Source organism: Gavia stellata, chromosome 10 (genome assembly GCF_030936135.1).
Source record: "Gavia stellata isolate bGavSte3 chromosome 10, bGavSte3.hap2, whole genome shotgun sequence".
In the NCBI taxonomy this organism is placed as follows: Eukaryota; Metazoa; Chordata; class Aves; order Gaviiformes; family Gaviidae; genus Gavia; species Gavia stellata.
The window spans coordinates 25,636,753-25,697,700 of record NC_082603.1 but is presented as its reverse complement, the minus strand read 5'-3'; the positions used below and the strand labels follow the sequence as shown (position 1 = coordinate 25,697,700).

The following is a 60,948-nucleotide window of genomic DNA, read 5'->3' as shown; positions in this document are numbered from 1 at the left end:
TCCTGAGCCCTATCCCCTGGCCCCCAGCAGAATTCTAATGGTCTTCTCTACACAAGACTACAGTGAATTCCATTCTGAGTTTGGGCTCCTTTTCAGTGAGCAGCCAGCCCTGCTTGCACACACCCTCCTCCTGCCTCATTAGCCTCAGCATTTCCATCCACATCTGCCTAAAAGGACAGGGAGAAGCAGAGGCCAGAGCTTGTAACAGGAGGAGGGCCAAGACAAGGAACATTTGCTTACAATCTTTATTGAAGTCATACAAAAGTTGCCAAAAAGTGAAAAAATACACTATATACAAAACCATTTTCCTTGTAAGGAGAGGAGTGTCCAAGGTTAAAGAATTATCATACTGTGCTTTCAACTGCAGCCCCTGATTCTGCTTGTGGCCTCTTCTCTGTCTAAAAGAAAAGGAAAGATTTTGTTTTTCAAGAACAAGACACTGCCTTACAGAACCAATTCATGCAGCAGTTCAAGGTTTTTGTAATTTGAAGACTTAGCTGACTACTCATGCTTTGCTGGTCTTCAGAGCCCAACACTATCCTAAAATACTGACATAACAATTGTAGCCCAGGTGATAAGTATTAAACCCAGGAGTGGTAAAAGTAGATAAAAATACTCTGGGGAAGGGCCCTGTGCTGTGGTTCAGCCCAACCTGAAAACCAGAACATGTTTCCGCCCCACCCCACAGGTTGCAAGTCTCTGCACCTGGTGTCTTCCCAGCCCACAGAGCAGCAAGACACCATGGTACAACATGCATCCTGCCAACTGGGGAATATTCCCCATCTCATCTGGGGAGCTTTATGAAGACCAGCAGGCAATAAAACCAGTACATCTACCAGGCACAAAACCATGCCTCAACAGAGGAAAAAGAAAATAAGCATGGCACAGACTCCTGACTCAGCTGCCCACCTCCTCTTCCATTTTTTCTGCAACCTCATTTCCACTGGGGGCAGGGTCCCCACCACCACCATTGACAGCCGGTTCTGGTTTAGATTTCTTAGCTTCATTGTCTCCCTGTTGAGTCTCCTCCTCTGGTTTCCTCTGAAGACAAAATTGTTTAGTCTTCACTATGTACAAGTTTAAATTTTTTTTTTTGTTAGAAAGTTAGCATCTAGATGTCATTGCACATTATCTACTCAACCTCTACTTGCCAGGTTCAAGACATATACTTATAGTGTTAAAATTTAACAAAGTTCTGAAGCTTTGGTATAGAGGTCTCAACCACAAAGGATTTCCAGTAAGGCATTATTTAGGTGCTAGTATCTACAGTGCTGGATTATCCTTAGTTATAGTTTGGCAAGGAAACACACACAACTGCTGAGCCAGGTAACACTTAAGGGGGTAGATTTAAGGCATCTGTGACACTTAAATCACCTGTGTAAAGCAGATCAAAGTTGCTCCAGGCAAACCTGAACTGAAAGAGGCTAACAGAACACAGACCAGGCTGTGCCAGAGCAGCATACAAAAATAAAAACTAAGCTCCCACAGGGGATAATTTTAGACATATTTGCAAACAGTTTAGAAAAAAACCATATACCTTTAAAGGAACCTAGTGCTCAATACATTATGTCTTTAAGAGGCAGTTTATCATTACAAGCCATTAGACTAGCTTTGCTATTTATTAAGTCCAATTCTCCATTTCCACTTGGAAAGAAGGGAGCCCAACTCAGTCTGGTTGCTTGCCCTTTTCTTAAGATCTGCAGGCCACCCTGCTCTTCTTGCAGGTCCTCAGCAGAGGAAGGCACTTGTTCAGAGAACGCCTGCAGAAGCCACACAACTCAGCTTGGAAGTTAAACCAGTGTGGGTCAGGCGGGGTGCTGAACCATCAGGAACTAGTCTCCTGGAGGCTGGATGGTTCCCAGACTAATTGGCTCCCAGTGGAAAGGAGTTTCATGCACTATTTCTGGTTTTAAACTGTTTTTTCCATTATAGAACTAAGTTAAGAAAAAAGCTTCAAGCTAAGAAATCCAATTATACAGAGCAAGCCAGTGGTACTTTAACAAACTGTTGGTTCAACTAGTCATTTCTGGACTCACCTTTTTCCTGACTAGGTGAGAGATGTCTGTAACACACTGAGATGCACCATCAGCTGCTTTTCTTACAGGAATCTATTGCAAGACATAACATTGTCACATAAGTAACAGCAATCAGTAATCCTTAAAGCAGGCAGGAATTCTCACCATCCACCCTGAATTCACTTACTGTGGAAACAGAACCACTGTCTTCACTTTGTGCAAAGCCAGATGTAGTTCCAACCTTAAGAAAAAGCAGAAGAAACACAGTAGAACAAATTCTGGGTATCTATTCAACACCGCATTCTGCTTACACACAGGACAGACAGATGAAGAGCTTGCACAGTGATGCAACACTCAGTCAACTCCCACATTTGGCTGACCTATCATTTCCAGACCTGACACATTAAATTGCTATAGATGCCTATCAAATTCCAGTTTAGTTTGGAACAATTAATGTCAGTGTATTTACTAAATACCCTCTCTTTAGATCTCAGCTGCCTCAGCTTCCTTCTTGCAATCACAACCCCTAACATTTGTAAGCAACCATCAGCCCCCAATCTGTACAATCAAGTCTGAGCTCCTCCCATTACTGGTTTACTTCAAGTTTCACTGGAAGAATGTTTTTAAAAGGAAACCACAGGACACACTAACCAGAGTTGCTTTCAGTGCCAGCTCAGCTACTCTTGCACTCTTTTGAGACTCCTTTGAATCTTCTATCTTTTCTTTAATTTCAGGAAGCAGTCCCTTCAGTTCTTCAATCTCCTTCTCATCTTCAGGGGACCCATTTTCTGTCTTCTTTATTCGTTCAGTAAGCATTGCTAGGATGAAACAGTTATGGCAAAAAAACCTCAAGACAAAGTAGCTGTCCAGTTATCAGTACCCAGAGGCAAGTGTCTGCTAACACATGCTATTTCAACAATTCTGCTACCAGTATAGCCTATTACCACTTTCAGACCGGTAAACATTTGCACAGCAAGGTAATAAGCGTATTGACTACTTTTAGGGCAGTTTAACAAAGTCTGCTTTGACTTGTGAAAGCTCTCACATTCTCTAGGCAGTTTAGAAATCCACTTACCCATTCTCTTGTCAATGACTTCTACGGATTTGCCAAACTGCAAAACCGCCTCATCGAACTGGCTGTTGTAGTGGTACGCCAGCGCCAGCTGGTAGTGACTCTCAGCTAACAGGCGGTCATGAGCCTCCAGGTACTTCTGCTGCAGGGCCAGGCAGGCCTGAAACTCTTCTATAGCCTGCGTGTAGTTTTCTACAGGAGAAAGCCAAAAAGTCTTCAACAAACCATACTCATTTATCCAAACAAGCAAGCGCTAAACCCTTATTCAGTTACTCTTTATTTTATTGCACTTTATATAGTCTGAAAACAGAACCACCACTGAATACAGCACTTGAGTTCAGGACAGGCTGCTTTCAGATTATCAAGTGACACCACTCACAGTCCAGCGCTGTCCCCTCACACACCTCAAAAAGATTTAGAGCCCAGTTCCTCTAGTTCTCTCAAGACTGCTTTGTCCATTTACAGCACCACAGTAACTAAGCAGCCAACAAAACCAGGCACACCAATCCTGCTATTTTACCTACTGCCATGAGTTGAGTGCAACTTGAATCTAGAGCTAAGGACAGTCCCCTGCTACCTCCCGGTCAAGCTCTCCATTCAACATGTTCTATGACGTAAAATACGACCCTCATTTTGTAGCCCTTGTCCAAAAACCTGTTACATTATTTCCAATGCTTGCCATAGAGGAAGATTACACCCTACTTGGATTTAATGAGATTAAAAACTCATTAGAAGGCATAAACCTGAGTCTTCCTTCACACTCCTTTTTTCACATGCATAACACATCAGGGTCTTTCCTGACCATACGGTAGTATTTTGGAAAATCTAAAAGAATCAACCATTTTTTTTATTTGCAGTCTTTATGTTCTGGAACTGGCAAGGTACCAACACCTCCTGCTGAGCTCAGTGACTCGCTACTTCAGTAAGGGAAGAGTCCTCAGTTTCTGAAGCTAACCAATCCTTGCCTATAAAGCAGAACACACGGCTGGTTTTGATCTGGTAAAACATTACTTCTTACTTGAAGCTTTCTTTCACTGCTCTGGAAAAGCATTGACTGTAAAGCTTCTCACATGACTGCACTATCATAATTAAACAAAATGTATTTTGTTTTCATCTTAACAGCCTTAAAATGAGCTGAGGTGAGTTAAAGAAAGAAATAGAGAAGGACAGAAAGTGGAACTGTACGTGAGAATTGTATTACTTACCAGATTCAATGCTAACTTCTCCTAACTTTAGATGAGCTTGAGCTGCGTGGAGCTGAGCTTCTTTTGTTTCTTGTCTAAATAAAAAAGTAGTTTTCAAATCCTGATCAGAATATGCTACATTCACTAACTGCTTATGCCCCCCCCCAATTTCCAATGAGTTTCTCTAACAGATATCCAAATTAGGACTTAAGCCTTTACCTCTTATAGATGACTTTTGCTAACTCCAGCATGTCCCAGGCTAGCTCAAGATTTCCAATTTCATCCTCCTCACTTTCCTGTAAAGACTAGAAATGTGTTAAAGATTAAATGGCTTGGTTACACATCACATCAAACAACATTAAGTTTCTAAGCAGTGTTGTCAAGGAAAAAATTTCTTTAAGAGGTAAACAGTTTACCCCAGAAGGAAAAAAAAAGAACATGCAGAAGAAGTTATTGCATCAACTGAGACTTTTCCTGTAGTGAAGGTGTTTCAAGTAGAACACAAGCTTACGTTGTTGGTCGCTATGGCCTCCATCTTTTTTCAAGAAAAAACAGAGCACCAAGCACCAATATTATCCTAAGAATAAGATTTATTTCAAGTGCAATTTAGATGAATCAAAAGCTAAATAAAGGAGTTGATGTTCCACTTTTTTTTAAATGAGCTTTTGGACTTCATTAGAATAGTCTGAGGCAGAGACAGATACTCTATTCAAGATAGTTGTATAGCATGCTTAGTACCACTCTAATAGGCTTCAGATTTTTCCACGTGTTTTGATTGCTACATCAAGGTAACATCTCAGATTTAAGCAGCACTACACTTGCCACTAGATTTCCATCCTAATCATGGCTTATTGGACTGGGTGTACAAGTAGAGAATAAACTGTTACAAGTCACTAACTATAATGACAAGCTAAAGCAACTCTCCCTGCCTGCCCCTACATTTACCAGGCTGCATACTCATCAGTAGACTGCGCAAATTTACAGAGCTGAGCAAGATACTACAATGCGGACTATGCATAACGCTGCGCCTTCCTTAGGCAATACTGGTTTTCAAAAGTCATTTCCTACATAGGACTAAATGAAATACAAGTGAGCTTTTATAAAGACATTAACATGACATTTAGACTAATACTGCATTCTTCCATGGGCACCGATAACAGAGCTCAGCAATCTCACCTTGTCTTCCACTGTCAATTCATTCTCTTTATCATCTTCAGCTTTATCATTTTCTTTATCTTCCTCTTCAGATTCTTCTGTTTCTACAAGGAAAGTAGATGAATGAGAACACTTGTTACTACACTTGCTTCACATGGAGTCAGGCAGAATATATTATATTCAGCCCTTATCCTTCCAGTGACAGGTTAGATGTGTGATGCAAAAGCACAGATACATTAAATTCTCAGCAGCAGCAGCCATCTTGCTGAAAGTGTTAGGCACTGTAGACTAAAGTAGATCCAGGCTACCTTAGTCCTTGTTTTAACTTCATACTATCTAGAACGGAAACTTACCTAGAATTCAGTTCTCACAAATGCACTGTGAACTCCCACTGAAGCCATGGGATCCTGAGCAGCCCTGGAGGTACTGGTCAGTTGCTGGACTTCATGCTACAGATAACAAGCGTTTTCAGCAAGATAGCTGCCAAGCTGTGTACAAATAAGACTGTTTCTGAATTTGTGTTCCTCACATCAAACATTTAAGTGGCAATGTTATTAATGAACCTGCTATTGTGTAGCACTGATTTGACTTCTGGTACCATGTAGGAGCGTTGCATGATCTATTCTACCAGTAGAAAACATCTGGGGGAAGTGTGCAGTAAAGGAGTATGGCCAGTAACTTTGGCATGCAAGTCAACCAGTACTCTAAATAAAGTCACACACTTAATTCCTCTATCATGACCACTGACTAATTCCAGAGTAACAGGAGCTTGATGGGGTAGAGACTAGAGAACCTGTGAGCTCATTAGACTAACTCCCAAAAAGCACACACCTACCACTGAGAGGGCCAAACCTGGAAGTGTAAGGACAGCTTGATCAAAGGTAAAACAGAAGGGATGTTAGGAAGCTGAAATCCATTTTAAGCAGTGGAAAGAGTCTGGAATAACCAGGCACCAGACTAGAGTATTCAAGCGTGTCCTCACACCAACAGAGTTGAAACAAAAGGATGCAGTATGCATACATAAGCAGCCTTTCACAGGAGGATGAGGAGTGGGTAACTACTCTTAGTTAATGTTCAGTCATATTCTGGCCAGAAAGACACCTTATTCGGCAGCTGCTTCACCGCTCTAAGCGTCATTGTGCTCGGCAATACAAATCCTTTCAGTGTCCAGAACTATTTAGTCTGAGTATTTGCCACTGCTAAAATAAGGCTCTTCCTGTGCAGCTGAGCTACTGCCAAGCAAAGTTTCAATTATTGGCTCATCAATTAACCTGTGCAATAGAAAGCACTGGCCTACTAAGACCATGCAAGTACTACTTCAAAGTGTACAAGAAGTTTTACTAGGTTACTGTAACATAATTCTGAAAACAGCTATAATGAAGCAGGGAAGCAGAATGGCAGAAAAAGCTAGACAGCTGGAAGACTGTACTAGATAGCAGCGATAAGCCTTCAAGTTCCAGGGCAAAAGTTTAGGTTTGCCAGCCAAATTCTCACTTGTAATGACCTCCAGAAAGACTCAAATGGAGAGTTCCTTCCCCACACCAAAAGCAAGTTTACCATTTTGTTGTGTATTCAACTGTTCTTATCTTTCTGCTCCACTGTTTTAAAATAAAATACAGTTATAACCAGAGGCAACTTGTGCTTCAAGTTATTTGAAGGTTAGTGCAATAAACCCAGACGCATGCAAGTGAACATCCATTCAGTATTCTCCACCAGCCTAGCCATTACTTACACATTTCACAGGGCCGTAAGTTTGCTTTCAAGTAAGATTTGCTTTGCAGTTAGTTAAGCGTTAGTCTAGAGAAACTGAGACTATTCACTGTTCTTGAAACTTTACTTGGATTTAAATCCTTCAAGAGCCCCTTTACTGTGCCTTTTCCTTATTCTAAGGCAAACAGAAAATTCTGAATGGAACACTTTTTACCCATTGTTAGCCAAATCCATCAAGTCATCCACCCACAAGTACTTTTCTCCTCTCACTGTTACCTTCTCCCTCTTCCATCAGGTCATCTTTCTCTTCTTTTTCTACCTTAGCACCTTCACCCTCTTCCATCAGGTCATCTTTCTTTTCCTCTTTCTCTACCTTAGCAGCTACTTCAGCCTTTTCTTCCATGTCATTAGATGGCTCTTTGCCCTCTGTGGGCACAGGTTCCTTTGAGGACTCTGTCTCTTTAGATTCATCTGGTTTCTCTGCTGTAGCTGTCTCTACCAGCTCTTGTTTCTCCTCCACCTTTTTCTGTTCAGCTGCCTCTGTTTCCCCTTCTGCAGCTTCTTTCTGCTCCACAGCAACTGCTGCCTGCACTTCTGCTGTCACTTGTGCTACGGCCTTCTCTTCCACAGCTGCCTCTGCCTGCCCTTCTACAGCCTCTCCCTTTTCCACAGCTGGCTCTTTTTCTGTTGCTTCTGCTGTCTGCTCTCCCACCTCTCCCTTCTCTTCCACAGCTGCTTCTCCAGCTTCAGCCTCTTCCACAGCTGTCTTTACCTCCTTGTCCGACACTTCTGTCGTTCCCCCCTTCTCAGTTGCCTCTGCTACCTTGTCTTCAGGCACCATCTTCTGCTCTTTTTCCACTACCTTCTCTTCCACAGCTGCCTCCTCTTTCATAGCCTCCTTTTCCACAGCTACCTGCTGCCTCTGCTCTTCTGGAGTTACTTCTTTTTCCACAGAAGCCTCTGTCTTCTCTTCAGCATCTTCAAGCTCTACATCCTTGCCAGCAATTGCTTCTTCTGTTGGTTTTTCTTGTGTGATCTCTTTCATTTCAACATCCTCCTCTTTGATTCCCTTCTCAGAGAGTACTGGAGACTCTTCTGTAGACTTTTTGGCCTCTTCTTTTTCCCCCATGGCGTTATATACCTGTTCTCTCAACTCCTCCCTTGCTTCTTCTACATGATTGAGGAAGCATAAACATTTCTTCGAGTTTAGTGATAAAGACATTAATGGGCACTGACAATACCACCCTCAGACCCTCCAGTGTGTTGGTTTGTCATCAAGTTAGATGACATCCCTAAAAACTCCATTTTCAAAGTACAAGTACACAACCAACATAGTAACTTGAGCTAAGCAAATCCCTTCCCCTTCCCCAGACTGCATTATTGCAAGCAGCCGCTCAAGCAGTGTGCAGTTTTGCGCGCTAGCATTTTTAGTCACAGCTAAGCAAGAGGTGCCAGTGTTTTAAGTCTGGATTGACAGGAATTCCTGTATTATCTCCAGCTGCAGGTAGTATAACACCTGTCCTACTACAGGCACTGTACTGCTACAAGGTTACAAAGCAGTTCAAGTTGACTGTGAAGCTTAAGAAAGCAAGTTTGAATGCATTGTTTCAGGACACAGACACCTGGTGACCCTTTACACATGCTTTCAGTGACCAGTTCCTTGCAGAAGTTTTAGAGGTTTTGTTCAATCTTTAAGCAAGATTAGAAGAACAAAAAAAAGTCCATTCAGGCTGCTAAGAGTTTCAACAGAATGATTCAGGCTGCCTAAGATACCGATGGACTGAACTTGGATTGTTTACAGCAAAGAAAACACAGCTTGGTGCCTCCACAACATGGTGGACAGCCTTACATACCATCAACAGTTGGTAATGCAGAATCATCTTCAGCTTTTTCTCCTTCCTCTTCAACCTGCACCCCTTCTAAGGCATTTCCCAGCACACCATTTTCCATTCTAAAGGGAATAAAAGTTTGTTATCACTTAGCTCCATGACCCATCCCACCCAGTGCAACCCTGTGTATATGAAGTTTTAGTGCAATCCTGTCTATACAAGGGTGAAATCCTGTTACACCAGGCAGACTTTTAATCAAATGAGAAACTGTTAGCATACCTTGCCAACTCCAGGAGAGATTTTCCATAGTAAAAAAAAGCTTCTGCACACTCATCCGCTGTCTCACCATATTTTTTACCCCTACAAAAGTAATGAAGAATTACTACTTTAGATTTTGATAGGCAAATTTGAAAGCTAAGAATTCCCAGACAGTGAGAATCAGCTTCTTAGCTCATCTCCCATTGTTTCAAACAAATAACGAGTGCTCCTCTCACTTAGCTATAAGCAGCTCTCATAAGCATTCAGCAAAGCAAATTAATCTAAAACATGAAGAAGTATCACCCTCAGAAACTGATCAAGGCTATCAACAAAGTTACTAGCAATTAACACTATCCCCTTATTTTTGTATTAATGGACTACATCAGAACTATACACTGCAAGATAAAATATGAAATCCCTTTTCTTCCTTAAGGAACTGCACTGGCAATCAATATCACAGAAGCTGTCTAAATTGCACACCAACTACAGTATCTTCCAACACTTGAGTTAATTTTAAGTAGATTGTACTCTCCTTGGTGGTATTACAGATACAGCAGCATATACAAGGTAAAAAACTCAATCTTTCTTGTATAAGCCACATCAGTATAGTCAAGCTGAAAACTAAGCCCCACAAAATACACAAAACACTGCACTACTCACAGTAAGCTTGCAGCTTCCTGGAAGGCATTAACAGCAGCTGGAATATTTCCCATTACCAAGTGTTTCTGTCCTAAACCCAACAGTTTCTTCGATTCTCCATCCACATCCATACTGGGGGTGAGGTGGGGGGAAATCAAGTACAGGATTGTTAGTTTCCACAGTAATCAAAAAACTTGGTGTCAGAAAAATTCATATCCAGCTTTCAAAACCTAGTCAGCTTTATGTAAGAGTGAGTTGCATACGTTAAACTGGTTGGAACTACCTGGTGAGGGAGGTGGGTGTTGTTTGGCTTTGTTTGTTTAAATCTGGACCAACTTTTAGTTCTGATGACCAAGGGCAGACAGCTGAATTTTAACAAACTGCTACAAGAAGCGGCTCTCGGAATCTGATATGACAACAGATGCTAAGGAATGTATTTTAAGAGTTACACACCAAGACAACACTGAGTACCGCACAGTGTTTCACCAGACTCTGATGCTAGCTAAGCCAAGAGAAAGAATAAGCCGAGGTTATGACTTCTCATAGCGCAGCACAATGTATCGGAGAGAATGATAGATGCAAGTCTCAGTTTCAATTCAGCGCATCTCCCACAGCTCCATTTCCGGAAGGTCCATCCCAGTCCAGTATCTTGGACTGGGACAAGAGGAGCTGCCCACAGAGGAGTACTGCTACTTGCTAGTAACGTACTTGTACTCCCTCAATGCTTCCCCTGCACTTACTAACTCACGGATCAAGAGCTAAACAACAGCTGGTATTTCTGTGTTTATAAGTCCTTGAAAAGAGTTTTGTTGCGCTGGATTTGCGCGGACTACTAGCGAGCACAAGTTTTCAACATCTACAACACCTGCATCTGTTAAACTTCAAGTCTAACAACGAATTTGAAGGGTGACCTTTTTGTTTCACTCAATAACCCCCGTGGTTCGCGTTCTTTACTGACTGACAACTCCGACTCCCATCTCACCCGTCTGTCTTGTCTGTGGACGTGGAAGGAGCTGCCAATTCCTCTTCCATCCTGCAAACAGAACATTGAATAAGCGTTTGTAACAGGCCACCCATTTCGTGACAGGAGCTGGGCTCTCAGGGGTGTGAGCCAGAGCCAGGAGCGGTGCTTGCTTTCAGGTGTCCGGCCCTCTCCTGCGAGCTCACGCGCCCCTTCGCTCTGCTGCCTGCCTGTTGGAGAAACCCATTGCTTTCTGTTTCGCTTACTGTTTGAATGAGCGGTTGTTAGGGAAGCAGACACGTCCACGTTCAGGCTATGTCAGACGAAGCCCGGCCGACAGGTCTGCTGTCCAAACACCAGGAGCACCCACCCCTGCCAGCCTGCAGCCACTGACCCACGAGCACCCTGCAGCTCAGGGCTACCCCCACACAAACTCGCGGCCCGGAACCAGCCGCAGAGCGCAACACCGGGCGTTCCGCACCGCCTTCCCAGCCAGAGACCCGGGGACGTGCCCAAGGCGCCCGTCCGCGCAGCCCGGGGACTCGCCACGGCCGCCCGCCGGGCAGCCCCTCCTCGGCAGCGGCAGGACGGCCGCCAGCTGACAGCCCCCGAGGCCCTCCGCGGCCGGGAGGGGGAGGCTGGGGGCGGCGCTGCGGAGCTCCCCGGGCGGAACAAAGGCCGGGCGAGCGGGGCAGCGGCCCCGGCCCCCCCCCCGCCCCTCACAGACAATGGGCGCCTTTCCCGCCTTCCCCCCGGCCCCGCCCCCCGCCATTGGCGCCAAACCCCGACGGCGGCTCCTCACGGGCTGTCGGCCCGGCGTCACGTGACGCCGCAGGACCACCCACCCCCCCGCCGCTCCCCCTCCCCCAACCCGCCCCACGGGCAGGTTCCGCGGCGTCGGCTGCCCCCAACAAAGATGGCAGCAGCCGCGCAGGGGTCACGTGGTGGCTCCGCGCGAGCCGAGCGGGCCCAGCTGGCGCTGGAGGAGCGGGGCGGCACGTACCACCGCCGGTGGGGGGGAACGGAGAGGGAGAAGAGGGACAGGCGCGCGAGCCCGAGCAGCACCCGCAGCCCTCCCCCACCGAAGGAAATCCTGCCCGCCGCCCCCTATCCCCCCCCACACCTCCGGTCGCCCCGCGGCGCGAAAGCGCCCCCCTCTCCCCTGCCGCCCCCCCCTCCCGACACGCACACACGGTGACCGGGGCCAGCCGGCGCGGCCCTACCTAGTCGGGGAGGCCGGCGCGGGCTCAACGCAGGGGGGAGCGGCGACGGCCGAAGATTGCATAGAAGCTGCTGGAGACAGGGGCGGCGGCGGCAGAGTGCAGACCCCTACCCCTCCGGCTGCCTATATACCCTCGAGGACACGCCCCGGCCCGCCTCGCGGCGCGCGCACGCCGCGGGGGGACTACCGCTCCCGGCATGCCGCGCGCCCGCCCTCCGCGGGACACTCGGGGCGCCGCCGCGCGGGGCCTGCTGGGAAGTGTAGTCCCGGGAGGGAGAGGCCGCCGCGGGGCCGCGTGGCCCGCTGGGAAGTGTAGTGCTGGGCGAGGCGGGGCGGGGGCGCGCAGGGAAAGGCAGTTCCGCTGGGAAGCCGCTGCCGCGCGGCACGCTGGGAAGTGCAGTCCGCGCCGCGGGGCCGCCGTGTGCGTGCTCCCCGCCGGGCCCGCCCCGCCCCCGCGGCGGCTCCAAACGCCGGCCGGGCGGGCCCCGGGGCGGTGGGAAGGCCGGGGCCTCGCTGCCTGCCTCCCGCCCCGGGGGAAGGCGGACACGTCGCGGGGGTGGGCGCCGCCGGGAGGCAGAGAGCCGCCCGGGCTTCCCGGGAGGCACGGGGAGAAGGGCCTGCCCCAAGGGCGGGGGAGCCCCTGCGGGCCGGGTCTGCACCTCGGCGCAGGTCTCAGAGCACAAGAAGGGCGAGCCAGGCCCCTGCTCCCGGGTCACGGACCCCGGGTCTCCTCCGGCCCGGCGCTGCCTTCGCGGGCAGGGCCCCTCCTCAGCGCCGCTCGGCGGGCAGGCCCTCCCCCTCCTGCGGGCTACGGACTGATCCAGAGCAGAGGGCGGGCGTGGATTAACGTGGCGCACATCCAACTATACCAACGGCCCTACCCCAGACCCCTTCTTTGCAGAGCTCCTATCTCCCTGCCTTACGTGTCAGGAGGCACTGGCACCCTTGCCCTGGCATAATCTCACCCCATTCAGCCTCAGCCTACTCGAGGGGAGCAGTCACTTGGCTCTGGCTCAGCTCATGCAGCTGCTTCGCTTTTCCCACAGGACCGGTAACCTACCAGACAAGGCAGACATGGCTGCTGCAGCTGTGACAGTAGAGACCTCCAGAAAACTCGCACAGCAGCAGCAAAGCCATTGGCGGAGACCTGGAGGCTCATTTCCCCCTGTGCTACTTCAAGATAAAAGTTCGCAAGCTTCAACTGTGCTGTGTTATTCCATGCAGTACCAGAGCTGGGAATCGCAGGCTTAATAGAGATACAGAATTAATCCGCTTTTCTTGGGAATTCTCTCTGCCTGCTTACTTTTTCTTGATTAGAGAAGTAACTAGAAAAAGTTAACTGCGGCCCTGACATTAGAGGGGGGAAAAAAAGCTCACGGTCGCACACTGAGTACAGTATTTATTTAAGACATGCAAACACACAAGTGGAAATACATGCAACAAAAGCCACTTTTCTTGGCAGGATGACTGCTGTTAATATTCTGCATAGAGCCTTCAAAGTAAAATTGCCTCCCTACTGATTTGCAGTAACAACAGTATTCAAAGTCATGCATGTTTGATTAGAATAGTAAAAAACCAACAGGGATTTCATCTCCCTTAGCAGAAAACGTCCAGTCTAGTAAAGAATCCTAACTGAGCTGTAATGGCTTTCTCCACTGAGGTAAATTCAGCAGGAATTAGGAAACACTTTACTGAGGAACAGAAATTCTTTAAATTTTACATAAGGATTACAAAAAGTGATAAACAGGTTTGTTCCAGTTCAGCTGCATGCGGTGAGGCCCAGGGCAGGAAATACTTGAGGAGGCGTTATGCTTGAGATGAATATATAGTTTTACTATAGGCCCACTATAAATGAGGTTATCAAAACCAGAAGAACCTAATTCTTCAATTTTTGAACTATTTGAATACAGAGGATTATTTTTCTAATTATATGTTTGTTATTGCTATGAGAAAAATAAGAAATAAGGGTTCTTTATCTCACTTACAGTTGCTTAAGCTTTCTTTATCCAGCAGCAAACAAGGAGTTGTGCCTATGACTGTCTCTGAATGGCATCAACAGATCTGAAAGAGTTCCTTTGTTTTAAATCTGAGGCGCCTTTGGAAACGGCCTTGCTACGCTGTCTGCACCACAGCAAATTAGTATTAATCCTATTCTATGGGTAGAGAAAACCAAAATAAAGTGTTAACATTGCTAAGGCCACAGAAGGTATCACCAGTGGAACACTGCTAGGTACTAGCACCTCATGTCCTTTGTACTCAGATGGCGAGGCAATTCATTAAGAGACTGAAACAAAATAAAGCCTTTGTTAGAGCTACAGTTCCAGTCCTGCTCAATGGTGTATCAGCACTCAGTAAATTAGTCCCTGCCAGGGAGTAACACAGAGACATGGCAAGTGGGAAACCAGAGGCACAGGAAAGGCAAATGACTTGCCCAGAGTTACCAGCAGGTCAGCGGTAGAACAGGGGACAGGACCAGCTCTCCCAAGCATCAACCCAGGCAGCAGTCAAAAATGCAACATTAAAATGGAAGGGGCCCTCTGACAGGTCTTTGCTCTTACTGTATAGTCAGGAACTAATTTTGTGACCTTCCAGAACTCCAACTAGACATCTTTGGTAAAGAGACACTGGGAACTTTAGGGGAAAAGCAGAATGTTTTTCTACAAGACTTGCTAAAAAGTTCTTGAGGCTTTTGTGATAGGACGATCAGAACTATTGTCAGAGCTGAAACCTATCCAGGTGACAAGCAAATGAGAGGATTGCCCTGAAGGCCTGCTCCAGGGTATGCATTTATTCTCCTCAAATCTACAGGTAAATTACAAGAAAAAGAAAATAGAGAAGAGAGATTTCTAAGTCCCACAAGTACTCTGAAGGGGATAAAAAGCACTGGGCATGGCTGGTTACTTGGGTTTTAATGAGTGGTTTATGGACATAGTGCAACTGTAGCACATTTCACTTTGATGTCTTTATTAATATTTTTATACAGGGAATAAAGTTGATGGCTGAGCAGTGGTTTACTCTTAAAATGCTTTCATGCCTTTCCCCCTTTTTTCCCCTCATGGTAGTAACGAAAGCTTTCAAAACTGTTTCACAGGCAGTAATCCCAAAGTATTGCCCTAACCTGATAACAAGGTGTTTGGAACTTGATTTAGGCTCCCCCACTCCTTGTCTAATCCCCGAAAGATTTGACGTTTCCAGGAGCAAGCTTGCAGTCATTGTAATGAATCCACAAACTTCGACATGGAAGCTACAGTATCTCCAGAAAGGAGGTCAATTAGAAGCAGTACATTTTCAGTAAACCTAATCAGGAAGGAAGGTTTTATTTGGACAGGTTTTTTGACAAATTTTGGCAACAATTACTTTGTGGAAGAGTGTGCAGAGGAGCATGTTATACTAATGCCTTACTTTCTAGTAGTTAATAGGGGTCATTGAAGGGGTAATGGGGGTGTCCAGCGTCTCTTGCTACTAGCTTTCCATTCACCTGCGAAGTAAACAGACAGATTCAAGTGAAAGATAAAAATCCATTCTTGCTCTCAGTTTCAAACTCTGCATGGTTTAGATTTTAAACCTTCATATCCCAAACATCTGGGAGTATCTTCTTCAGCTTAAACCAGAGCTGTTCCCTCTACCCCTGAGTCCTCTTAGCACTTCTTGAAAGAAAAATAAAAAAAATAATTAGAAAAAAGGATAGATTTCTGTAGCCTAGAGCAAGCGTCTTTCAAGCTGCTGAGGCTTGAAGAATTAGATTAAGATTAGTTAAAAGCCTTTTGCCTTGCAGCCATTATCGAGTAAGTGTTGTAACACGCACACTTCAAAACACCTTATTATGGAGTCGGAGATTTGCCCATGTTTCCATGATAGAGAGTTGCCGGGCTGCCGATTGTACAGATGGATGAGATGAAACACATTGAATAACTTGTTCAGGGTCATATACTAAAGCATTAATAGTGTCACTGAACTCCTTCATAGCACTTTTTGTTTAAGAACATTTCCCTGGAAGGCCAGCTTCCCCAGCTGTGACATGGGACTACTGAAACTGATACTCACAGATAATGAAGCAGAGGCTCAGGCTGGCCCAAAAGCAGATGTGGCCATGCAGAAGTCTCAGTTCCTACATCCCACCTCTAAACATTCAGATGCAGATGTTGCATTTCGAGATGCACTAAGTCCATTGCAACACCCCCAACTTCTGAGGAGCTGAGGTAAAACCTTGCTCCTCATCTGCAACATTTGGGGAAATTTAGGTGTAGCATCGGCAAAGAGACACACCTCCCTGGGTGAAAGACTAGCATCATTCAGCTAAAACGTATATTAAGCGACTAATGACTGAATAAAGGTTATGTTACAGAAATAATTGATTTTTTTTATACATATAAATTTCATTTTTTTTTTTACATATAAATGTGATGTTAGAGATCACTCAAAATGTTACGGGGCAGAGGGAATCACAGGGACTTCAAGCATCCACTAGCAAGTCCCTTTATTAGTTTTCAGTATAAAACATGCATTTCAAAGCAACAACTGGAACCCCTAGTAACAAATTGTTTACAGTGACTACTGAACTGTGAAAGTAGTCACTTGGGGGCACTACAGAGCAGAAAACTAAGGTGTTAAGGTTTAATATCTGACTGATGCTCAGATTAAAATAAAATAAAGCTGAAATGAAGCTGCAACTGAAGACAATCCTTAAAACTGTGGACAAAAGTATCACAGTATCTTCAGGTTTCCTCACATTCTCTTGAGAGCCAAGAACTTCCCTATGTCCCTAGAATTCATATTCCTCATTTTTTTCCCCCCAGTTTCTTTCCCCTGCATATTTCACTACACAGAACAGCTCTTCAGGTAAGCATTCTTCATCGCGGCATGCCAAGACAGCAGCTGCCAGAAGCAATGTTTCACATAGCTGATTCCAGTCTACCCCAGGAATTTGAGAGAAGGGGGGGGGTAAAATCAGCAGCGAACACACTGCAGATCAACGGGAACTAACTATCCAAAATAGACAGATCACCATGTGTACAACACCATCACTCCTCCTCTCCTGGCTTGCTAGCCATTGAAGTTTGGCTTAAGTATATTCCTTGGACAGTTATGTGTTTCCGGAAGTTTGGATTTCAGGCTGGTGCAAGGTAATTTCCAACCTCTGTCCAGATAATGAACTGTTAAGTATAAAGCAACTTAAATTGTCTACATGCGATGTAACAGCCTCTCCTCAGGCTTTAAACAAAACACAGTGTGGAGAAGAGTGGCACAACTATAAGGACTTGTTATATGTCGACAAAGTAAAGCAAGGAAAAACTGTCTCGTCAGTTATGATAGGAGCTCTGATATCACTGCCGTATCACACTTTGAAATCCAGACACTGTTAAGTTAGATTCATAAAAGAGATAGGCATGAAAGGTTAGACAGGAATTTTAATTCACAGTTGATGAAAATTCTGATAAGCCCAGAAGGGATGGGCAGGAGACAAAAGGTTCCGCTAGAGATCTTACAGCTACAGAGTCGTGTTTTAATTCTCCTCATGTTGCTTCTTCCTTTCTTGTTATCTGACAATATGGCAATACCTTTGAAGCCCAGCTGCATCACATTCACCCTTTTTCTAGTTGGCTGGGCTAGCACTTTGAACTGCATTTCATCTCTCCTTTGTGAATCACTGTGATCTGATCAGGTCTCCCAGGTAACAAAGGCACATGAATTATCCCTGGCTCATCCAAGCCAGGCTACATTCTAACATATTTTGCAGTTTCACTAACAAAACAACTCTGTTTGCAGCGTGAGTAGCAAAACACTTGAAAGAAACATACTGTCGTGTCAGCAGCAGGTGTGCTTCACTACCACCACATTCACACAGATCAGCAGCTAAGCTCGCAGTTTGGTGTACAGACTCCTGACCCATAAGCACAAAGATAATCCTGCAGGGATGCGGGGGTTTATATTTACGCACACATACTGAAGCAACCATACAGTTAAAAGCATGGCCTTGAAGTTCTCGTAAGCCCCAGCATGACAAAACAGCAAAAGCTGTAACAAGTATCTACCCTTGATATGAGACAGTCGTTCACCACACATTCACAACTTCTCTTTTCTAACTCAGAATAGTCAATGATATGCTCTCAAGTACTCAAAAAAACTCAGTGATAAGTCCTGGAGAAAAGCTTTCCCCAGAGAATTCCTATAGCCAGTAGCCACTGACTATTGAAGAATAATTTACAGGCAGACAAACTGCTGGAGAAGCAAGGGTATGCTTGACAGCCTCCAAATTTGCAGAGAGACCTACTGTATCTATGGAGTGTACTGTACGATAGAGAAGGGATAAATCACTTCAGACGCACTATAGCACAGTTGCCATATGTTGGTTGGTGACACAACAGCGAATGGCAACAGCTCTCTGCTGCATAGTCAGAAGCAGGACAATAAGAAACGAGGAACACTATAAAGACAGGAGACATTGAAATTGCTTTTTTTTTTTTCAGTAAGGGGAAAGGGACAAGGTTAGTTCCTTTAATATAAGAAAAGACAGACTAAGAAGCCATCAACACTTATAAGGCATTGGTTCCTCTAAAAACAGACTGGCACCTGATAGCACGTGAGGTAAGGTTTCATATGACAGAGTAAACTACTGATGCTAAAAAATGCTGTGGCTAATGGATTTGAGAAGAAAAATAACACAGCCTAAAGCCAAACTTAGGAAGGTCATTACAACAGATGCTGAAAGGGGGGATTATCCAGTGGAGGGGAGTGGACAAATTCCCTCATGTGACTTTCACAATGGATGTGGAGAACTAATAACACCCTGAGTCTTCACTGATCTTAGAGATTTATGGTATAAGTAGACAGGGACAACTGGAACAAGGGGTACTTCTGGAGGAATGACATGGACCTTAGCCTGCCTGTACATGAGAAGAACAAATCAGCAGGAGGCTAAAGGCCCGTGGACAGGTCAGTAATGAGAACGAGGGAGCCATCAGTGGCCAAAACAGAGGAGAGAAGTTTTCAAAAAGCTACCTTTTTTGTACGAAGCTTTTGAAAAAGTCTTTCATTTTAGACACCCTAAAAAGATGTAGTGCTCTTATTCAGTAAGTAGTTCTGACAGGGACAGTAAAAGAAAGAAAACCGCAGAAAGCCCAAGTTGTGGTCACATGCACACGATCAAAACCATTAGAAACGTAAGAAATTTACCGTAATCATTGGCACAATGTAACGCCAGTTTTTATTCAGGTTTCCAATGTGGCTCATCTCCTCTTCCGTGAGGCTGAAATCAAACACCTGAGAACAAAAGCAAGAGGCTTTATTCAAGAACTATAGATTTTTCATGTTTAATTGATGTTGAGTTTTGCCGCTTGGTTTTGTTTCCTTTGCAAGTCACAACCATCCCCTTGTACTGTGAATTTCTCCAGAGATCCACAAGCAATAGAGCTGACTTAAAGGCAGAAAAGTTCCATTTCTCCATCATCCAGAACAGAATGGAACAGCAGCAGTGAGCCGAGACATTGCTGACCATTTCAGTGTTTAATTTCAGATGACAGTGCAACAACACAGTTGTAATTGAGGCACACACACAATACTGGAATAATTTATTAAGCTGTAGTTACATAATATTTCTTTTGTACTTTCAAAAAGAAAACCTACATCCTATATTAAAGATGTGAGATCCTAGTGTTAAAAGCCAAGTAAATTAAACATAATGCAACCTGTAATATTTCAAACACCTTCAGAAGCTGCAACTTTGGTAAGTCTGAGCCTCAAATAGAGGGAATTTCCATGCAACTCTGACCAACAGAATTTATGTATCTGGAAAAATCTTGGCTTCAGACAGTATTAGTTTGTCTTCTGTTCATAAATATGAAGTTGCAACTAAACCCATTTTATAACAAACACCAGAACAAAGGCTTAAAGCCTGAGGTGTTCATACACCTGCCAGCTCTTACACTGATACTGCATAGCACTCTTCCACAAAGACAGAAAGCCGTGGGACTGTTCCTCCAAGTGTTGCCTACTCAGTCAATATTCTGTTCCCATGCAGATCTAAACCTTGAGTAACTGCAGTGTTTACTCAAACTTCTTGACATTTCTAGCAGCAAACTACATGGCAGAAGTTGGTTTAATGGGAGTAACAGTTACAGAAACAAGTCTTAACTTAAAAACAAGTATGTAACCAGCCAATCTGTATGATTAATGGCTGAAAAAAGATCACAGGAGGCGATTCAGACACTTCCCTCCAAATTATTGGAAGTCAGAGTTTTCAAATAATTTCTAAAGCAAACTGTCTACTTCAGAGCAGAAGTGAATCACACTAATTCTATTCCTTCATCATCATTAGAATAGCAGTTTGCTGCAGAAATAGTCACCAGCCCTGACTTACAGGGTAGAACAGCCGTTATTCATAAATAAGAACCATTAAACATCATTAGAAGTCTCCCTTGTTCAATAAATATATCTCAGATAGATTTCAGTAAAGATTTTTCATTTAGACTTCTACCAAGGACATTCTTTACCTTTTGAGAACGAGACTGTGCATGTGCACATATGCACACATGCGCGCATAGACACTTAGTTGCTTAAGACATACCAAGTTTGTTTTCCAAAAATCTTTACCCTCCCTTCTAAGCATGCGCATACACTGACGAACCACTATGAACCAAGTGCCTCAGCTTGCTGTTCTGCAAGTAGTAGGACAGTGTATTACTCACATGAAAGGGCATTGCTGAAACTCCTTTCCTCCATTTAAACTTACCTGGAGATTCTGCTGAATGCGAGCAGGAGTGACGCTCTTGGGAATGGCAACCACTTTACGCTGCACTTGCCATCTATTAAGAGAGGGAGGAGAGAAGTCTTCTATGCGTGCAGGTCAAGAACCCTGATATTTATTTTGGTTGAGAAATAATCTGTGGCAGCTGAGATGCCACTTACATTTCTGTATGAAATAAAAATATCCAGAAGAGGGCTGACATAGCACTGTATTGTATTAGGACCTAGCATGTACAAGCTCAAGGAAGACAGGAGCCACTGGACTAATCAATGAGGGGAAGATGCTCATGCCTTTGAACAAGCAAGCAAGTTTCAGGTGCTTTAAGCTAGAAACCCAAGAAACAGTTAGAAAAAAGGTACTCAAGCATTTTCCACAAGTTCTAACATGACAACTACTGAGAAACTAGAAGAAAACCCAGGTCCCTCGAGTGCCTGTCTAGTGGCTTGAGCACCAAGTCTTGAACATGTTCAGCTGGCAGGGTAACTTGCTGCTGCCCAAGACTGTACTAGTGACACTGATAGATACAGAGCCAGACAGAAAATGAGGATAGAAATCCAATTTTACTTTACAAGGTGCTGATCACATTCTGGATATCACTCAATCACCTTGTTTCCCAGTATCCAGTAGCTGGCTTTTGCTATATAAAAACAAAACAGCAAATGGTTCTTCAGTGCGAAGAAGGAAGGTCCCTTCCTCAGCCCCTCTTCCTGGGAGCCCATCTGAATGCAGTAGCAAATGCTCAAGGGTTCAAGCAACTGGCCACGGGCAAATTCAGTAGGCAGCAGTCAAATGTGGTACACCGCTGCCTGAATTGTCCTACTGCTATTCCACAGCAAAAAAGGTAGTGAACTGTCCCAGGCATGGATCCAGGCCCTGAATAGACCCCTCTGGTTTAGTCCATCCACCTGCTCTAAGGCAGGACCAACTCTACCACCTCTGTAAAACAAGCCCCAAATAGGGTTTGCTTTTGGCACTCCCTGTGACCTTAACTCCCCACCGATGTGGAAGAACATACACTGCAACTAGATTCCTTCCAGCTTGCACATTTTGCTTTGTTTAAGGCCACATCCCAAATGCCACCCTCTCTGACAATTGCTCTGTACCTGAGAATGATCTGTGCAGGTGACTTGCTGTACTTTTCTGCCAGTTTTTTGATCCCAGGTTCTTCTAGAAGCACAGGCTCATCTGGGTGTTTCCACATGCGATCTGGAGAACCAAGGGGACTGTAGGCAGTGACAACCAGTCCTTGTTTCTGGCAGTGAGCTATCAGCTCGTTCTGAGCTAGGTAAGGATGGCATTCTACCTGTTAAAATGACCCACAATGAGTGGCTAGAGAATAGATAACAACACAAAACTCTAAGCAAACAGGAAGTCAAAAGCACAGCAGAATCAAACATATCACAGGAGGTCATTCCAGATTCTGCAAAACCTTATGAGGATAAGCTTTAATGAAAGAACGAAAAAGTGTCTGGTAGGCTAAGTTTACAGGAAAAGGAGAATAGATTGCCTAAGTTTAGAGTGCTGGATTTTCCCCATGTACCAAACAGATTATCCAACAAGCAAGGAAGCTCTCTACAGAATGTATTCCAGTTACTCCCCCCAGTCTTTCTCTCATAGACTAAATTGTTCCTTACAGTGAAGATGAACTCTTCCACAGGCCTGTTCAACTAAGCAGGCATAAATGGCCACAGAATATGGATATAGGCCTCCTCCCCAACAAATTGATCTGCCTGAAAAGACCACCTCTGTGTCCTTACTCCTGCAGAGGTGGCTATATTATTCCCTGTATGTAAGAAACTACACCCCTTGTGCTAAACACATAGCATTGGCTTGCAAATTCTTCACTCTTAAGGACACATAGGAAAGGTATTTGTCCTCTCCGTTATTCACCTTACCTGAAGCACAGCTGGTTTGACAGTAGCCACACTTAGTACATCATCAATCTGACGACTGTTGAAGTTTGACAGCCCAATGGCTTTCACGAGACCTTTTTCCACCAGCTTCTCCATAGCCTTCCAGGTATCCTTGTAATCAGTGTAATCATAACGCATCGTGTTATCAGGATTCTTTGGGAAGAGATTGTCCCCTCGTCTATAGCACCAAAGGTAAAGTATAAGTACATACACCACATTATTTATACTATGTTAGTTCTTCACTAGAAGAAAATTTCCTCAAAGTATTCTCAAAAGCTTATACATAGTTTGGAGGACAGTACAAATTGAGCTGATTTGCCTGTTGAATTCCATTATGCTGACTTAACCTAGAAGAAATTATTTCACATACAGTCTTTCCTATGTAAACTTGTTATACAGTACTTTGAACTACTTACCTATACAGTAGTGACTACACAAAACTGATAAGCCACTGTATACACAGCAGCAGCTCTTTGCATACTTTGATCCTAGCAAAACAACTGATTTAGAGAGCAGCAACTCAAGAGGGCAGCTTTGGTTTTTCAATTTGTTTTTGAGGGAGGACTGATATTCTTCATAGTCTGTCTGGAGCTGCTACCAAAGGGATCTTGGTTAAGAAGTATCTAGGAGAGACTGTATTCAAAGTACGCTGGTTTCCCACTCCCTCTGGATTCTGTAGCAATGTCAGCACTCAATACAAGCACAGATTCTCACAGAGGTCTTAACATGTACATGTTGATTGCAGGTTGGGTGTGTTTCCAGTTAGTCCTACCAACTCATTTAAAAATAAAATAAAATTTAAAAAAACAACACCCCCCCAAACAAAAAAACACCAAAACAAACCAAAAAACAGGCACAAAGAACCTGGTTATGCCAGGTGACACCACCACACTGCCAAAGGGTCTCTGGTGAGTCCATGCATGGAGGGGTGCTGGCAAACCCACTGGAAGAGCACTGCTTCATAACCACTGCAGGACTCTGCTAGCTCAGATCTCTGAGACTGTCTTACATAGCTCTAGCTTAGCAGTGAATGGTGTGAGAAATGGCAGCAGCTGGGGACAAGGGGAGATCATTCTTGTTCACATTGATAAATCTAGAACCAAAAATAACTCCAAAAACCTCATGAGCTCCCCACTCAGAAAAGCAGCCTCATATGTCAAGAATAGTATATTAAGCGAGAGATTAATTTTCAAGTCCTAAAGGCACTGTGATTTTCATCTGGAAGTGTATTTTAATTTCTGTGTAAATAACATTCGTTTGCTCAGCTTCCCAATACAACAGGCATTATAGATAACCACACATTAAAGCAGTTGAAGTAGAGCTAATGGAAAACTGGAGAGTGAACAGTTTCCAATGAGAAAACATGAAACTGCTTTATTAGAATGTCAGTTTTGTCAACTGTTTCCACAACATCAAGCAAATTTAATTATTAGTAATACCTAAATATACATCATTATTTGTGTTATGTATTATTATCAAAGCAATGTTTAATGGGGTTTTTTTCAAACAACTGGAAAACAAACCTGTTTCACAACAGGGGGAATTTTTAACAGAAGTTCTTCCTCCAAACCAGCTCTGGTTGAAAACACTTCCTCATTCTGTTATGCTGAGGAATATATTTATAGTTTGAGTGTCTTTCCTCTTATCATTAGTGTTGTATGCTTTATAAAATTCAATTCATATGACTAGAAGGGGAAAAAAAAAAGTTCTCAAATTTGCAGAACAGACAGAAGCCCCTTAACGTGACAGGGTTTCCCCTGTTGAGTGAAGTGTCCATGCAAACATCTGGTCAGGAGATTTATTCCCCACCTGCCTTTTTTCTGATTGTAGTGGGGGGACTGCTTCTACATCTACAAGAAAATAAAGCAAGGAACTCTGCCTCTGATGGGGTTGTAGGGTAAGTGCATTTAGCACTTACCCAGAAAACTTTCTCATCTCGTATTTCTTCAAATTGTAGAATTACTGCAATTAAAGTGTCATAAGAAGTCATTTTCATTTCTTCCTCATAGAGATACCACCATGATACTGCATGTGCTTGGCCACTCCAGTACAGTTAATAACTATTACTGAAAAGTGTTGTCTTCTTTACAAAGCACTTAATTCTCATTTTACAGATAAGTAAAAGTAAGGCACAAGGCAGCTTTGGCATTTCCTCAAGGTTACCATGTAGGTCAATGGCAGAACCAAGAAGAGCTGCCACACTTCCCCAATACCCAGATGAAGGCTATAGACTATTTTAAACTTCTAATATATTTTAAACTCAGCAAATATTTTACCCCACAGCAAGTCAACTTTTCAGCTAGTATAAGATGGCAAGCTTCAATATAGAAACCTGTCCCAAAAAGATTTATTACTTTTTCCCAGTTAGACTACTTTCAGCTACCTAACTTTAGCACCCATGCCAAACTGTCAGAAGTTTAGTGATCCTAATTTCATTACCTATTAAAAAATTTAAGTAGATTCTTAAAGATTTTAAATGAAGACTTAATAGCCATTTTTCCAGCCTCATCATTGCTAAATAATGAGAACAGTTATCCCTTTTCTATTTACAATACTACCACACAAAAGCAGAAATTTTGTCTCCTCCACTCTATGTTTACAGACATGCTACAAATCTAACAGTAAACAAATTCTCACCCAACTGAAATAGAAAGAAGAATGGAATTTGAGCAATTGTTTCTGCAAATGAATGGAACAAATATGAGCAAGTGTACAGGTTATGGGTAGAAAAGAGTTTCTATATGACAGTCCATAAGACTACGCTATTAGCCACACTGAAAAACATCTTGCAGGCAGTATACACAGGAAAAAATTCACAGCCCAGAAAGAAGCTCCTCAGGACTTAACACCAGCCACTTATGTAAAACTGGGGTTTCTGTTTTCTGTGCTCTTCCCAGGTAGAACTTACTCAAAGGCATGAGGCCAATGCATGAGGTACAGGTCCAGGTAATTCAGTTTCAAATCTCCAAGTGTTTTCCTTAGCGCTGGCTCTACATCTTCTGGGTGGTGCTTGGTATTCCAGAGCTTTGATGTTACAAACAGGTCCTCCCTTTTAATAACCTTTAAGAAAGGGAGGAGAGCATAATTTACTGGAAGAAGTTCAGAAAGGGAATTGTAGCAATTCCCCAGCTAGCTTTAAAACAAGTAGAACAATTTAAGTGTAACAAAAAAGTTAACACTTGGAACCTACAAATTAAACCTTTCAAAGACATACTGGATGGAGAAGAGCAAGAGAAATACACACTTACATTGACAAGTCCTAAAGCATACCAAATACTTAACAATTTATTAGAAGTTTTGAAAAACAAAACGATCCCCTCCACACACACTCTTCTCCAAACTTTCCAATTCAAGGGTTAAAGCCACTACTAAGCATATGTGGCCAAAAGAAAGGTTACTCTGTTTATTCAAATGTGAATTTTGTAATATCTAGTTAACAATTCACATATTCTAGGCACAACCAGCTAACTTACTATACTGATCACATGTTATAAACCAAGAATGCTTCTCATGGAAAGAGTGTGGGAAAATAAACAGAAGAAGTTTCCCCAAACATCTGCACTTGAGTTTCTAAGTTCTGAGAGGAACACACTAAGAACTGAGTGCCCTGTGCACTGTATTGGAAGGGTAAGACACAGAAATGAAACAAATGGAAAGCTGGTTAACTACAAAACACAAAAGGGAGATCATATTTGGCAAGCTGATGCACAAAACACCAGAGAGCACTTCTCACTGACTTACGTAGGACCAAGTTTCACTCAAGTCTATACTTTGTAGAAGGGGGAGTGATTAATTGCTTAGTTTCTCTCCTTCAACCATTCAGTTATTTGTGTGTTTCACATATGACTTGTACTCAAAGAGAAAGATGTTCTAAAAATTCTAGTTTTAATTTAGTTAGCTAATAGGAACTGAATAAGAGCGTTCTATGCTTCCCTGTATTAGTTACCATATCCAGTAGGAAGGAATCCCTGGGGCAAGCTGAAAACAGCCCCTCTCAAGCTAATCACATAACAAAAGAGATTGCCCTAAAGCCAAGGCAAAAGCAGCAGGAAAGCAGGAATGTAAGAACTTTCTTTCCAGGAGCTCTGAGGCTGTACAACTAATCCTTCTGCCCCCTTGGGCCAACAAGAGCAAGGAGATGAATTTAAGATTCCACGGTCAGGTCATCTATAGGAATGCCTGTCACATTACTTTATATTTAGGCCATGGACTCTTATTGCAGGCCCTAGAGTCATAGTTACCAAGCGTTCAAATGCAATCACTGTTTAAAAAAAAAGTATTTACTCACTCATATTTGATCTATAACCAAAAAACCCACAGTCACCAAATTTGCTGTGGCTACCCACCATTGTATGCTATTCTAGACTGGCAAACTAGAGTAACTTTTCATACTTTTCATATAAATCATGGCAAGTATTTTCCATTTTAACTAGTGATTCTGGGAACCTCCAATTTTTTGAACACACAGATTGGGACGCTGGGGGGTGGGGTGGTGTTAAAAAAGGCATTTTCTATAGTTTCCATGCAAATATTCCTGACAATCTTTTCTCCTCCTGACAGCCAGGATGGTTAGAGAGGACAGAAAGCCCCCTTTCATGCCTGTTTCTGATTAATAACAAACAGCTGGGATAGCCCAGGAGGAAAAGCCACAAATGTTAACTTTGCAGTCTCCTTTCAGGTCACAGTTGTAAATTTTGATACAACATACAGTCAGCATGGTGGTTCTTGTGTTTTTACCTTGTTGGGACCAAGGCATTCCTGGAAAGCCTCACCGATCTCTGCTTCATTGCTGTAAGCTGCTGCGCAATCGATGTGGCGATAACCCACACTTAGGGCATACTTCACTGCTTCTTTCACCTGTAATCAGAAACAGATTATCCAATGCAATAAGAGAAAAGGGACATATGACTGGAAGAAAAAAAATAGGGCCTTAGTGAGGAACACCCCCAAAGCACAGATCTACATAAGGTCATGAGACTCAAACAGAGTAGGATACGGTCCTCTGTGGCACAGCCTGTAGGAGCGAAGAGGGAATTGCTAGCCAGCACCCCAAGAGTAACAAGAAAACAGACCATGCACACAGGCCAAGCATGCAAGAACTCACCAGACAGAATAGGGATTCCTTCTTAACTACAGTTGTCACACTCTTCTTAAGTATAAAATGAGCTTTAAGAAACAGTTTTCAAATAAATCATGGCTTAGGAAGACAAACTTTCTGGAACTAACAGACCAATCGATCAGTATCAGTCAAGCCTGGAAGATATCTCCTCTCTCCCAGTAAAGGAATAGCCTGGTTTCTAATTCCAGAATTGCCAGAGTTTGGGTTTGGTTCAACTGCTAACACTTAATTTCTAAGATAACGCTATTTTATGGCACGCTTCTCCTTCACGTCTCATTCTCTCCGATTGCACAACAATGAAAGTCACTATACTGCTGAATTTTAACCCATGGCCTTCAGGGGATCTCCTGATGATGCTTGCAACTTTGCGTTTTGCCTTCCACTTTGCCGACAATGAAGATGCTGCCAACAGCAACGCGACCCTTGCAAGAGCCAAGAATCACTACATATTTCAGTGTCGTCATCATCTCCCATTAGGTTGATGAGTATTAAGTAAAATTAATTGCATTTAACTTCCAGTGGACAGTAAGCACATGTTCTCTTTTACATGTATCTATCTGAAGCGCTACAGCAAGAGTGCATCTCATCTGTACAGGGATTTCTATACACTACTCTTCATGGACTTGTCTCTCAAGACTGTGGGAGATCGTAAATTACTCTGTGTATAAGGCTTGATGCAACAGGGCCCTAATGTATTTATAGAGATTACATGTCTCTTGTCAAGAGATTAAAAAAATGTGTCCACAAAGGCCAGAGAGCGATTGATTTCTTCCAACTTAATGAAAAGTACCAGCATTTTCAATTTTAAAAGCTGACAAAATTATTAGCACCAGTTAAAGACATGTATAATACTACTTTCAGATGCTACAGAAAAAGAAGGGGGAATCAAATGTGAAAAAGATCTCTCTTCTACTGGTGGATTTCATTTGTTTTTCTTGTCAAGAACTGCAGTAAAGGCATACACAGGTTATTCTGACTACATTCTTTGGCATTTGGAGAGGAAAACTGGAATGTAGACCAGTTTTCCTTAGGCAGAATGACAAAGCACTTCTATTACTGCAGTGAAGGAAGTTCTTCCTTCCTCTAGCAGGATGGTATTTACAGCCCTTGTTTCACTTTGACAAAGACATTCCTCAGAAGGTCACCACAAAGTCGAGGTCGTGGTAATTCTGAAATCACTTGGGACATAGTAAAGGCTTTTCAGACTCAATATCCACCCTCCGAAAAGGTGAGAGTTGTGGAGCTGAAGCAGAAAGGAAAGGAAAAACGGCGGTGTTCTTTGTCAGCACCAATCCCCCGTTTCTTCTATCAGCATAATAAGTTTTTTTTAAATCCAAACAGGCACAACATTGGCCATAAAATGAAAATAAGCACCACTCACAGAAAACTCGGGATAAGGCACTCCAAACATGTCTCTGCAAAGTGAAAAACAGGAGGCTGTATTTCTGTATCAGTATGTTTTAATAAATTTCTAGCACTGAAAAACTGGGACTAGTCATGTACATAAGGTCTGGATTTGGGCAGAATCTGTATTTGTCTAAACTACTCTCAGCCTACTAAGACATTCCAGTGTAAACTGAGAGTTCTTGTTCAACGCAAAAGGCAAACAATCAAGAGAAAATGTGCAAAAAAGAAATTTCTGGAGGGGAAAAACCCCTAATAACAGATAGATGTAAATTTAAGAAGAGTACTTTAACAGAAATTTTTGTGGTTTTGAGATTATGTTCAGACAGGTACATGCATTTCCTGGGAGGCAGAGAAAAAAAAAAAAAAGGACAACAGAAGCAGTTGGAGATCCATATGCCTCTGGATATTTGGTGTTGTGAAGTAACAATGGCCAAAGGATCCCTCAAACTTTCCATACGTTCTTTAGTTTAGCCTCTCAATACTGCTATGGAAGGAGCAATTACTGAGTTCATTTTGCATTAGGTAAGTTGAGTCACACCGCTTAAGTGTGTAACTTAAGTTACACATCATGTAACTACAGAAAGTAGGTCTGAAAGCATCTTGAGACATCATCTAGTCTACCCGCGTGCCCCACAGCAGGGCCAACTAAGTCTAAACCACTCCTACTCACATTTATCAAAACCCTTCTTGTAAGTGACGGGCAGTCTATTCCAATGCTTAGATATCCTAATGTTCAAAGCCTTTTAGATGTCTAACCAAGATGGCCCTGATGCTGCATCCTATTCCTCACAGACACAAAATCCGTAGCTTCCCCTTTGTGAGGGCTTTTTGCAGATTTGGAAAGCACCAGCATGCCTCCTCTAACTTCTCTTGATCAGGTAACTGTAGGCACTTCATCTTTCATCACAACCCACCTTTCCCAAACCTTGCATCACTGCTGTTGCTGTCTCGTCAGCTGGTTCATGCTTTTCTTGAACTGGTTTGCCCCAAAACAGACACAGTATTGCAGCTGAAGCCTTACTGTCCTTCACTGTACAGCGGAGTCCTAGGAACTACACCCATTTATACATCCTAGCCAGGGACGTGGCCTTCCCATTCACCCTGTTTTGAAGATGGAGGAACATGATACTGCTAACAATCACTGGCAGATTCAGACACAGAATCTGTAAGTCCCAATTCATGATAATATCCACTACTAGATTTCCAGTTCTTCGATTTGCCCATCCCAAGGTGAAAAACTAACAAGCCATCTTTATACTTCAAAGCAACACAGAGTTCAAGTGACTCGGGAACCGCTTCTGCACAGCCCCAAGCCATTGCGAAGAGGCTTTCACTCTAACAGTTCCAGCCAATAATACTTGGAAAGAAAAGGCTCTGACGGGCTCCCCTGCTTCCTGCAAAGTTGTCACATTTTAGCAGTCCAAGTACCTTTGCTGACGGGAAACAGGAAAAAAACAGATCATGAGTCCACATGACATTCAGATGCAGTATGACCAGGACATAAGTGTTGCTGTATCACAGTTTGTACATACTGTACTACAGTTTGCTGAAAAGGAACTCAGCCCACCACATAACTAAAGCCAACTTAGAGCTGACATTCCCTAAAATAGAGTTTTGCCTGCTATCCTTCAGATGTGGAATTCAGGTTCCTCCCTTAATATATACCAGTAGTAGTGAATTTTTGTGCATCTAACAAGGATTCTCTAGATTGTCTAACAAACTTTACAAGAACTAAACAGTCTCCTCCATAGCTGCAATCCTGTCACAAGACACCCAGTCCCCAGTCTGACTGGTTTTGTAAAGTACACATTTCCTCTTCAGCTTTCCTGAAGCTCTGCACAGAAAAATGCAACTTCCCTCAGCTCCACGTCTCTTCCCCACAGAGCCAGCCTCTGCCACGGCAGGTTAGACTGTTCATCAGGTGGGGATCAATCCTCCAGGTTGAAAGCATGGCCCGCTTGAGAGAAGAGAACAAAGCATTAAAGGATTACAGATAATCAAGCTCCAATATTGAAAATGCCATGCTGCCGATATTCTTGACGCTCCTGTCTGAACAGACTTCTCTTTGAACTCATTCATGCTGCCAGTTCATAAGCTTCTGTACTGTGTTCCCTTCCATTCAATAGCCCTCCATCATGTTCCTATGGTAACATGTAAAACAAATTTCTCTTCTAGCATTTGATCATGTAAGACAGAAAACATCCTATTGTTTTCTAGGATCTAAATCCTATAAAATCCTACAGTCTTCCAACGTGGATTTAGATTCAATAATTTTCTCCCCCTATTCTTACCACCTAGGAAACGAGGACTGCAATGACACCGTTGTACTGAACTGCTAAGATCTGGCTACAAGGTCAAGGCTTACTTAGGATCAGGAACAGTAACAGCAATAATAAAGAAATTACTCAAAAGAGTAAGGTCAAGACTGAAAAGCAGCTTGGCAAGGAAAAGAATTACAATATGCAAAATATTTACCGGAAACAATTTAAAAGCCATCCACTTCCACTCTTGCTTCTAATGCAGCCCTTGCACAAAAGAGCTCTCAATAAATAGCTTGGGAAACAGCTAGATTAAATATAATCAATGGTAATTCTTCTGCTTCTCTAGGTTTTTGGCCCTTAGTCTTTAATTCATAATTACAGTTATTCTCCCTGAACTACATCATCATGTCCTTTTAAGGGTAAATCATTTGGACGCTCTGACAAATTGCTGAGTGATAAACAGGAATTTATTTATTCCTTAGGAATAAAAGCAACTTCTGTAACTCTGGCCATTTTCACTGCACTTTCTAGATTTGCCTTTAATACATTCTAGGAATAAGTCTTTGAAGATGGTAGATATTCCAAAGAAGTGATTCCCAATAACTTCCATGGGACCCCAGAGAAGATGGCTGGATCCTGTGTGGGGTTCAGCTGCTAGAAGCGCTGCTTACTACGGCAAAATCCATCTGAATTAGTTTAAAATTATGCACAAGCAGGATCTTTCCTGGTTCTTTAATAAGATCGCACTTTCCTCAGAACAGTTAGTGCACAAAATAAACAATGCATTCATATTTTGTTTGTTTAGTCTCAGGCACTTGTTTTGTTTTAGACAATGCACGTTTAACTGCTTTGGGTGCACAGAAATTCATCCATTCCTGCATGTTAATAAACTTAATTCAGCTATCAATTGATGTTTTAAGTGATAGAGCTGAACATTCACCCTTGTCCTCATTTAAGAGGTTGACCGAGCTCCTACACCAACTCAGCTTCCACATTAGCATAGCTTCTATTCCCAACAGACAGGAAGCCCAACAATAAAATGGCTCTGAATAAATTTAATTTTTATAGCTCGTTTCCCACCTTTTCCTCTAGCTGGAAAGAGAGGATAGCACATCATCTTGAGAAGGGTTTTAACTTCCCCTCTCCACCACAAGCACAATGTCATCCGACGTACTCCAAAAACCATCATGAAGCTAACACAAGACTAGCAGCAAGATATACATTTACTGCGCAGACACAATGGTACACATAATCCAAAAGGCATTTTAAACAACTATACCAGCTAAGAATTCCACCAAGCAATGGAAATTGCCTTTCACAGCAAGTATGTGCACTCTTCCCCCAAGAATTTATCTTCCAACTAAATGAAACAGAAAGGAAAAGACAGACGAGGAGGAGAAGTAGTACAATAGGATGCACAGTCCATAGCGTGCAAACATTCCCACAGTTCGCAGTAACACACAGAACTGTTTCCAAGTGTGGTGTTTGCCAATTCATCGCACGTAGAAACAGAGTGAATGCCCAATGACGCATTAGTCATCTTAGTCTAAAAGCAGGACGAACCCAAGCAAGTTCTTTGTTTTTCTGCTTAACAGAGGCTGACTGCTGGACCAGGACTTGTTACAAGAACAACTGGAGTTCTTGCCTCCCAAGATGCTGCTTCCAGGTGAGTCATCAGCCCAAGCCAGAGGGATGTCTGGTCAAACTGGCAGCCTGAGGATTTACCAGTGGAAGAGTCAGGCACCAGGTTACAGCTACAGCATTTTTTCCCACTCGTTTGTCTCTTTCTGGATTCATCTCCCAGAGCACCACTGTATATACATACATACCTTCCACTGACTTTAGTAGACCTAAGACTAAAACCATTCAGGCGAAGGATCCAGGCCTCGGATCTAGGATCTTCAAAAAAGGCACACAAAATACTAGTTGGGAGCACAATTTTGTATTGTTCTCTGCTTACTTGGCCACGTTCACTCTTCCAAGTTCCCAGTCCTATGAGAGGCATCTTCTGCCCAGTGTGGAGTGCAACGAAGTTGCATGCTGCAGACATTTTTGCCTGAAGAAGAACAAGAACAAACAGAGTTTTGCAGCAATTCAGTAAGTTACAACAATTTACCTTTTCTGTGCAAAAACGAATAAAATCATAGAGGTCCTCACGATGCTAGAATAAAGATGAAGCAGGTTCTTTACAGTTTTTACTGGTATAAAGGAGATGACTAGCTACTCTGGGGAGACTAGAAAAGGAGCCCTTTTTCTCCTCTTCCCTCTTATTCCCTTTTCTCCTTTACAATGCACAGGTTTAAGATTTCTCAGAGCTGAGAAGTACAAAAAGAAGCATCCTGCAATAACATACAATTAATAGAGAAGCTCAGGTGAAAACATGACTTTTTTTTTAAATCAGCAGTAAGCATTGATGAGGCAGAAGGGAGGAAGAGATGTTTGTCTGCCCTTAGCGTACAGTAATTCCATAGAACTTCTGCACTACGTCTTTCTCTTTTACCTACTCACTACCAGCTGGCTCAGGAACCAAGCTCTCATTACTGCTGCAGTGGGGGAAAAAGACATTTTGTCAGAATCAGCTGGTGCAGGTTAAGGTTTGAAGACCTGTAAAGGCAGGGTTTTGATTAGGAATCAATGGTAAAGGCATAGTCCAGAAAAACAAAAAATAATGCTCCGAAGAACATCACTGCTGAAGGATTAGTCCCATCTTTTTATGTGCTTTGCCACCCTTCAATCCCCATTTTCACCAACTCGGAGCCGAACTACAGCTCATTATCAAGGCTGTCTGGCATTGTGAAGAAAACCAGAAACATTTTGGCTCCCTTGGCAACAAGCCTAATTGTTTCTGAATTGTTATATACCTGCAACAGGCAAATGCTACCAAACGAGAAGACTACTTTTTCTTTTTTAAACACTAAAAACCCCTCTCTGATGTGAAGTCAGGGCTAGCAGAGAGGACAAAATGGAGGCACTTTCAAAGGTGGACACTAGGAAACAACACCTCAGTATACAGATCACATAATAAAACTGGTGCATATATAATTTTTTTTTTAAATCATTTGACATAGAACTTGAAATAGCTGTGTGCAAAGTGATCTAAAATGCAGTAGGACCTTACACATTTATGTGTTTTGAATCCCAAAATAACTTTGTCTTCCTGCTTATTCAGAAAGGGACACTACCTTTTAAAGACCTGAAAGGTTCCTTCTTCCCATACTGCCAAAATCTGCATGTGGACTCTGACGGAAATTCAAGACTAAGAGCTCAATTCTTGCATGATGCATTTCAAATACAAACAGAATGCAGTTAACTAATATTGCTATTATGGAAAGCGTCACACACCTGATTTAGCACAAATTCACAGAGGAGTAGCGTTCTTCTGTTACTGAAGGGAGAATGAAAAAAATGATACAAAGTCAGTTGTCAGTTTGAGCCTGGGCTTCTCTCTCATGCGTAGCACTGTGATATGCAAGCATTTTCCCTGTGAAATTCAAGAGAACAAAGGTCCAGCAGGATCTTCAATTACCTGTTGCTGGCTTTATAGCTGCTGCGAACAGCTATCTGCTCACAGTGGCAAAGCTTTTTATCAAAAAAGAAGGTTTCACAGTGTGTCCCAACATCCTCACAATCTACGTTTTTGGTTAAACTGTTAAAAAGAAACTGCATTCAGGATGAGCGCCAAAGCTGGCTAGCTGATTTCAGCAGAAGCTGAGGAAGTTACCTCCCAAATTCAGCTGTGCCCAAACTCATTAATCTTATTTGTTTAAAAAAAAACAAGAGTGGAAGCATAAAAAGTTGAATGGCTGACTATGTAGGAGGAATGGATGTTTTCAAAGCAGAGCATTCACACAGCATACTATCCCAAAATAACTCTGCCTTCTCCATGTTGTTATCATTTTCCTCAGATAATTAAGTTCCAGCTGATGAATGCGTTAACGCAAAAAGTTTGTTTTCAATTCCTTGCTTAGCTTCTCAAGCCATATTTTTGTAGATTTATGGCAGACACCAAACAGCACACTTGTTTTACAGAGAGACATAACAGAATAGTTGGAGTGATCCTGACCTGAAGGCCATTGTACAGCAAAGAGCTGGTGATCCATGTAACAGGTAACCTGAGTAGGTCCAGGCTTGTCTTGTGCTGTGCTTCATGCCCAGCGTGGCCTTCAGGCCCGTGCCGTGGGACGGACAACCACGGCTGCAGGATAAGCTCAGCAGCTAGTTGTAACAGGGGAGTCTGCAGGCAGCTCCCACTTGGTACCTGTGATTGCACCACCTACGTGTCCTTGCCTTTATCTAAAAAAGCAGGAAGTTCTCTTGAGAGCATCCTTTCTGTTTGACAGTAGGAAGGATGAATAGAGCTGTTTTTGTGTAAGAGAATCCCTAACAGCTGAAGTTACTGAAACGGAGTAACCTTTTCTATGGGCAGGGTCTGCACAACGTGCTGCATGTGAATCAGAGGTCTGTTCAATGCTGCACAACCCAGAGTGCCCTGCACCTGAAGGGATGTAAGATTATCAACACTACCCTCCTTCTTTATAGGGTTAGCTCTAGCTAAGAGCATTTGAGATGATACTTTACAGACTCCGAGTACCTTTTAAGAAAGGGGATTGTAACAGACCAGCACCTCCTGGTGCAAAACAGCAGTTAAACACGAACTAAAGGCTCTGAATTTGCACTGAGATGTATTAAGTCCAGGTGCTAGTGCTGAAGGCAATCATTGGTGAACCAAACTGTGGGTGTACATCTATTTTTTGGGGTAGGGAGTCAGAGAAGGAAGAATGACAGCGATAACAGTGTTCTCTTCCATTCTGAATTTGCGTAGCAATTTTGTAGTCAGCTACATGCATGTAGGTGCTTTTTACCTGAATTTAGTTGTCTAAATAAAGGTATGTTCTTCCACCATGCACGCAACTAAAGACTTAGGGCTTTTTGATTGACATTGGCCTATAACACAAATGTGACACAACCATACACTTCACACAACGTTACACAATCATCTTAAATGCAACACTTCAGCCCAGAAGACAAGGTACACGTTTAATCAATAACTAGCATCAGCACATTTTCTAAGAACCATCTTGCTTCATGCAACGCTGTTGTATATTAACATCGCAGAGAGAGCAGAACTACAGCCTCTGGAAGAATGGAAACATGCCAGAATTAGAAACACTGGAAGAAAACACACTAATTAATGCTTTCCACTCAGATTCTTCCCCTAACAAGGGGATGTAAGGGAATTACAGTATCTGCTGGCCATCATTATTCGCTTCATTAAAAAGCTGGAAGCCTCCTTTTAGAAGCGCAAAGACAAAAATAAACATAGAAGCAAACTAATTGTGGACAAGTAAGATGTGGTTTTGGCTTAACAATACTCACCTCTCCTATTGCCTCGTTTGCATAAAAGAGTGTGCTCAGAGTAATTCAAAGGCAACGCGAGCGGCCGGGATGGATGGAAGCCATCCAGGAGGATGCACTAGCAAGCAGGGAAGTGTAAACCAGACCTGTGCCTCGACCCACAGCTACAACTCGGTTTTCACCCGAAGCACGGAGTCTTCCACCAGTTAAACACACGTGAACACGCACTGAATTAATGTGTACACATATGCGAACAGGCACCGATGGAAAATAGGGAAGTCCCTGCCACTGAATCGCTTTCGCCCCACAGACGGGGTTGGGGCTCACCCTCCCCCGGAGGCGCTCGGCGCAGCAGCGCGCCCACCTCCCCCTTATCGGGGCGGCCCAGGGAGGGCCGGGCCCGCCCCGCCCCGCGGCGGGAGGCGATGGGGCCGCCAGCCCCGCGCTGCCCGCTGCCGCACTCACCCGCGCGCCGCCACCGCCGCCGAACCGCCCGCGTATAGCGCCGCCGCCCGCTTATAGCGCCGCCCGCCCCGGCCCGGCGCTTCCGCTTCCGGGAACGCGCCGCACTGGTTTTCACGCGCTGTGCGGAGCCTCCGTGAGGCAACGCTGAGGCTTCTGCAGGTGTTCCCTCCCGGCACGTTGTTGGCACCTCGCGGGTGCCCCGGCTGCCATAGCGCGCTGCGGAGCGGCGGCGCCCGGCGCACCGGCCTGCTGCGGGTTATCCGTCGGGTTTGCCCCGTTCCTCTTCCTTCCCCTCTCGGTTCGGTTCCCATCAGGAAATTCGGGCCGCCCGGGCTCTCCGTGTACAGCCCGGGGCTTAAGGGCAGGAAGCTGCAAATTGCAAACCTGACGGATAAAGGCTACGTGAAGCGTATGCATTGATGTAACAGTCTCCTCGTCTGCTATTTGCCTTGGCCTCGTGAAGGTGTTTTTACTGGCAGGAGGACAGAACTTCCCCAGTTTTATTTGGAGCCCTGGATAACAGGAATCCAGGGAAAGTGCAAGGCCAGTTATCCTTGTTTCGCTTCGGCTTTTGCGCTAAAAGGAGCCTAAGGAGAAAGAAGTGGCACTTCTCGGGGGACTAGGGCTGCTTTTGTTGCAGGTGCACAAGAATGCATTTCCTTATTTGTGCAAGAAGAGTGGAAGTAAGATTAAAGCAGACTGATTTTAGCCGAGTGCTTACTTCTGGGCAGGTACGGTCTTGCTGTTGTAGTCAAAGATACAGCCTTCAACAGGAGCAGACTTTGGCCTGTAACTGAAAGACTACACCTAGATTTACGGGACTGTACACGTAATCTTAAACACAAATAAAGAAAATTATAACCGTTCGACTTTCACTCCATGCTTCCATTTTTATAAGTAATCCATAAACATTCAGAATCTAAAAACGGTAAGATTAGATCAGAAATAAGGTGACATATTTTTATATATATATCTCTATATCTCCAACAGGGCTTTGAAGAGGCTGTTACTTATTTCCAGAAAGATCATTCTGGTCCAGATTCTTTGCTGTTCTGACTTGAACTGCTCAGGAGGCTTAAAGGCACAAAGGTTAATTAATCTCTTGGGCATTCACATGACCGGATTTTTCTGTTGTGCAGCCTGTTTTGACAAAATACGGGAAAGTGGGAAGACAGTGCAAGGACAAGACAATTAAAAGTAACAGGAAACAGAAAATTGAGAAGAGGAAAGAATAAAGGGGGAGAAAACACAGCTGGGTTTGATTTATGGAGACTGTGCCAATCAAATCCATTTGAAAATCCACAGTCTTAATGCAACAGAAGATGCCTGAATTCTACTACTATCACATATGAAAACTTTAACAAACCTCAGCCTCCAATAATGTAATAGGGAGTAAAAGAGAAAAGGTAAGGAAGACTAAAATGTTTTGTCATCAAAAGGCAGTGATTATCCACACATACAATAATAAAGTTTGTTAATTAAAAAAAAAAAAAGGATGTGTAGAGAAGGAAGAGGTAATGCAAGACATTTTGACCTAGAAACAGAGTCTTCATTTGAGCAAAACAAGGAAAGCAAACGTGCATTTAATGATATGTAATTGTTTTCATTAAAACTGTGCACCAGCTGCTTGTGCATAAATGCCCCAGGCTTGGGAACATGTCAGTTGTTGACTTTTCAGTTGACTTTTTGCATATATTATATTAAAATGTCCCCACATGGCTGGGATTTTACTCTTACTGTGCCCCTGATGCTATTGTGTGTACAGTCAGTTTGGTACGCTCAGGATTCAGCGGGCTTTCTGCGTGTGCAGTGATGGGCTCTACAGAACAGGTGTGATGATGTCCTCATGTGTTGGCTTTAGAGGGCACGGGTGGGTCATCTCTGCTGTAGAACTGATGTGCATACGCTCAAGAGCCATGCCCGGCATTGCCCAAGCCCAGTTCACACTACTGTTCCAACTAGGTTCATCTTACTCTAGAAGTCCTGGATACATTTACATAACATCCTCAAATTCTCCTCCAACAAAACGCATGGAAAACCGAATGTGTGGTAGTGTTCTGAAATAGGACCCATTTCTTTGCCTTTGTTTTTATGCATGGGGAGGGGTTGTCTTTCACATCAGGGACCCATTCCCAACCAAGATATATGGGAGATACTGTGATCAAAATGATACATGTAAAATCTGGCGTGGTTACCAATTTGGAAATCTTTGGGTAGTTTCAGTGCTCTGGCACTGCAGGGCCAGCCAGCTCCTCTTTGTTAATACATAAACTACTTATTGTGGCCATGGCTGTATGGATGGGTGCAAAGGGGCCGACACTGGGGCTTCTGATGCTCCCTGCTGATCAGGTACAAGCTGATCCTGTCTGGCAGCTATTTTAGCAGAGCACTACACCACGGTTAATCCGCTGTGTGAAGAACAGAGTGTGGAGAAGGGAGGTGTGGAGACAACTCCGTCCTTCCAGCACCCGCCTGGGTAGACGTGCCCTTTCTTTCTTGGAGAACTTAATTTTTTTTATCTAAGTAGCATCTTACATCTAAAGATTGAAAAAGGCTACAGAAACCGATCTGATCACTGAACAAGGAGTGGCCCTGACAATTTATCACTCCAAAACCTCCAGAAACTGATGTTTGGAAAGACTAGCTTAGAAACTAATCAAAAATAATGAGGCTGTGGACATATGAATGGAAATACAACACTTAAGGCACAGGCCCGGAACAAACTGCATTGTGGTAACTATGCAAAATGGGTATATTATGCATCTGAAAGTGTGAGAAATGAGCATAACAAGCATTAAAGGTTGCATGAGAAAACATGAGAAAGTCATTACTGCTTTGTCCATTGGTAAACATGGTAAACAGAGTTGTACTAAGACTGCATTGTTCTAGAGGTTTTAATTAGGACTGCCTGACCTTTCGGGGGTTAATCTGTTGTCAGGTTCATGGCCTGAGTTGATAGGTAGGTATATACATGTATCAATTTATAGACCTCAATTATTGTCACAACACTGGTGTTAAGAAAGTAACAAACTTCTTTCTGTAAAAGATTAAGCATGCTGTAACAATAGAAACAGCAGCAGATAAATTATTTGCATTAAGGTGAGTGCAGCTTTTTTTCTGAGCACACATATACATGTTATTTTGCTTTTATTATTTAAGGAGTAATTTCAACTGCTACCGAAACCAGTCATCTCCTGGGTGAATCACCACATGGGTATGGTCACCCAGCAACACTACACAGTGATGTAGATTATAAACATTTAAAGTTCATTAATGCTTTGTGGTTTTCTCCTCATGACAATTTATAACCAAGTTTTAACAAGTATAAGAAACACAACTGTAAGTGCAAAACAGACGAGTAAAAAGCAGTTGGTAAACACATTTATTGCTTTTGACTAAAGCAAGCACTTTTGTCATTGATATGTCCTTAATGGCCTTCAGTATCCACTATTTAATAAAGCTTTTATATTTAAATTCAGGCTTTGGTCCTCAGGAAGTACCCACTGCCTCGATTCAGTCTTGGATCCAAACACAATGCTTGTAAGAATTCACTCAGGCTAAATGTCCCTCAGAGTAGCTTTGCTCTGGGAATGAGTCAAAACTCCCTGAAGTGACTATTTTATCTTCCACGAGTTTCCACCTTCCCCCTGAAGCTCAGAGGTTAGACTCAATTTAGTTTTCAGCTTTTTTGTTGACTTGCATGACTTGGATCAGTCTTCCTGTTGATGAAGAACCAGTGAAAGCCTTGGGAATTAGTATTGAGGAGCCAGCTGATGGTAGGAGAGCGAGAGGATAAAGATCTGACCCCACACCTATGGAACACAGTGAATGCATATTGCTTTGTTAATAGGTCTGATTTTATTGATGATGAATGGCCATCTCCCACTCACCTCAACGACATGCCAGTCGTCTCTGATTTTCCCTCAAAATCCTGTGTACCCTCTGCCTTTTCGGTGACTTATAGTAATTATAGCTTTCTTATAGTAAGGCATTAAAAAAGTAACTTCTTCTTGCAATAAGCCATCTGAATCATCTTCCCCTTAATTGTTTACAACCATTACACTGGGTATTTCCAGGGCACCTCCCAGGACACTATCCAGAGCATTATCTCCATTTATTCAAATTCTTTAGCTGCTTTCAACAGTCCGGGGCAGTGCCTCCGTTCAGATAAGGGGTGAAACCCCGCTATCGAGCAGCCCGCCGGGGACGGCTGCAAATCCGCCAAGTCATGCTGCCCTTGCACGCGCCCGCCCTGGCAGCAGCGGGCAGGGAGGGGCGCGGCGGCCGCCCCCCTTCCGCGGCGGCGGCGGCGCCCGTCTCCTCGCGAGATCGGGGCGCGTATAAAAGGGACGGTGCGGGGGGGGCTGCCGCAGTTTGGGGATTTTCTGCTGCTGGAGGCGGTGAGCTCCTCTGCCGCTCTTTGTGTAAGTGCGGGGGGCGTGGGGGCTGCGCGGGTGCGTGCTTGCTGCGGGGCAGTGTCCGGGGTGGCGTTCGTTTGGGGTTTTGCGCAGTACGGTTTTTCTCCTTTTCATTTTTTTTTTTGTTTGGTTTGGTTTGGTTTTCCCCTCCCCCTCTGCGCCGATGGGGTGCCGAGCGAAGCGCGCAAGGCGAGCTCTTGCTCTCTGTGTCCCGCCCCCTGAGGAGCGCTCTGCGGGGGCTGCCGCTTTCTCCCTTTCTTCAGTTTCCCCCGCTTCTGTTGGGGGAGAGGGCGCAGGTAACTCCCTCCTGCGCGCCTGCCCTCCTCAGCCTTTACCCTTCTGCGGCGGGGGGAGCGCCCAGCCAGGCTGCTGCGGCGCGGCCTCGCCCCGCGGCCCCCCCGCCCTGCTGGGCTGGAGGCTTCAGCGCGGCCAGCGCGTCCTCTGCGGCCCCCGGCCTCCAAGTCGTTGCGAAAAGCGCTGGGTTCAGCGTGGTGGGGGCACGCAAGGGGGCAGGTGCCCCCTGTCACACAGCAGCGTGGTTGCGCAGGTGAACGCTTTGATCTCGCTGCAGAGCTTGCTCGGCAGAAGCGTTTCGTGGTCCGCCTGTGCCTGGCTGCGGTGCACTCGAGCCGAGATCTGTGGCAATAGCGCTCTTCTCTGACCGCAGCTCGGTAGCTTAACCGCATTTTTGTGACAGTCTGAAGGTAGCAAAGTGGAAGGCTGATGGTGTGTTCTGAAATGGCCTTTCACTTCTGTTCAGTGTATCCTAAAGGTATGACTTAGCCGTGAAGAGCGCAGGCTTACGGTAATTGCAGTTTGAAGATAATTGAGGCTGTGTGCGGCTATGAGCGAGTGGGAGATTCTGACCCGATTCAAGTGTACTTGATTTGCAGCGTCCGTTCTCCTTTCCTCTAGAATGGAAGGAAATAACACACTGAGCCTGCGGTCTGTTCCTTTGTGGGTTAGGAAATGCTGTGGCTAAAAATCCAAGCATACATCTGAGAATACATGCTAACCCCCCACGGAAAAGCGGGCATGTTGGCAGGTCGCAGTAGGTGCTCCAAGGAAAGCAGATGGTTCTCTTGCAGTACAAGGCAACTGAGATCTCCTGCCAATATTAAAGATTTTCATGTTACCTAAAAGGGGGCGATAGCTTCTAGTTTAGAAAGGGGAGGGATCAAAGAGCGGTTTGATGGCTTTTATTTGACATTGAATACCTAGTAAAATACTCCGGGGGACTGCTGATGGAAGAAATGTAGGAGGACTGTCATAGTACTGAGCAAAAGGATGACCTTGAGCTTGAGTACTGGAAAAGAATGTAATTCAGTGACAAAACACGGGCTTATGCGCTCCAGACAAAACAGCTATTGCTTATAAGATAAAACTCACTAGTTGAGGCATCTCAAATAAATATTGTACAATGGCTGTCCCCCCCCCCCCGTCCCTCTAACAGAACTGCAGTTTCAGAATTGCACTTGCACTCATGGCTACATGTGATGTTTGGCGGAGGGATTACTGATGTCTTCCTGGTAGACTGTTTCAGTACGATCCTATGAATTCTCTGTAGTTCTGGCCACCTTCATTCATAAGACTTAACTCCCAGTCTGCTGCAGTTGAAGACTAAACCCTTGGATGAACATGGGAATAAAGATCTTTGTTGCAAAAGGCAGTTAGAAACATTGTACAGGTTGGCATTTCTCAAAATGAAAGCTGAGAGGTAGATGATTACTGTCTATATACTGTCAGGGTATGTAAGAGAAGCTTTCAAAGGTAAAACTTTTACTGAAAAGACTCTAAACTGATTAGTTTAAATTTGGATCAAAGGCTAAATGTTTATGACTTAGGGGCTAGTTCTCCAGGAAGAAAGTGTCCGGTAAAGGGGAAGGAGCCAAGAAATGAGGTGCTCTCAACCTTTTTTAGAACAGACTTAGTGCCTTGCAGGCAGGACTTGGAAGAATCTTTGAATCTCGGCTTTCCTTAGCAACATGAGACTCATGCTAACCTTTTGGAGGTTTTCTATCTCAAAGGCAGCTAGTGCTTGTAGCAGTGTATAGAATGACTTAAGTGAAATCACTTTTAAGAAGATTTTGAGTTGAAGAAACAAGGCTTGTGAAGTTACCTATTTGAGAGATTATGCTCTGGAAGTAACTGGAATTCTAAAGTGATATACAAATACTGCATTCCCAGACCGAGCAAAAATACTGCACAGGGCGTATTACAAATTACTTGTTTTTAGGACAGGCAGCCAGAATTAGTTTTCTTGGCCTTGTGTACCCTCTTTTTCAGTAGACTTGGGAGGGAAATGACCTGGCTGTACATACAGGTTTAAGATTCTGTGAAATTTTAATTGCTAATATAGAACGTGATTCCCTTGTATACCATGAGTCTTTCTAGTTGCAAATAAAACAAGGTTTAATTGTTTGGAAGGCTAAAGTGTAGTTATGCGGAGCACTGTTCTCTGGAGATTAACAAAAGTTCTCTTCTGGAATCTAACAGGAGGATAAATGTAGAGGTCTTAAATTCCCTTGTAAACTTAACAATGGTCTTGTCATGAGAAGTTCTAAAACCCAGACTTTCTAACTCATCCACCAAGTGGAACTGGAAGACTTACTGAATACTGCTAAAACTCTAGAAGGTTAGCCCTGTTCAACACTGAGTTGTTGCTGGTCGAAGATACCCATTACTGTATCATTAGGAGGCTAATGAGCCATAGATCTTGAAGTGCAGGTAATCTATGTAGTGGCTTGGCCTGGATATCTAGGCTGTGATTATTGAACTGCATCTTACTGTGTTGCTTCTTCAGGAAAAAAATGCTGGTGTTTTGACTGGACTACCCAGGTGACAAAGTTAAAACTAATTTCACTCTTAAGGCTTGTGTTGCAAGACCAAGTGCTGATAAAATGTCTTTGGTGTTCAATCTAAATTAATAAGGTGCTTTGAATAAATGCTTACTTCCAGGTGCAAATGTACTATTATCTAAACTGTGTTGTTATTAACTCTTATCTAGAGTAAATCAAGATGTCTTCAGGAAAGGCTTTCATTGGAAAACCAGCCCCTGACTTTACTGCCACGGCTGTAATGCCAGATGGACAATTCAAAGACATCAAACTCTCTGACTATAAAGGTAAGCTTATGTGCTTCTCTAATTACACAGCTATAATCTGGCCATATGTAGGAGTGGAGGGAGGGCATCTAAGGATACATCTTGATTTGGTTTCAAAGTAATACTGACCATTTGGCAGTAGACTGAAGTACACAACTTGTGCAGTCATTCTCAGTGATGGCTGGAATACGCTTGGGAAGCTGTCAATGGCGTGGCTGAATGTCCCAGCTATGATAATTGTTGCTAATTAGCATAAAAGTCCTCTAAACTGTAATCTTGGATCGGGCTTATTTGTCCTGTCTATCATACTATGAGACTGATGTAACATCTCCAAAGTACTATGTGGAACAGCAAAGTCTTCTCTTGTAGGTTTTCTGTCAATGGAAAGTAGATTCTTCTCTCTAACCAATGAAATTCCATTCTCTAGAGTACTGGGAAAATGCTTGCCTTACCAAAAAAGCTTACTAAAATCAAAGGTAAAGCCTGAAGTATTTAAGTACTAATATGGCTGGCTTTAGAAAGAGACACTCCTAACTGGAAGCTGTAGCCCTTAGGCTGTATGAGGGTGGTGAGTTTGTATAGACTAGTCACCCACTCGATTAAAATGTCTCCTTGGCTTGTAGCCTTTCAGATCTGTGGCATTTCTGCACTCTGTTAGTAATTGGCCATAGGGTCTTCTAGTGTAGGTACTCGGTGTACTCTGGGTAGGCCTATGGTAGTAGACCCAGGAGACAGACATTCTCTGTCAAATTTGGCAGTCTGGTTTTGGAGACTTCAGTTGGGTAGGGTGCTGTGTTACTAGCTGTAGAGTGGCCTTGAAGACTGTTGTAAATGGCATTTGGCTGAAGTGTAAATACCCCAGGTGCTTTATGGGCTTGCCACCTATATAGCAGGTCTTAAAATAAAGCATCTGTAATTTGCCATTTAATCTTTAAAGGTAGTGTTGTGTCAAGCCCTTTCTCATCTATCAGTATTTGAATGGTTGATATCGAATATGACAAGAAATCCTATAAAGGTGAGACATTAACTGGTTATCTTGCTCTTCTAGGAAAATATGTTGTGTTCTTCTTCTACCCTCTGGACTTCACTTTTGTCTGTCCAACTGAAATTATTGCATACAGTGATAGAGCAGACGAATTCAAGAAAATTAACTGTGAAGTAATTGGAGCTTCTGTTGACTCTCACTTTTGTCACCTTGCCTGGTAAGAATTAGCCTTTAAATGTAATAGAATATTCTGCCCGGCCTCAGTTATTGCAGGAGCTGAATCCTGGGTGTATTCAAACTTTCTTGCTGAAGTATCAAATAAAGGCACTTGAGGAATATTGGTAGTACCAGGGGCTTCTGAACAGAACCGAGCATACCATTCAGTTCTTCTGTTGCCTTATGGCAGACTGGGTATGAATTGCAAAGGGAGCGGCTTCTGTTGTACCTTATACTTTATTCTGAACTGTCCATATCTTTAACATTTAAACTTCCTTCTTTTAGGATCAATACTCCTAAGAAACAAGGTGGTTTGGGTACTATGAAAATCCCATTGATTTCTGACACAAAACGTGCCATTGCCAAAGAATATGGAGTACTTAAAGAGGATGAAGGTATTGCATACAGGTAATACGCAAGATGGTGAACTTGCCGTTAAGTCTTACATTGCAATACATGAGCATGTCATGTGAATGTAGAGCTTGCATATACTTGAACACCTGCAGCAAGCTGAAGCTATTAACTATTCTAGATGTAAACTGCTTCAAGCTATCAAACACTCCTACAAGGGGAGGTGCTACTTGGTTCTCCTTAGTGTTTAGAGTTCGTTTTTTTTGGTAAGCCAGATAAATGCCTGCTGCTTCCCTTTGATTACCTATCTACACAGTGCAGGAGTCTCATGCAGGTGCGCTTCTGCAAACATGGGTAATGCAAGACCTACATAGTTGTGAAATTGATGACAGGTATTTAGTCTAATGATTAAAGTACAGATTAATTAAAACCCAAGCCTTATCTTTTAATCAACTGTTTAGGTAAAGTTGCTGAAGAAGCTGAACTTCTGCTAACTCTTAACATGACTTTGGAGGACTAACTGATAGCCATTGCTGGGTTGGGTTTTTTGAGAACAATGTAGTTTTTCTTTGAATGTAAGAATGCCTCTCTTGCAATCCACTTTTTCTTGGGTTTCTCTTTCATTTTGTTTTTCCACTAGTATCTTCCTTAAGTAGGAAGTGTTGCTCTCCTGCATTAGTGTTACTTACCTCCTGTCCCTTCTAGTTCCTGCTGAATGTTAGGCTTTCAGCTGCTTGTGTTTCGGTGCTATGCATACGCTGAAGGTATTAGTTTTTAGGAGGAGGTTGGTAATACTAGATGACACAACTTACTGCTGTAATAGAATACTGAACTTGATTTTTTGAAACTCACTTCGGTCTAATCAGTCTCTCAACAGCTGTGTTTGACTTCAGGGCTGGTTTTTTTTTTAGGGGTCTGTTCATAATTGATGACAAGGGGATCTTGAGGCAGATAACAATCAATGATCTTCCTGTTGGCCGTTGTGTTGATGAAACCCTCAGACTTGTCCAGGCCTTCCAGTTTACAGATAAGCATGGAGAAGGTAAGAGTTCTTCCTCTTTCTAGTCTTAAATATTTTTTCTAGAGAACAATATTAACTGGGCAGGTTAAATCAAGGTTTACTGAAAGGTACTAAGTACATGATTGGTCTGTGCACAGCATGTAATTGTGCCTTTTGAAATGCAGCTGGTTCTGTAAAGCTACTTGTTGAAGGACAGCATAGTGCTATATTTATCCTGTTCCAGTTAATTGTCCATTGAGTACTTGGTAATGTTGAGATATCACTTAAATCAGTTTGGTGGTGGATGTCTTGTTGAGCACATAGCAGTTATCTCTTTTTCAATTAGACACAGAATATACTTGAGACAGAAATTAAAAACATAAAATAACTTAACCTGCAAGGATAAGCATAATTTAAACTCTGCTTTCAGATTTGGTAGGTTGAGACCATGAGTACTAATGCAATGTTTTATGCAGTCTGTTAGACAAAGCATTTAAATTCCCAGAAAGCCTGCTGATATTTGTGTCCCTATATAGTGAGGGGAAAATGGAGAGAGTCTTTGTGCCTGTAGTCCAAGAGTGAAAGGTGCTCGAGACTGGTAGCTTTTCTCCAGGAATTGAAGAAAAAAAGCACTGCAGATAGAAGGTTTGAACCAGGTTATAGAAACTCAAAATTGCTATGTAGGTATTAGTAGTCTTCAGCTGTCATTAGTTTATGATATGTATTGCTTCTGGTCATATTTAACTTGCTTCAGATCTGGTAAATCAATGGCAGATTTTATTAAAACAAGCTGCTATTGTGGCTATGCTATAGACTGAAGAAAGTCAGTGTTTCTGAACTTGTATGCCATCCTCTGTCAGCTGAGGAGACATCTGTAATTGATGGAGCAGTCACATGTCATGCAAATGAAGCTTTTTGGGGTTTACTGTGCCCTGGAGTAGTCAAAAGCTGGCAAAAGCTTTTTCTTCACAACTAGGACTGCAGACTCGCCTAAACCAAGGTAGACCAGCATAAGGCATGTAGCAACACTCAAGCTGAGAATACTGTAGCTAAAATTGCCAGTCTTGTGTGGAGCATGCATTAAGCCTTGCATGGCTGTATACAAGGAAGGCAGTGTCCAAAAAATGCTGCTTAGGAGTTGCTGCAATTCAGAGGCCATGCAACCTCTGTATCTTGGTGGCCTTTTGATAGCCATGTAGGGGAACAAGAGACTTAAACTCTTCTTCCCCCTCCCCATTAAACTGGAGAATGAGATGAGGGTTGATTAAAGATAAGGACAATATAGACTTAACTGGATCCAAGGAGAGAAGTGTACTGTAATAGTTGTAAAGCTTTCTGACTCAGGCTGCTGGAGTTGGTATTACTTTCCTGTCAAGCTTCTATGAAGCTTTTAAGTGGGGCGGAGAGAGCTGCCTGTGTAAAGGGCCCACTGTCCCATGGGCAAACACCTGGTTCCTTGGGTGCTACTACCTAGTGAACAAATGGAAATTAGTAAAATAAACTGAATGTAATGCTGCTAATGCCACAGTGAATAATACACCTTCTGTATGTTGCAAAGATGTATACATGTTTTGAGTTGCTAGTTTGCTTTAATGTTGTGTAGAACATGTTCTGCAGCAGCAGCTGGTAAGACTTAAACATTCTTCTCATTTCAGTGTGCCCAGCTGGCTGGAAGCCTGGCAGTGACACAATCAAGCCTGATGTTCAGAAAAGTAAAGAGTATTTCTCCAAGCAGAAATAAACTTTCAGTCTGAGTGGAAACTAGTATGCCTTACGTAAAGAGCAAGCATCAGTTACTGAACTTTGATTAAGTCATTGCATCTGAGTCAAGGGATCATGCTATAGGTATAAACAGTAACTTTTTCACTTGAAGGAAAGTTTGTCCTGTTGACACTACCTTCATAGAAAATCTTAATGATCAATATCTGTACATCAAGCCCTGTTGACTTTAGTGACAATGCAGTGTATGTGGTTAGCCATGTGTTGCATATAGAGCAGTGGTATCCTTTTGTAACTCTATTAAACTTGTGGAAAGAGCATACTGTCTACTGTTCTTATGTATAGACATCAGGAGACCTGAAAGCAATGCAGGCTGCACTTCTGAAAGCTCTGTCTACAGAGCTGTCTGTAGACATCTCAATTCCTAGAGGCCTTTTACAGCTCCACTAGAATGGAGATACTAACACTTAGTTTTCATGTTGCACTAGTAAAGTACTCCTTACACTCTTGACTTTGCTATTAGGTAGAGGAACATGGTTTAGTATTAGTCTGACAGATTTCAGCAATACTACAAGTGCCCAGAGCATGAAGCATAGATGTGACTGACAAAGGCTGGTCATGTTTTCATGCACTGTGTCAGCTTACTGATTTCTGCATTCACTTCCATCAAAACTATGACTGTTTATGCTAAATTTCTGGGAATCCAACATTCAGTTTGGACAGTGTCTGTACAGGAGTGGAAGTCTGGGCTTTCTAGAAAGCAAACTTCCTTGGGTATACAATATTCATCCCTAGTCTCTCCCACTACGTGGATTGGGAGTTGAGAGTATGTCAGTTATCCATTAGTTTAGTCATAAGATCAAAAGAAGGGTGTCACTATAAAATCTGGTACTCAGATGTGCTCAGCCTTATCTTCAATCTTTGTATTCCAAATAATTATGTGCATACTGTAAAACTCAAAGCACATGACTACGGCCTTAAGTTACACTAAAGCTGTATAGCTTCATAGTTAAAGGTGGCTTGTAATAAAGTCCTGAACTTCAGAGCTGAGGATTTTGGGAAGCAGCTATTGCCTAGCAATGTAAGTGAGTTAGAACCCTGTGATTTTCATGTACCTGTGAAGATTAAAACTGTGAAAGGCTAAGACCTTGCATCTAACTTCAGCTCCTCAAGTAGTAAACAAGTTCTGTCCTGCTTAAAGTAAGCAATAACAAAGTTGAGGCCCAGGGCTACTTACATGAGTCAGAAGTGAAAGTTGCATGCCTTGAGTAGTAAACTTGTTTTGTGCAGTTGGGGGAAAAAATAGACTTACTGCAGAAGCCTTACTACCCAATACTGCAATAAATACTAAAATAGCCACTCCCCTGGGTCTGAAGTGCTACAAATATGTGAAAGTGATGCTTAGTTGGGTAATTTTTGCTTATTTTAAAATCCAAGTTACTATTTTCAAGGTCGTAAATGAGGCTAACATCCTAGCGTGGCATTGAGAAGTAACAGGAGCATTTTTATATATATATATATAGGATATGGTTCAAGGTAAGTGAACGAATACTAATCATATGGATGAGCACAAAGCTATCTTTGTCTATCAAACTTCCTTTCCTAGCACATAAAAAGTCAAATTAGGGCTGATCTAATATAAACCTTACCTTAGTTGTATCTAGCTATATTAGCCTTGAAGTGTTACAGAATTGATTACAGCAGTTCTTTTGGAGGGTATGGTATTAGTGTGGTCCAGTCCTGTGGAAGGGGGATCTTCACCCTGATGTAACTGAAGTGACTTCTGCTCCTGTTGAGGAGTAAAATCGCACCTGTTTTGTCTGGGCCGCTTCATGTAGCATTTATGATGTAGTCCTGCTCACTCATGGTGTGGCAAATCAGCCTGTTCTGTGCCCAGACTGAAGTCCTTTACATCAGCGACCAAGTTCAACCCCTCACCATGATACAAAGGGCCTTTCTCAAATCCCTCCAGTGTATTCACCGTTCAAAGGTAAAAAACGTGTTTTAAAAAGAACAGACTTACTACTTCCTCTCGCCTACCCCTTGTCGCAGGGGATGAAGGGGTTCTCTCCCGTTCTGGCCGTGGAGCTCCCTCCCAAGAGGCAGAGGGAGTCGCCGTGCTCCCACCCCAGGCCCTGGGAGGAAGCGGGTCTGAGGGCGGCGGAGCCCCCGGATCCTTACGGCTGTTCCCGGCTCGGGCGGAAGCCCTGACGCCGGCAGCCCGCCGCTCCTCAGGGGGGCGGGCTAGCCTCGCCCTCCCGCCACCGGGGGCGCCGCGCCGCCCGCGCTTTCCCAACGGCCGCCGGGATTGGCTGCGGTCGGGGGCGCGCGGGCGGTGCCCCGCCTCCCTGCCCCGGGCCGCCGCCCCGCGGGGCGTCCCTCGGCCTGCGGCCTTCGCGGGGCGGCTGCTGCTGGGAGCCTGGGTCAGGGTTGCCCCGGTGGGGGGTCCGGGTGTAGGAACGTCCCGCCGAACTACCCGCGGGCTTCGTTTATTGAATCAACGCCTCTGAAGTAAGGCTGTTTCCTTTGCATACCGGCCACTGGAGACTGACCTTCTGACAGGAAGGTTCTATCAGCTGTTGACGTTCTCCTTCGCTGCTGACACAGTTACGTTCGCTTTTGCCTTTAGTGATATCTAATACCGTCCAACAACGTGTTCTTAATGCCTCCCACCTTCTAAATGTCCCAGTGGCAACAGTTGTATTCACGTGTTTATTTTCCTATTTGGAAAAGCGATTAATCTCGATGATTAAGTAGTAAAGTAGATATTAATTTAAAAATAATTAATAATAATCTATGACTGAGAACATTTCATTACAACTGGTCTGCTGCTGTCCACTTGGAGCTGGTACACAGAGACGCTACGAACAGTATGTATTTAACCATCATAGTCACTGGTGAGTGACGGCGATGTGGAAATTCAAAACAGCCGAGAACTAAAACGCCTGGTGGGTTAGGGACTGTATTGTATGTTTGCACCAAATGGTTGACCGTGGGAATCAATGCAGTTAAACAGTTTGGGGTTTTTTTATTCTTCAGCCATGTGAGGCGTTGTGGGATGTTTGCCACACTGTCATTTTGACGTTTCCGAGCGTATAACACACAAAATGGGTAACACACAAAACTATTTCCAGTCAAGAAGAGTCTGGGTTTATTTCTTTGCTTGAACTCAGTATTGGGTCAGATGCAGCTTGGAATTTCCATTAAGTGTCGTGGGGCTTACACTCCACTCCTAGTACCGTAACATCTTGGACTGGTGTAATTTTTCCAACATTCAAATAACTATAACCATTAATTGAGAAACGTTTTTTCACGTACCAAGGCACATACTGTATTTTCATCACCATTATGAACTGGTTTCGCTTTCATGATCAACGGGTGCCGTATTTCCCAGTGAGGTAAAAGCACATCAGCAATTCTCAGTTCGATGACAAGACTGATGGCTGTTGCAGTACCGTGTACTGCTCAGGGGGGTTTCCCTGGAGATGTATACAGCAGATGCTATTTGGAAAGGACAGACTCTTGAATGTGACGTTTGCTTTTTTTAATGTGTGAGTGATTGCACGTCTTTTTTTCTAGTTTGGGTGCTTATTATAAAAACAACCTTGTATTCATTAATTTCTTTAGACTGTCTTACTCAGACTAGTCAGATAAAGGGAAACTGAAATACGTCTTGCTGTCTCTCTTTTCCATTTCTCTTTATTTGTAGCTGATTGCTATGATTACTGGGGATTTATATAACTGCTTTGCTGCTTTGCAAAAGAACGTTTTACAAGCATATGAAGTTTCAGTCTTAAAATAATCCCTGAAAAATTATTTGGATCTGTTTAAATACCTGTATGTATCTTTTACAGATTTTTACACAAATTTATGATACTGCATTCCTCTCAAAAGCAGAGTGCCAATGGAAACAAATGTACTAGCAGTCATCTACTGACAATATTATAATGAAATTGGCTGTATTTCAATATATTTATATTCTTGTTTTTGAGGGCTGAACTACACAGCACCAGGTCTTTACACTGGTAAGCAGCTATGGTAGATGTAATTCTATAAATATATATTGATTTTATCTGTTTGGTGTGACATCTGTAAAACTGCATGTAATTAAATATTCTTTCAAAATTGTATGCAACAGTAGTTAACAAGACTAAACTCTTGTCAGTCTTTGAAACTGAACTTTTAACAGCTGTGGTGAAGTAGCCCTGACATCACCTCTCGGGCGGTGTGATCGTGCCCTCAAAATAAACGGCAAAGGTCCTGTTCACTGCAGTGTTACAGACGTGGCTTTAGGTACGGATATGCCTGATCTTATTGAAGACTGCGTAAAAGCGGAAGGAAATTAATCTTCTACACATTGTGTTCTTCATATATTATCTAAAATTAAGAGTATTTATTCACTTTTGTGATAGGTATCTGTAAGTTTTCAAAGAGAATAACATTTGTGCAAGAGCATCAACAGGACTTTTTTTGTGTGTAATACAAAACAGTGCAACAGACTTAAATTCTATACATTATATGTTTATCATAGAATAAATGGAATGTGATTTTTGATATTTGACATACAGAACCTAACCTTTACTGGATTTTGTACATCTTTTATGAGTATGTTATTTCAAAATTAACAATTGCGTATTTATTTGTAGATGTTTATAAGAAAAAAATTGCTTAGTAATGTTTAAAGAATTAGCACTTTGTAACAAAACGAGTATCTCACTGGTTTTGAAACTAAAAAACTCTACAAAGTTACTAAATTTGAAAACTACTATTTTCTTAACAAATGCTCCAGCCTTTTTATCATGCCTTTGATGAATAGTTTATCGGATTGTCCAACAAATCAATACAGTTCAAAGAACAAAGGCAAGTAGTTTACATCTCACAAGTATTGCAAAATGATGCCCTTTGGTTAGGAAAGTATGTTTATAAAAGCCCCATGACTGTACTTTTTAGTAATATTATGCATCAAAACAGCAGCCATGTAAAGATGATGTTAAAATAATGGGGTTTATCATATTAATAGTTTGAAAAATATGATATATAGCCTCTGAAATTATCAGTGGGTCCAATGTTCAGTATTAAATGTCAGTCTGTGTAAATACACATTCTGAAGTATCTTGCTAGACAGATAGAGGACTTAGAAAATGTCATGATTCTACTTTGCAAAGGGAGAAATGATTGTACTGCAGAGGAGTGGTGTGAAGCCATGGGGTAGTTAGCTCTATCCAGTGTATACTAGTAGGAATGCAGCACATTTGGACGTCAATTCAGAAAGTGTGTTAAAGCTGTCACTGGTGTTTTTTGATACAAGTTAATGGCACATACAAAAAGAACACTAAACGAGGAAATCAAATAGCAAGTATCTTTATGATCATTAATATATTACCTTCGATTTTTAATACTAGAAGAGATAAACCAGATGAATTTACCTTAATGTACAGTCAGAACAGATTCTACTTTGGCTGTCCACACGTCCGTGTTTATATCAGGTCACTAGTCAGTGTCTTCACCTGTAATATTGGTATAATTTAAGCACCTCACAGAATATAGGAGCATGATATTACAGAATGGCTTTACAGGCCAAAGCCTGTGCAAATCGAATGACTGTGTAATCAATCTGTGCTGCACACACACGTGGCTGCAGAACGGGTTGCCATCACGCTGTGAATTGTTTGCAGTGTTCCTGCACAACGATCTGCCTGTGGTAAGCTCTTCTTACCACACCTAGTGATGATAGGTTTGGACTTTAATGTGAAACTTGGCTCTTTCACCTGAAACTTAAATCATAGCACTTATTATGGGATACGCATCTGAATTTAGAATGTTTCTGTGCAAGATACCATTTGACCATAACTGTATGAATATATAAGAACTCATTAAGATTGCACTTAATGTCCTCTGAAACTGTGAGCCCAGTAGGTTTATGTTCCATATTCTACAGCAACATATTTTTTGAAGTATCCGCACTGACAGATTTATATCCTTTGTCAAGAGCAAAAAAAAATCTTTAATATACAATTACTAAAACTTAATGCAATTTAAAATTAATGTATTTAATCGCATTCACTTTTCACAGAAGTAAGATGAATTTCTGTTTCCTTTTCATTGCTGTAGTTTTTTGTATTTTGGAAGAAGAGTCTGTCAAAAAAAAGATTGAAGCAGCAGTGAATGATTCAGGAAGACGAGTCAGAACAATACTTGAAAAAAGGTTATGACATGAAATTAAAACCTAAAACTAGCTAGTTCATTTAAAAGGAATATGAGGTTTTATGCATTCATAGAAAAATTCCCCCCACTTCTTCCTTTAATTTACTTACAGGAATTCTCCTATCCTATGCTTTGTTTTACATGAGGGAAAAAAACCAGGGCAACTTAGTGTAAAGGTGTGTGATTTCCAGAAACTTTGAAGACGTAAAAAAATCAAATTCTCTTTCAGAATTTCCTTTAGGAAGAAGTGTTTTGGGAAAATAAAGCATGCAGTTATTAAAAATAAAATTGCTTTCTCACTGAATTATGTACAAACATTAAAAAAAAAACCAAAATGACAAATGTATTATAGATATAATACTAATGAATGGTAGTTATGTAATTTATTTTTTTCAGGAAGTAGCCATTTCAAATACTTTTATACATACATAATCACATTTTGAAGATTGTGTGTGGTATAATATTGGAGAGATTTTAAACATTCCACTAAAATATCTTCTTGCTCATTCTGTGATAATTAATTTTTTGTTACCTTTTCCACCATATTTCCCATTATTATATTTCACTTATTGGAAAAAAAAATACCACCCCATTTTTTAATCTAAAGTCCTGTTTTTCCTAAGTAATGTGAACATCTGTCTGTTTTTCAGTCACAGAGAGAAAAGCAAAGTATGTTTGTGTTCCCTGATCCTTTCTGTTTCCTCCTTGAAAACCTAGAAGGGAAGTGCTCTGTTTGCTTTCTGAAGCAAACATGATTGATGATATGTCACAGGATATACGATATGACAGGATGCCAACGTAACAGCAAAAAGTCTTATGAATACATTGGTCCATTTTGGCAGATAAATTTGTGAAAGTTAAGGTTGCAGAGGTACAGCTGGCTCTCCACTGCAGTAAACGGCAAAACCCACTTCCCCTTAGAGGAAGAACTTTGGAACTGTTGCCGCTTAAATCAGTATTCAAAGCTAACTTTCTAAATGTACTTTATGCCTGTGGCTGAACGAAGAGTGCTGATAACCACAGTAGCACTGATCAGTAGCTACCACTTCTTGTTTTCAGAAATACGGAAGTCTTTACTGAGATTTTTTTTTTTTTTAGTTAAATTGAAGTCACTGTGCATTTTCTGTAATTTAACCCATGTTAAATAGTAGCTACACCGCTAATAACTTCGGTCACAAATGAATAAAAGACCATGCACACTATAGTGAATGAGTAAAGTTATGCTTCTGACCCACAGGAGGGCAATGTAGTCCTATTAAAAAAAACAAAACCAAAACAAACATATAAAAATACCTAAACAAAAAACAGAAGAGTGCACTACTCTCATAAGTTTGACTATTTTTGTCTGCCGCACCAGCACTGATTTATACAGCAAACCATCTTTAGTCTTCCATAGTTCAGAGGGAGACAGGACTGTTACAAGCCATCCTTTTTACAGGAGAAGGACATAATTCCTGATAATTGCCTTAAGTTTGCCAAACTCTACTTTATACCTCAAACAAACATTAGTGCTTATTCTTGTATCACTGAGGTGTAACTGATTTAACGGGTAGGGAAAAAAAAAAGTTTTTCCCTTTCTGAGCAATAATCCTGATGGCTGCTTGACACCAGATTAGATTGTGCTTTTCATTTAATCAGTATTTTCTGTCACATCTTAATAAAAATCTCAGTTATTTTAAGGTTCATGAAGTGAAAAAAAGGAAATTGTAACTGAAGGAGAAGATGAACGATAGATGTTATGTGCATGAAAACATTATAAATTTGTTAATTCTCCATAGAATATTTTATTAGCTTGAAATATACTGAATACCTTGTTGCTAAAACTGAATTCAAATTTAAGTAGCTTTTAATTATTTTACTGTTCAGCTCTTGAATACTCACCCTACTGGTTATATTGAGGAAAAAACAAACTTGAATTTAAAAATTAGGATTTAGTGAAAAAATTACTTGTCTAAAAATGTAAAATGTGATACTTGAACTAGTAAATCTATCCCAGTATTTGCAATTACTTGTTTGACATTTGCAAATGCCGAAAATAAGAATGTCTTCACAATGCCTCAGGATCCAAGAATGATCCGTTCCTTACCATGTCTAGTCTTGTCCCAAGAGATAAGTCAAACAGGTTCTCAAACGTCAGTTTTATAAGACAAAGACCATTATACTACAACCAGCAAGGAAAGAAAATTACTAGCTGCAGCTGTGGATCTCAGTGATCTGACTAAGAGAAAGCCAGTAAGAACCAATCCAGTTCACTCCGAAGTTACTGTAGTAGGCATGAATATGTTATTAAATATTTGTACTCCATTCTGCCTCACATAACTATATTGCCAGAAGCACAAAGAACACAGATTTGCCCTTACTGTGACTCAGTATTCGCTAGTATGTTTTAACAAATAAGAATTCCAGTACTTACAGGTATTACTTTTTAAGTTATTGAGGGAAAATCTCTCAAATATCAGTTATGTATTGCTGGACAACTTGAATTTTTGTTACTGCAAGAACAGAGGAAAAAATGAAAGTGCACTGTCATGTGCTTGCTGTTAAATGATCTTGCTGAAATGACCCGGTGAAGATAAACATTTATTAGACTTATTCATAATGTGCTGTATGTTTTATTTTTTGATCTCCCAGATGAGCCTGCTATAATAGTTTACTAACTTCTACTAAGATAACTTTTTCTTTTGTTTTCAGATACTGGATTTTGTGTGTCTTGGGTAGCTCCCTATTTTCAGTATCAATTCTTACTTTAACATCTTTAGCTCTCCACAAGTTAAATCATTGCATTGCTTAAATAAAAATACTCAGTACTGAGGGGTACTTAGAATTTTGTGTATTTTATTAACGAAAATACCATGTGAAGAGAAATAAATTACAAAAATTGAAATGCAATGGCTATAATCTGTTTAATAAATGAACTAAGACAAAATATTAAATATTTATAAGAAATCAAACCCAAAATAACAAAATATTTTACTTTAAATTGTAATGTAAAAAGATAAATCTGATTCCATTCTGTACTTATCCTTCTAAGAGAATCAGTATTTTGTATATGTTACTAATATGTACCATTAACTTAAGTGCCTGTTAAATTACAGTTCAGTTGGAAGGTTCTGGAAGGTTAACCAACATTTCATCCAGAAGTAATTCTATAACAAAAGAACAGATTTTAAACAAATTTCATTATTTTGCTTAAATTAAAAATCGCAATACCACTATGACACAGTAAGTCAGGTGTCTGCCTTAGTCAGATGTAGTGAATAAAGCCTGGAAAGCAACAAAGACTGTTTCGTAACAGCAAATGCACTGAACAAACCCAGCCATCACATGCTCGCTACTCTGTTCACAGGAAATCAAACTTGTTATGCTGAATTTTGATTATGGTTAGTTAGTATATAGACTATGAAAAATTGTATCAAGCAGTGACTTATTGTGAGGGCAACCTTAGTGTTTGGGTCTCCAAGAGTCACAACATAAAATAAAAAGAACGGGCTCAGTTCTGCAAAGTGAGTATTTCTGCATCATCATGTTGATATCGAGGGAAAGGGAAGAAGTGCGTAGCAATTTGCAGCATTGCACTGCAGTCAAGTAACAAAACTCCCACAAACTGTCATTTTAATTTATTATATTATTTTAATGAGGCCTGGACCTCAAAGTGCTCTAAGAGAAGTTAATTCCTGATTCCCAGTGCCATTGTAACCTCTGAACAAATCTAACAGGACAAAGTCATCTAAAAAAATGCTCTGTTTCTGTCTGAAGATGTTTTATCCAGCAATATAAGTAACATGAACGTCATTAATATTTTCTTGCTTTTTTTCTCTTCTTGGTTGCCTTTGCGTGTGACAGTGCTTCATGCAATGTTTTTTATGTGCGTGTAGGTTTATGATCTCCCCCATATAAAAAGTACAACAGGAAACTATGGTAGTAAAACTGTGGTGCGTGTGGCATGTGCTGGCCTGGCACTGAAAAATACTTCAAATACAAACCTCATCTACCTTAGGAAAAGGTCATGAGAATTATCTTTTTCTTATCTTAACATGAGTAAAAACTCCACTCACATAGATGTTATTCAGCATCTTTCCAAAGATTTCAGTCAGCTGCTCTATACAATGGATAAATGCTTAAAATTGACCTAAAGACGTCACCCTGTTCTGAGAAGCTGACCCTGGGTGAAAAGGAAACAGCAGACTCGAGCTGTGACCTTTGTACTGTCCCTTTCCCTTTCGTAACTCCCCTGAAGGAGGTGGCTGCTGTTGGCTCTGTTTTCTGCACTCCTGCTCCATATACAGGACCATGCTACTCAATGAAACAATCTCTCAAGCTCTGGAGATTTGTCTTTTGGAGGTTAAGGAGACATTAAAATATTTTTTAATTAATTTAAGCCAGCTTCACTGCAAGTGAAGGAATACAGGACAAATTTTCTTTCTAAGGAAGGCAAGACTGAAAAGACTGAACACTTATTCCCTAGGGAGAGTGATGACACAGGGTAATAAAATGCTGGAGAATCTAAAAAAAGTATGTGCCCTAAGTTCAGGAAAAAAAAAAATATTTCAGAGTACAATGACTGAAAATTAACTTTTTTACTCTTACAAAGAATAAAACCAAAACATTTGGGAAGAAAATTATTGAGAATGGAAATTACTTCTCTAATGAGCAGCACCGGTTTTCCAGCTGCCAGGGTGTCGTAATTTTTCCCAACCAAAGGTTAATCAGCATCTTACCAGACTCCCCAAGAGACACACCAAATCAGCAACAGCACAGAACAGACTGCTCCCACCTTCCTCCAGACCACAAGTGCTATGATGCAGTGCCCCATCTTACTCCAAGAAGCTGGTGTTTGGATTGAGACGCAGCACACGCTGCTTGGATTTGCTGCCTCTGTACCAGCACACTGTCCTCCTCAGCACCGTGGAAAAGAAGGTGCTGATGAGTTACATTTTGCTGCCCTCTGCCCCTCCACCAAGCCATGTTACTCAGTGAAATGTGCTTCTCTGGGCTTCTCGTGTCAGCCCTAGCAGTCTGAATCTCTCCGCGGGAGGAGTGGCAAAGTAGGCTTTTTGCTCCTCCGAATACCTTTCCTTCACTTCAATTATGTCCCTGTAGCGGCCGTCCTGCCAGTGGAAATTGAACTGCTCCAGCAACTCAATTCGTTTTTCCTCTGTGCTCACACAGTCAACAGGAGCAGACTGTTGCAGGAACGGTACCTGAATATCTGGGAACAGGAGGAGACCCCGGATAGCAAACCAACCGCCATACTTGGGATGGATACATACACCGTAGATCTTCTGGAAGAAAAAAAAGAAGGATCTAGGATGTCTCAATTTGTCTCTAGTAATGGTTAGAGTTCAAAGCATCAGGCTTCCATGCAACTTCTCACACTCCTAGCCCTCTGTTGGAGTGCTATACAGAGAAGAAATGAAAGCTCTTTCCTGAACATGTGGCTCAAAGCATTGCATTTCATTCCCACTTTCCTGTACCCACGCACACCACCCTGTAATGTGAAAGGAGGACCCTTTTTGAAAATCTAACACAGAAATTAACCACAGTGCATTTTTTTTTCTATTTATAATGCTCCAAGCAACAGGTCGTCTTTTACGCTGAAATTTATTCTCCTGTCTAAGTAGGTTTAATAGATCAAGACATTCTT

The 60,948-nt window shown here is 42.4% G+C and overlaps 4 protein-coding genes across 7 annotated transcripts in view; 1 reads left to right on the top strand and 3 right to left on the bottom strand.

Annotated features, from left to right (window-relative positions):
• Positions 1–227: 227 nt before the first annotated feature.
• On the bottom strand, positions 228–12,142 carry NASP (nuclear autoantigenic sperm protein). 3 transcript variants are annotated; one of them, XM_059821621.1, is made up of 15 exons: positions 12,047–12,142; positions 10,845–10,895; positions 9,884–9,994; positions 9,245–9,325; positions 8,990–9,087; positions 7,413–8,306; positions 5,448–5,530; positions 4,491–4,567; positions 4,293–4,366; positions 3,091–3,279; positions 2,667–2,833; positions 2,203–2,256; positions 2,037–2,108; positions 910–1,041; positions 228–398 (listed from the first exon to the last, which is right to left on the bottom strand). In XM_059821621.1, the coding sequence occupies exons 1-15, from the start codon at positions 12,106–12,108 to the stop codon at positions 345–347; spliced, it is 2,199 nt and encodes a 732-aa protein (XP_059677604.1). In that variant the 5' UTR covers positions 12,109–12,142; the 3' UTR covers positions 228–344. The 3 variants fall into 3 exon arrangements, with proteins under 3 accessions (XP_059677604.1, XP_059677605.1, XP_059677606.1); XM_059821622.1 differs by lacking the exon at positions 12,047–12,142 and adding an exon at positions 11,090–11,110; XM_059821623.1 differs by lacking the exons at positions 910–1,041; positions 7,413–8,306 and having other exon boundaries at positions 4,491–4,576.
• A 1,285-nt stretch (positions 12,143–13,427) lies between these two features.
• On the bottom strand, positions 13,428–37,312 carry AKR1A1 (aldo-keto reductase family 1 member A1). Of its 2 annotated transcripts, none has more exons than XM_059822332.1 (9): positions 37,309–37,312; positions 33,449–33,544; positions 27,439–27,558; positions 25,610–25,761; positions 22,684–22,879; positions 21,892–22,091; positions 20,774–20,846; positions 19,219–19,305; positions 13,428–15,523 (listed from the first exon to the last, which is right to left on the bottom strand). In XM_059822332.1, exons 2-9 carry the CDS (start codon positions 33,536–33,538, stop codon positions 15,458–15,460), a joined length of 984 nt encoding a protein of 327 aa, XP_059678315.1. In that variant the 5' UTR covers positions 33,539–33,544; positions 37,309–37,312; the 3' UTR covers positions 13,428–15,457. The 2 variants fall into 2 exon arrangements, with proteins under 2 accessions (XP_059678315.1, XP_059678314.1); XM_059822331.1 differs by lacking the exon at positions 37,309–37,312 and adding an exon at positions 34,831–34,856.
• A 4,370-nt stretch (positions 37,313–41,682) lies between these two features.
• On the top strand, positions 41,683–49,420 carry PRDX1 (peroxiredoxin 1). The gene is made up of 6 exons (XM_059821924.1): positions 41,683–41,732; positions 44,734–44,850; positions 45,878–46,031; positions 46,316–46,438; positions 47,293–47,423; positions 49,037–49,420. The coding sequence occupies exons 2-6, from the start codon at positions 44,745–44,747 to the stop codon at positions 49,120–49,122; spliced, it is 600 nt and encodes a 199-aa protein (XP_059677907.1). The 5' UTR covers positions 41,683–41,732; positions 44,734–44,744; the 3' UTR covers positions 49,123–49,420.
• Positions 49,421–59,998: 10,578 nt separating this feature from the next.
• MMACHC (metabolism of cobalamin associated C) overlaps positions 59,999–60,948 on the bottom strand; it is a 4,400-nt gene continuing 3,450 nt past the window's right edge. The window contains exon 4 of the mRNA XM_059822015.1: positions 59,999–60,586. Within this exon, the coding sequence (XP_059677998.1) occupies positions 60,275–60,586 (312 nt within the window). The 3' untranslated portion in view covers positions 59,999–60,274. The remainder of the gene's footprint in view (positions 60,587–60,948) is intronic.

What these genes read in the sequence shown, in the direction of transcription:
- NASP (XM_059821621.1), bottom strand. Translation starts at nt 12,108, where the DNA reads ATGCAATCTTCGGCCGTCGCCGCTCCCCCCTGCGTTGAGCCCGCGCCG. An exon ending in TCTCTCCTGGAGTTGGCAAG is followed by an intron (nt 9,088 to 9,244) that starts GTATGCTAACAG and finishes TATTCCCTTTAG; the next exon opens with AATGGAAAATGGTGTGCTGG. An exon ending in CCTGATGGAAGAGGGAGAAG is followed by an intron (nt 5,531 to 7,412) that starts GTAACAGTGAGA and finishes CTTTCCTTGTAG; the next exon opens with AAACAGAAGAATCTGAAGAG.
- AKR1A1 (XM_059822332.1), bottom strand. Translation starts at nt 33,538, where the DNA reads ATGTCTGCAGCATGCAACTTCGTTGCACTCCACACTGGGCAGAAGATG. An exon ending in GGAAGAGTGAACGTGGCCAA is followed by an intron (nt 27,559 to 33,448) that starts GTAAGCAGAGAA and finishes TTCTGATTACAG; the next exon opens with GTGAAAGAAGCAGTGAAGTA. An exon ending in TCAAACCAGCTGTGCTTCAG is followed by an intron (nt 22,092 to 22,683) that starts GTAAGGTGAATA and finishes TCATTTTAACAG; the next exon opens with GTAGAATGCCATCCTTACCT.
- PRDX1 (XM_059821924.1), top strand. Translation starts at nt 44,745, where the DNA reads ATGTCTTCAGGAAAGGCTTTCATTGGAAAACCAGCCCCTGACTTTACT. An exon ending in CAAACTCTCTGACTATAAAG is followed by an intron (nt 44,851 to 45,877) that starts GTAAGCTTATGT and finishes TTGCTCTTCTAG; the next exon opens with GAAAATATGTTGTGTTCTTC. An exon ending in TACAGATAAGCATGGAGAAG is followed by an intron (nt 47,424 to 49,036) that starts GTAAGAGTTCTT and finishes TTCTCATTTCAG; the next exon opens with TGTGCCCAGCTGGCTGGAAG.